The 68338-nt window shown below is 58.3% G+C and overlaps 3 protein-coding genes across 12 annotated transcripts; all 3 read right to left on the bottom strand.

The window, feature by feature from the left end:
• Positions 1–7894: 7894 nt before the first annotated feature.
• LOC101875578 (septin-5-like) lies at positions 7895–21695 on the bottom strand. The gene is made up of 12 exons (XM_034068973.1): positions 21453–21695; positions 15912–16202; positions 15590–15683; positions 15375–15461; positions 13781–13904; positions 13497–13631; positions 13292–13409; positions 12904–13005; positions 12428–12524; positions 12128–12290; positions 9900–9999; positions 7895–9612 (listed from the first exon to the last, which is right to left on the bottom strand). Exons 1-12 carry the CDS (start codon positions 21693–21695, stop codon positions 9553–9555), a joined length of 1614 nt encoding a protein of 537 aa, XP_033924864.1. The 3' UTR covers positions 7895–9552.
• A 4460-nt stretch (positions 21696–26155) lies between these two features.
• LIMK1 (LIM domain kinase 1) lies at positions 26156–34951 on the bottom strand. Of its 7 annotated transcripts, XM_034068956.1 has the most exons (16): positions 34722–34951; positions 32746–32842; positions 31166–31304; positions 30718–30827; positions 30443–30634; positions 29443–29548; positions 29184–29368; positions 28924–29107; positions 28742–28828; positions 28384–28515; positions 28225–28284; positions 28081–28146; positions 27827–27983; positions 27656–27711; positions 27363–27520; positions 26172–27272 (listed from the first exon to the last, which is right to left on the bottom strand). In XM_034068956.1, the coding sequence occupies exons 1-16, from the start codon at positions 34777–34779 to the stop codon at positions 27119–27121; spliced, it is 1941 nt and encodes a 646-aa protein (XP_033924847.1). In that variant the 5' UTR covers positions 34780–34951; the 3' UTR covers positions 26172–27118. The 7 variants fall into 7 exon arrangements, with proteins under 7 accessions (XP_033924842.1, XP_033924847.1, XP_033924844.1 ...); XM_034068951.1 differs by having other exon boundaries at positions 26156–26287; positions 28225–28515; positions 32424–32842; positions 34722–34768; XM_034068953.1 differs by having other exon boundaries at positions 28225–28515.
• A 704-nt stretch (positions 34952–35655) lies between these two features.
• Positions 35656–57306, bottom strand: ELN (elastin). Of its 4 annotated transcripts, none has more exons than XM_034068870.1 (35): positions 57077–57305; positions 51473–51526; positions 51011–51037; positions 50817–50849; positions 49466–49510; positions 48869–48961; positions 48430–48489; positions 48260–48325; positions 48129–48176; positions 47126–47197; positions 46887–46913; positions 46621–46692; positions 43768–43794; positions 43266–43334; positions 42955–42999; positions 42745–42828; positions 42605–42664; positions 41677–41769; positions 41537–41587; positions 40232–40417; positions 40092–40151; positions 39745–39954; positions 39589–39648; positions 39030–39173; positions 38842–38895; positions 38505–38663; positions 38281–38328; positions 37826–37867; positions 37607–37666; positions 37152–37178; positions 37020–37046; positions 36724–36765; positions 36496–36525; positions 36363–36413; positions 35656–36234 (listed from the first exon to the last, which is right to left on the bottom strand). In XM_034068870.1, exons 1-35 carry the CDS (start codon positions 57153–57155, stop codon positions 36185–36187), a joined length of 2355 nt encoding a protein of 784 aa, XP_033924761.1. In that variant the 5' UTR covers positions 57156–57305; the 3' UTR covers positions 35656–36184. The 4 variants fall into 4 exon arrangements, with proteins under 4 accessions (XP_033924761.1, XP_033924759.1, XP_033924763.1 ...); XM_034068868.1 differs by having other exon boundaries at positions 37152–37193; positions 57077–57304; XM_034068872.1 differs by lacking the exon at positions 46621–46692 and having other exon boundaries at positions 37152–37193; positions 57077–57306.
• Between the last annotated feature and the right edge of the window lie 11032 nt (positions 57307–68338).

The following is a 68338-nucleotide window of genomic DNA, read 5'->3' as shown; positions in this document are numbered from 1 at the left end:
AGGGCAGCAGCCGCAAGGAACCAGCAGCGGTGGCAGCAGTGGCAGGGCTGGCAACCAGTGACCACACCAGCCCTGGTGTCTATGATTTGTCTGCCTTGCTCAGTGCTCTCCCTGCCCCGACTGAGAACGTGGTGGAAGGCGGCTGCCCCAAGGAGACAGCAGCAGTGGCAGGGCTGGCAGACAATGAGGACGCCATCCCCACAGTCTATGATTTGTCTGCCTTGTTCTATGCTCTCCCTGACCTGACTGACAACAGGGTGGAGAGCAGCTGCCACAAGGAGCCAGCAGCCGTGGCAGGGCTGGGGAATAGTCAGAACAGCATCCCCAGCACCCATGGGATGAGTGCCTTGCTCAGTGCTCTCCCTGATGTGCCTGACAAAGTGGTGAAGGGTGGCAGCTCCAAGGAGCCAGCAGCGGTGGCAAGGCAGGGGAACGACGACGACACCATCCCCAACACCTGTGACAGGAGTGCCTTGCTCAGTGCTCTCCCCAATGGGTCTGAGAACACGGTGGAAGGTGGCTGCCCCAAGGAGCCAGCAGCCAGCCCAGCGATCAACAGGGTGACAGATATGGCACCCAGATGGCCCTGAAATCCCAGCAGAGCTACAGGCTGGGCAGAGAAGAGATTCAGAGCTCTGCACTGCAAAGCCAGCTCCTGGCAGGGCCAGCTTCTTAGCACACGGCAGGGATAGCAATCCTTTTCAGCTGGATAGGCAGGGCTAGATTCTAGGAATGCCTTTTGGAGGAGCACCGCAGAGCTCACCATTCTCATCCCCCATGCAGCCAGGGGCAGCAGCCATATGCAATGGGCTGCAGAGATGCTTGCAGAGATGCCAGCGCTTTGGAGCAGCCACTGATGCCCTGCCACGTGTAGGAAGGATGGATTCTTGCCCCCAGGCTCCATGAGGCCAGGCGCTTTTGGCCACTCTCAGCAGCCCCTGAGGTGGCTCCAGATTGAGGGAGAATAGGGCTTGGGCATCTGCGGGGAGGCGTGAGCAGCCTGTGGAGCAGGAGCAGGTCCTGCTCCCATGCTCAGGGATAGCCGATCGCCAGTGCTGGGGTCAGGAAGGAATTTTCCCCCGGGACACATTGGCACTGGTCCCGGGCTTGCAAGGCTGGATGCTTGTGAGCATCACCTCTGAAACCAACCCACAGCAAAACCCCATGATGGAACATCATGGAAAATTCGGTCAAAGATAAGAAACCAAACTAAAATCAAATGAAATCCTAAAATAAAAGCTTTTTTCCACTTGTAAGCTTTGTGTTTCACCTCCTTGAAAGTGGTTTTGGAGCTGAAAAACCCTGGCATTGCAGGGGAATAGCAGTGCAACTGTTATTCAGCTCGGGCTGGGTGTAGGGAATGGCATGGGATGGGAGGCAATGGATTGTCATGGAATGGAGGGTGCTACTTTTCATCTTAGGATTGAGCACATTCTCTTGTCAGGGCTCACCTTTGGCTTCACTTCTTGCCTGCTGCTCTCACACCTTCAGGGCTCTTGATTAAAAACTTACGTTCATCTAGAATCTTAAAGCATGACCTGGGTATAGTGCTGGGTAAGAACTCCTGCATAACTGCAGATGTAGGGTTTTTCTCTTCCTGGGGATACCTGAAATTTGTAGATTGTCTAAAGCAGCTGCTCTTAAGTTAGAGCATATGAAATACTTTTAAAGAATAAGGCCTCTAAGACATGTTAACATATACCTGCACCACTGCTTTGTGCACTGGAGCAAAGCTCCTCCCATCATCCTGAGGCATCTGCTCTGTTTCTCTGTGTGATAAATTACAAAAAGCTGGGGTTTTACAGCTCTTTTGTACAGTGGTAGCATAAACTTTTATGATTGAGGGAAATGAGGTTGATTTATTATCAGGCTAATACACAGTAAGTGCTCATTGATTTTTCATGTCCCACTCTAGCCTTCATTTGAAATGTATTTATTTTAAACCTCCCATCTGAATATTCATTTCAAACCAGTCTCTTACTTTGCTGTAATACACAACAGAACCTGGTTATTTTTCAGGTGTTCAGTCCTATTTGCAGGGAAAATATTTCTCCTGGAATCAGTCACAGGAAAAACCTACACCAGTGTTAATAGCAGAGCAGGATAAATGTCATTGAATATCCCTGGGCTCAAGCTTCATCGCCAAATTGAGCTTCCCCTTCCCCACCTTAACAGCTTCCTCCCACCACGAGAAGCAACTTCCCTGGGCCAGAAAGATGCAGCTTCCTTCATCATCTATCTGATGCTTCCATGGGCTTTCAGTTCTATTCCTTTTATCATCCAACCTATTCTAGATTGTTTCAATACATTTCCTTTCTGCATTGGTAAAACTGACTTTTTTGCCCTTTTGTTAGGTACCTGGAAGTATCGCTGCTGTAGACATTCAGCATCCTCAGAAATTACGTTCTCCTTCTTCAGCTTCTGCTGTGGTAACTTTCTTTGCTTCCTGCACACAGAAGGCTCCTGTTTTGCCCCCAGCACCTCTGAAGGGGGAGCTCCAAGCACGTGAACAAGTCCAGTGCCTCCTCCTCACCTATGCCCTGCTCCTACAGCTGCCATGGCACCAGCGCATCTCCTGACAGCTTCTCCTCCCTTCACAGCAGCACCCACAATGTGTTTCCAGCCAACACTAAAACAGGATTGCAAAGTCAAAGCACACGGCCCTGGATGTGCAGGGCAGCCACGGCAGATGCAGCCTCCTGACAGAGGTGTCTCCTCTGCATTGGTTCCTGCAGGGATCTCGCTGCTCAAATAGCCGATCCCCATGCTCAGCCTTGCTCAGGGGATGTGCTACTGAGCAACAACTAAAACCGCAGTCCTTAAAAACCTCCAACCAACAAAACCTCAAAGTCTCAAAACCCCCCATCAACATGGCCAAGAGGTGTGGGGCTTTGGTACTGAATGTGAAGAAAGATGGAATGGAAGCATAGCAAGATCACAGAAATACTGACTACTGGCCTTCTGGGCAAAAGCAGTGGTCTTGTTTTTCAGATCAGAAGAAGTAGCAACTTGCTCAAGTTCTTTCTTTGTCAAGACCTTTTCTTGGATGCAAGTGCCTCCTCAGGTGTTTTAGGAGGAAAACCCAAATGTTCCTGGGAGAAAGAAAAGGCTTATACAAATGCAACCATGGTGTGACCTTCTTTTCTTCTTGGACAGGTAAGTATCAGAGAGAGAGAGAAGGGAAACCCAGAAATGGAGAGAGGAATAAAAAGGGAAGGGGCTCATCCAAATACAGAGACTGGGCACGTATGCATTTGACACTTTATTTCTGTATAGAAATGGTAAAGAAAATTCAGAAAGGCATCATGCATATGAAGCAATGCTGAGAACTGCAGGCAGTCTGCACAATGTATTCCATCAAATGCAAAGGGAACACGTGCGTTTCAGTCGCTTACATCTAAACCTAACACATCACTGTTGGTACTCAGTTTGAGACAGCTTTGTTTGCGGCTGCCTGGGACACCTGCTATCATCTCCCAGGGTTTTTCCCATCAGAGTGCAGGGGGATCTGAGGTATTTTTTCATTTTTCAAAAAAAGGATTTAGGGGTGTTTTGGTTGGTTTTTTTTCTGTGTTTTGTTTTTCCTTTTTTGGGGGGGGGGGAGGAATTGGGAGGCAGTTGTTTAGTTTTGTGTGGAGTTTTTTATTATTATTTCCTTTCCTTGTTGGTTTTTTTGTTGCTGTTGTTTCTGTTTCAGCATCTCTCTGCCCACCCTGAACAGTTGTCAATGAAAACACAATGGTGCCATTCACTGCTCCTTTCTGCTGCCTGTGCCTTTTCTTTCAGAAGCAAGTTTCTCCTTACTTCTGGACCTTAACAGGTGTCTAAGATACGCAGCTGCATTCCACCAGCAGGCAGTACTCTTCTGGAGCTTATCTGAATCTTTTTCAAGGTGTAGCAGTAGTTCTCCTGCATTCAGAAATATCTTCCTGTCATTTCTTTCCTAATCCAAAGACTCTTTCAGTATACTCTTTTTTCTGTTTCCATTCTGCAGGATGCAGATGGCAAGGCAGAGAGATAAGACTTTTGTAATACTTTCTGCGTTTTTACTGGTACAGATGTAAAGCCACGTGAAGAGCAGTCTTGTGACATAACATGAAATTACTGGAAGTCCTTTCCAACCCTAAGTATTCTATGATCCTACGAAGTGTGTACTAACACAATGTGAAATAACTACTACCGTCTAACGTGCTTCTTGAACTATGTCCTAAATCTATCCTAAAGGATATGCTAACCTTTGTTTTCAACAAACACGGTAATAGGCTAATAAACATAACCATAGAAACAAGTGTATTAACAAAGGGAGTTGAGCGCGGGGGTGCTGCGGCCGGCGGGGGCTCCCCCCTTTGCGGTAGCGGCTGCGCCTGGCGTGCGGAGAAGGAGCCGCTGGAGCGGCTTTACCGAATGGGACCGGTGCTGGGGAGCGGCGGCTTCGGGGCCGTGTGCTCGGGGTCCGCCTGTCCGACAGCGCCCCGGTAAGTGACGGGGCCGGCGGCGGGGCAGGGGCCAGCTCAGCCCAGCGCTGCCCTTGGCTTGCGGGTGGCGATCAAACGAGTGTCTCCGGAGCGACAGACCATCCCTGGAGGGTGTGTTCAACCACCCTTGACTGCAAACATCCCCTGTCCCGGGAGACAGCCACACTCCATCTGCACAGCCTGAGCCAGCAGCAGGGCAAGGAAGCGGCAGGGTGACAATGAGCTTCTGGCACCTCTTCTTAAAGCAGGAGCTGTACCCACCACCCCACAGACCCTCCCCAGCCCCGCTCCTCTCTGCTCTCCTCCAGATGACTTGGAGTTTGATGACAGCCACAGTGGCCTCGTCCTCACCAGGGAAGACATCAAGAAGCAAGGGCTACGGCTGAGCCAAAGCAAGAAGAAAAGCAAGAGGAAGTAGTGGTTGCTCCCCAGCCCTGGGGATGCCCCAGACCATCTATTGTACCTTTTTCCCCTTCGATGTAATAGAGCAGGTGGTTTTTCTTCCTCCCAAGCCTGGGGTAGAGCTGAAGCACATTGAAGCACATTGTCACCCAGAGCACATGGGGCTCAAACTGCTGCTGCTGCACCCAGCCCCGGGGGAGGCAGTGTTGCAGATGGGACAAGTGGCAAAGAGGTACAAGAGGCAGAAGAAACCAATGGCAGTACATTGGTTTCTGGCTTTAGAAAGAAACAACGACCCATGGGGTACCCCAGGAAAGCAGCAGCAGGTATCTTCCTGCCACAGTGACCCCTGAGATGTATGGGGTGTCCCTGCAGTGGGGCACAGGAGCTGAATGGGGCACGGAGGGGCACTGCCCCCACCGCACAGAGACCATGGGGCAGGAGAGCCGTGTCGGGAAGTGCCAGTCTGGGGCTCACCCCAAATTCTGGAAAGAGCTGGGGCTGCATGGGCCTCTCCTGCATAGAAAAAATATGGCTCTAACCTGTCAGAGGAGAGATGGAAATGAGCTCTGATGCTGTCCATGCCTGTGGCAGTGGGCTGGAGCTGGATGGACTTTAAGGTCTCTTCCAACCCACACTATTCTAGGATTCCATGAATAATATAAGGAATAAAAGAATAAATACAGGAAGTTGAAGGAAGGGCTGATGCCATTTGGGGTTTCCTTGCGTGGCACAACTGAGGGAAGGAGAGAGTTTTCCTTTTCTGCCCTAATAAACCCTTATTTCCTTCCACTGCAACTAATGCCAAAGGCTCCACAGTCTGCAATGTCTGCTGCCAGTGCCAGGACTGGCAAGAAACCTAAAATAGGCCATGGGAGAGTTTGCATTGGAGCACTTGCAATGCAGAACTCTCTGTGCCATGGGAAGGCTGCGCTGGAGTGGGTTTGGGGATTTTTAGTTTCAAATATGTGATCAAAATCACATGGAATGAAGTACAAAGAAGGGAGGCACAGGCTGAGACTATCATCAGTGTCAGCACAGGGTTTTGTCCTCCAGGGGGAAGGAGAACCAGGCTAAATCAGTCAGCCTGGGCTCAGAGGCTCTATTGGCTCTAGTGGCCACCAGCATGGGGATCTCTGCTGGGGTGCTGCGAGCTGTGAGGGTCAGATGTGGGGCGAGGCAGGTTCACCCATCCCAGCAGCACCCAAGGAAGCACAACATTCTCCATGGTGATGTTAAAAGGGGTAATGTTTGTGATGATGGTCTGGGGCCCAGTGCACAGCCGGTGTTGGCATCACTGGTGCAGGTGCGTTTCAGCGTCTTTGTGAACTTAAGGAGGGAGCAAGGTGGGACTGAGGCAGTTCTGGTAAAGGAGGGAAGAACCCCTTGGGGTGGTTTCCTGCCCCAGCTCTGACCCACAGCAAGGGGAGAAGGTGAAGCAGGCAGAGGATGGGTCCATGTGTGTCTTGTGTTGGAGAACCCCAAGATGGACACAGAACTCCAGGGTGTCTCAGGAGAGCAGAGCAGACAGGGACCATTCCCTGCCTCCACCTGCTGCTCACACTGCTGGTGATGCAGCTCAGGAGACACTTGGCTTTCCGGGCTACATGCGCACACTGATGGGTCGTGTCCCATTTGTCACCCATCAGTATTCTGCAGATCTTTACAGGGCAGCTCTCCATCCATCCGTCCGTCCATCCATCCATCCATCCATCCGTCCATCCATCCATCTGTCCATCCATTCATCTATCCATCCATCTGTTTGTCCATCCATCCATGATGGATGAGGGGAGGCACTGGGGACTGGGCATGCCTCTGTGGTGGGAGGAAGGCTGGTTTTCCAGTCCATTGGATGGAAGTAAAACAAAGCCTAAGGGGAATCCAGAAATGCAAGCAGTGGGCACAGAGGACAGGGCTGGGCTGAGCACACCCACAGCACCCGGGCTGTTGAGCTTACCTAGGGTGTCAGGTGAAGATGCTCACAGTGATGAAGGCATCAGGGCCAGAAATGCCCATGGGATGTCCTGGGGGGGCTGAGAGCTCAGTGATGTGCCTAGTACCACACAGCCCAGCCCTGCAGGGTGCCAGGAGCAGGTTCAGCCCCATGCCCTGTGCTGGGTGTCACAACAAGAACCCAGGATCACCCCAACATACTGCCCTGTACTAGGGCCAGCCCTACATGAGTGCTGGTGCCCTCCCAAACTGCCAGCCCCACTCCTGTGCACCCTCCCCCCTGCTGCTTAGGATTTGGGGGCAGCAGGATTTGGGGGTCCCAAGAAGAGCCATCCATGATGTCCTGTGCCAGCTCAGTTCAACAGCACTGTGTGCAAGAAAGGAGGGTGCAGGGGGTGTGCAGGCCAGGATAACAGGGTGAATGGAGGATGGGTGATACCCACTGGAAGGCAGCTCATCCACCCTGGTACCACTCTGCCTGCCCTTCCAGTGAAACCACACTAGGGTAACTGGGCATTGGTACTCACATTGGTACCCATTGGTACCTAGTGCCTGGGTGTCCCTCAGCAGAGCTCACCACAGCGTGAGGTTGCAGGGATGCCCAGGGACAGTACGTGTAAGGCAATTCCATCCCCAGGTCAGGCTCTGCACCCCCATCCACCACCACCCCCCCAGCCCCCGTATGCCAATTCCCATCACGGCCCAAAACCAGCAATATCCATGTGACCCCAGGGCAGTGTATGAGAAGGTGATGAACCAGCAGCAGGCAGGCAGTGAACATCATCCTTTTGCTCCCCTTTCACCTGCAGAGCTGGGTCCCAAAAGGGCTCCCACCCCAAGCTGGGTACCCCGGTGGGTGCAGCACATGCCCCCTCCAGTACCCATTTTGAGCCTTTGCAGGGGAACAGGAGCCAGGAGCAAGAGGCCACATCACATCAGCCCCCCTCCTTGCCTGCCTGCATGGTGCCATAGGGTGCCCTGCACCCACAGGGAAGCAACTCAAGGTGTCAGACAAGGTGGGTCAGCCATATTTATTGAGAATGGTTGTGGAGGGATAAAAATATTTCCATTAGCTCTATAAGAATTTATAAACCTATACTCTGCTTATCCTTTAATAAACGCCTCTATGACCATCATGCGAAGGTACATATTTCTGTAAGAAAATAGCAAGATTAAAAAAAAGGAAAGTGCCAATAGACCCTGTGGGGCCCTGCCCAAGAGTTCCCTGCCCACGGGGGTCAAGGGACCCTCCAGTGGCACAGGGACACATGTGCCACATGGGTGGCACATGCTGGATGCTGCCTCAGCACCCTGCAGTATCCACTTTGAGCCTCGAGCAGACACAACCCCCCTCAGCCAAGCTGCCTGGGTGCAAACCCACCCAGGGGACCCCAGCAATCGCACTGCTCACGGTTCTGCCTCTGCTCTGCAGCCTCACCATCCCCTTTCATCTTTCCCTGTACCTGGGGGGTGAGCAGAAGGCTGGAGGGGAGGGTTCAGGTCCATCTCCACAGTCACTGGCCAGGGCTCACACATAGTGGTGCTTTGCCAGAGGGCAGTGCAGATACAGACATCCTGGGGGGAACACAGGGACAAGACACAGGGCTCTGCAGGGCAGCAACATGGGTGAGGACATCCCAGGGAGGACACAGGCACATGACATTAGTGCTCTGTGGGAAAGCAAAACAGATGGGGACACCCTGTGGGGTGACACACTGCAGTGCTCTGCAGGGCAGCAACACAGACGGGGACACACAGCAGGGACTTCCTGGGAAGCAATATAAATGGGGACATCCTTGGGGGACACAGTGATGCTCTGCTGGGAAGCAGCTGGGACAGAGCCATCCTAAGGGCACACAGGGACACCGCAGACAAACAGGTGGCACCAGGGGCTGAAACACCAGTGAGGGATAATGCTGTTGCTGCAGGTCAGGAAGCACTACCAGGACAGTCATTATTGCTTTACAGGGCAAACATCAAACGGGGCCAGGCTGGGGACCTGGCGTCTGATTTAGGGTTCTAGGAACTTCCTCTGGGGACTGCGATTCCCCAGTGCTTTCCATCCATCGCCCTTCCCAACACCGAGGGACAAGGGGCAGTGCTTGGAGGGGACAAGGTCCAAGGGCTGGACACTGCTGAGCTTCAGCTCGTCCTTGCACCAGTGCTGGATGGGAAGCAGCCAAGGGGGTCTGAGTGCCGGCTGCCACCCAGGCCATTACAGTGGCTGCCCCTTCAGCCCCTTGATCACCTGCAGTACTCAGGAACTGCTCCTGCCAAAGCCCCTCCTCTCAGCATGGCAGCTGAGTTAACCCCATCCACCTCCTCTTCCCTGAAGCCTGGGCCAAGCTTACCATAAAGGCTGTAAGCAGAGAGGCCGGAGATGACACAGGGACAAACATAACGTGAGGAGCTGGTGTCTCTCCCCAGAGCTGTGGGGGAAACAGGGAAAGCCAAAGCTCAGGAGACAAAGTTGTCCCCAGCCTGAGGCAAGGGGAGCAGCAATCTGGCCAGGCCAGGGGACCTCCAGACTGTGTTTATTGTCCCCTCACTGTCCCCGTGGGATGGTTGCTGCTTGGTTGGATAAGGCAATACCACAGCAGTTTAAGGTGGCAGATGCAGTCAGTGTTGTACTGTGTCTTGCAGCAGGGTCAGGGTAGGATGGAGAGTGATGCAAATGTTTCTGATTTTGGGCACAAGGAGAAGGAGGAGGAGGAAAAATGAGTTAGTGTGAGTCCTTCATCTGCTTCTGGATCTTCTGGAGCATCTCCTGCATGCGCCGCAGCTGGAAGGGAGCAGAGAAGGGATCGCTGGGGGGCGCTGGTACCCCCCCAGCTGCCAGCTCCCGTGCAAACGAATTGGAGTCGAGCAGCCCAAGCGGACTGGGATAACCAAGAGCTGGAGCAGCGGGGGGGGAAGGAGGAGGAAGAGCGAACCCTTTGATGCTCCTCCTTCACCTCCTCATCCTGGCCTGCTGGGTTGCTGCAGAAAGGGTGGCCCCTCGCAGCTATGCCATCACTGGGGATAGGGACGTGGAGTGATCGGGGGGGCTCAGTCCTACCCCACACTCACCTCCTCATCCTTCTCCCGAATGAGCTTCTCAGTCTCTGCATCTGGCACCGAGGGTATGACAGGTATGGGGAAATCTGTCCCGCTCTCCCGTGTCAGCTTGCTGCAGGCAGAGAAAGGAGATAAGGATGCTGCCACATGGACATTCCACCATAGGTGCTGCAACCATGGAGATCCCAAATGTTGCAGGTACCCAGCACCCACCTACACAGACCCTGAGCCCCAAGACAGAATCACACTGGGTCATTTTCCAGGCAGGGGCAATAGGAGCAGTTACAGGCATTCCTCCCAAACCTCAGCACTACCCTGACCTGCCATGCACCAGTTTAGGAAGCACCACAGTGGGTGCCAGGGACCACCGAAGGCATGGATCTTTCCCCATGCTCTCCCAGTCTGGGAAGGATCTTGCTCGGCGTTCAAGTTGGGGTCAGACTCTCCTTACCGAGTATTTCCTCTGCTCCTCTTAAAGCATCTTCAACTTGGCATCTCCCTTCTCTCCCACAGCCCCAGCCCTGCCCCAGGATGGGCTCCCATGGCACCCCACTGCCCAGCCAGCCCCAGGGATACTCAAAACCCCTTTTCTCAAGCATCAGCTCCCATCAGACCATTGCTGCTGAAGGAAGCTGTTGGCATCCACCGCACTGCGCAGGACTGCAGCCAGCACAATCGATAGCTTCTCCCATGTTAACAGCAATGGGGAGGGACCAGCTCTTTCAGATGAATCCCTGTGGATGTCACACGCTGCCTCAGCGGGTGACAGCATGGGTAGGACACCACCGTAGCGGCTGGCAGGGATCACGCATGCCACCACGTGCCACTGCTGGTGCAAGGGGGTGATGGACACAGCAGACATTGCTGGGTGGGTGGGTGGGCAACCCCAGCCCTGCAGGGTCCTGTTGTGCTGAGAAGACTGTGCCAGCATGTCCACATCAAGGGAGGGGGCTTGGCCATGGTTTGAGCTGCTTTGGAAGTCACTGCCTGTTGTCAGGGCTCCTCACCATGGGGTACCCAGCAGAGCACATCAAACTCCTTCTATCCCTGGCAGCAAGGCAAGGCTTGACCTGGACACTGACAATGGGACAAGTAGCTTCACCAGCCCAGGGCAGACTGCCTACCACTGCCTCCTGCACACCAAAATCACACCCCACAGGAGGTTAGTACAACGGGGTACCTGCCCTACAGCCCTTCCCTTGGGCAACCTTTGGCTGGGACAGGCTATGTGCCACCAGACAGTAACACATCCTCCCAACCCCACCTTACCTGGGTGAGACAGGGTAATGCCACCAGCACACAGAGTCCTCCCAGCACCACCGGGGGTGCTGGCACCCCCGGGGCAATTTGTGTGGGCAGCAGGTGGGTGCCACCGGGCTGCCTTACCTGAGAGCTGCCTGGCCCTTGCATGGGCACAGAAGGACCAAGACCGCATTGGGTACCAGCAAGTACTTTATATAGAGACCAGAGGGGTGGACATGGGGAGGGCAGCGGGGGCCCAGCGTGTCTCAGTCGGCAGAGCAGTCGGCGCAGCACAGCCTCAGTGCTGAGGGATGCTGCCTTCTCCGGCGGCACATATGGAGAGACCAGCTTAGAGGCACCTGCAGCCACCGCCAGCCCCCCACAACCCACAGTGCCTGCACTTGCTCCCACACTACTCCAGCCCCTCAAAGCAGGGTTCCTCATGGGACCCTCCAGCCAACGGGTGGCTAAAGAGGGTGTGAATGACATGAACCCGGCACCGGCTGCTTGCCTGGCTCTTCAGGAGTGCCATGCAGGGTCCACCTCAGTGCTGAAGCAACCCCCAAGACACAACCAGACACAGGGGATTTAGGTTCCCCTTTGCTGCTGCAGCATCCTCCCAGCCCTGGGGGGTGTGCGGGGTCCTCCCAACACTGCCATAGCATTCCCCCCCCCCCAAGCCAGCCCTATGGGGTTTCCCCTCACTACTGAAGCATCCCCCTAAGATAGACCCAGCCTTAAGGGGGACACAAGTCCCACTGCCAGAGCATCCTCCCCCAGCCAGACCCAGCCAAGTGGCACAGGAAGGGTCCCCCGACACACTGGGGTTCCCCACAACACTGATAGGGTTTCTTACCTAGCCTTCCATGCTGCCCAGCATGGACCCACACAAAAACCCAACCCACCAAGATCACCACTTGCAATGGGCTGGGGTCACCCCAAAGACAGAAGATGCCACCCCCACCCCCCAGCCTGGCACCCCACTCCTGGCCCCTTACTTGCGGTTCCTCTCCTTCACTACCATGCGGGTCATGCTCTGGATGCACTGCCTGCGGTAATTCTCATAGTGGATGTCCTGCGTCACATCCTTGAGGTCCTGCATGTGGGTCCTCACCAGCATTGTCCGCAGCTTCACGAAATCAGAGTGGGACGGGTTCTCCACTGCAGGGGAGCCCAAGGTCAGGGATCACAGCCAGTCCCACACATTCCCCCAAAGGCCCCAGGACTGAGCAACATGGAGATGGGGCACGCCACGTCCCCATCCCCAGTGGGACACTGGGGATGCAGTTCAGCGTTACCTTCCACAATACCCCAGGGGTAGAGGCGTCCGCGGATGCGCCGGCCTTTGGCTTCCACCACCGTGTTGCTGCCGATGACAGCAAAGGGAATGCTCTCCTGCAGGAGGATGGCAGGGGTTAGCAGAGCTTGCTCCTCTCTGTCTGCCATAGCCCACAACCCTCACAGGCTTCTCAGCAGTATCCAGAACCTGTTTGCCAAGATATCCCAGAGCCCTGGCTACAGACGGACCCAGGTGGGACGGCAAGAGTTGCAACAGTGGGTTTCTCCACCCCATCCCCATCCCACCAAGCTGCAGGTGGCACATAGGGGGTCTTGGTGATGCATCCCAATAGTGCAACATGTACCAGCCCCATCATGTGGGGGTGCTGGAGAGCTTGCATGGCCCCAGAGAGTGCTAAGGGTACCCTGGGTTGGCATCTCCTCCTGGCCTTGGGGCTCTGCCCCTCCAAGAAGGAGCTGGTGGAAGCAGACCCACCTTCAGTGCCTGGTCCTGCAGCTTGAATTCCTCATCCTCATCCGAGTCGCACTCGGGGAACTGGTAGAGTCGGATGCCATAGTGGTCAATGTCTTCACGGATCTGGAGGCAGACAGCCCTGCTGAGGGCAGGGCTCTGGCCCTCGGAAATGGTGTGAGAAGCACCACCAGTGTCCCCCAAGCAAATACAAGACCCTGTTCCACCCAAACCCTTCCAGCCTGCAGCTGAGCATAAAGGAGATGTGTCCTTGGTGGCCATATGGGCAACAGAGTCCTCCACAATACTGTGAGCATTCAGGATCCTTCATGTCAATGTCTGGGCAGGGGACTGAGAAAGGGGCACCGGCCCCAGTGCAGCCCCTTGCCCCATTGGGCTGCCCTCCCCTCACCTTGTTCTTCATGCGCTGCACCTCTGTCGGAGTCAGGGTGTCAGCCTTGGCCAGCACAGGCACAATGTTCACCCGCTGGTGCAGGGCTCTCATGAACTCCACATCCAAGGGCCGGAGCCTGTGGGGGGAATCCAATGAGCACCATTCCACCAAGTCCCTTCCCGACGACCCCTACCTCATCTGCGTGGGCAGGGGCTGCTTGTACCCATGGCCATAGGGCGAGATGAAGTAGATGCAGCAGTGAACACGATTGTCCTGGATGTTCTTCCTGTTGAGGCCGCTTTCATCACGGAAATACTGCTCAAACTGCTGGTCAATGTAGTCAGCCACCGGCTTCCAGCTGTGGGGACAGGGAGGTGACCATGGGATCTTCAGGGTTCCCTGAACCCCCAGCTCAACACATCCCATGGCTCAAACATCACAGCCTGATGACCCTTGGGCATCCCACCCTCAGAGGCAATCCCTGGGGAGACCCTCCACAGCACGTACCACTCAGTGTTGTTGACGGCATCACCAAAGCCTGGTGTATCCACAATGGTCAGGCGCAGCTTGACACCCTTCTCCTCAATGTCCACCATGTGCTTGATGATCTCCACTGTCTGTGTGATGCGCTCTGCAGCAGCAGCAGGAGACACATGAACAGTGGTAGTGGGGAGGGCACCTCGGGTGAAAGGTGATGGGGGTGATGCAGGGAGATGCTGCAGCCCCTCAGGTGCCACCCCTAACACTGTAAGGTTGAGACAGCTTTGCAGGATCAGCCCTTACGTGCACTGCGGTCCCACAGCCAAGATCTGATGCTCCATGCCATGGCCCCTGGCATCCACATAAATGTATACCCATCCCATGGTGGCTGTGCCATCCCTTGACACCCCAGTTCCAGAAGCAGAGGAGTCTGCTGGGTCCAGGCATCACTGTGGGAGCATTTTTAGCTCCCTGTAAACCCCCATGCACAACCCCACAGCTCCAGGACTGCGCATAGCATTGGAACAGGCTGTCCAGGGCAGTGGTGGAGTCACTGTCTCTGGATGTATTTAAAAGATGTGTAAATGGGCCCCCAGCACAGGAGGGATGTGGAGCTGCTGGTGCAAGGCCAGAGGAGGGCATGGAGCTGCTGCGAGTGCTGGAGCAGCTCTGCTCTGGAGCCAGGGGACAGAGCTGGGCTGGGGCAGCCTGGACAAGAGAAAGCTCCTGAAGGGGAGACCTGAGAGCAGCTCCAGTGCCTGAAGGGGCTGCAGGAAACCTAGAGAGGGGCTGGGGACAAGGGGGAATGGCTTTAACCTGCCAGAGGGGAGACTGAGCTGAGCTCTGAGGCAGAAGCTGTTCCCTGTGAGGGTGCTGAGGCGCTGGCACAGGGTGCCCAGAGCAGCTGTGGCTGCCCCATTCCTGGCAGTGCTCAAGGCCAGGTTGGACACAGGGGCTTGGAGCAGCTGCTCCAGTGGAAGGGGTCCCTTCCTGTGGCAGGGGTTGGAGCTGGAGGAGATTTAAGATCCCTTCCAACCCAAAGCAGTCTGATTCTATGATTCTGTATGGCATTTAGGGGACACGGTTTAGTGGTGGACTTGGCAGTCCTGGGTTAATGGTTGAACTCCATGATCTTAATGGTCTTTTCCAAACTGAGAGATTCTATGATTCTATGCCCCTCTACCCCCAGGACCCTCCCATGTTGCTGCATCCTCAAGGATGTTGCTGTTGCGTTTTGTAGCCACATGCCCAAGCAACGGAAACAAATCAAACAACCCCCTCGAACCCCTGTGGATTTGGGCAAGTTTGGGCAGTTTTACGTCAAACACTGGCTGCAGCTGAAATGGCTGTGCCTGGACCCCGACTGTCCCCAGCTCCTGGATTTACTGCAGTTCCAGCCAGTCCAAAGAAGCTGGTGCTTGTTTCCCCAGTGAGGACAAAGCCCCCGTGGGGTTCCTGCTGCCATGGATCCATCCCCAGCATCCATGGGCAGCTGGCAGCACGCTGGAGGAGCCCCACTGGGCAGGGAGAGGGGCTGCAGCCCCCCAGCAGTGGCACAGGGCTCTGCTGCCCGCCCAGGATACCCAGAACAGCCCAACCCTGGGACTGTTCCCATCCTCACCTTCAGCATTTAGCAGCTTGCGGTCCCTGTACATGTCCATCAGGAAGAGGCTGTTGATTAGGGTGGACTTGCCCAGCCCAGATTCCCCTGGGAAAGGGGGACAAGGGTAAGGGGGGCAGCCGGTTCGTCCTCACACTGCCTCCCACACACTCCATGGCTTTTGAAGTGCAGAGCGGGGTCAGCTTTCAGGCTTGGACATCCCCTGCCCCCCATACCTGCCACCATGAGCGTGAAGTCAAAGCCCTTCTTCACTGACTTCCGATGAACCTGATTGGGCAGTGTGGCAAAGCCCACGTACTCCTTGTCATCCTGCAGGCAGAGGGGACATGGTACAGGGGATACCATCACCCTACCCCCTCTTCCCCACCCCAGCAGGACACCCCCTTCCTCCTGTCTCCCCAGGGCTCTCCCCAGGGTTGGAGCACCATGGGATGAGCCCATGCCTGCCCAAACCCTTTGGCTATGAAGAGCGACGATGTCCTCTGCTGTGACTCCTGCAGCCCTTTGTCCCCTCCTCCCCATTGACACGTCCTGCACCTCAGAGGAGTCATAGGGGTCGAGCTGCCCCCAGGGGCTCCGGGGCCGGCTGGGGCTGGAGGGTGTGGGAGTTGCGATGTGCTGCTGGACATCCAGGGGCTGGGATCGGGAGAAGATCCTGGCATCCCTCTCGTCCGTGTCAGGAGGGAGCCTGCCCATGCAGAGGGGGTGTCCAGGCTCCTGCCAGCCCTCCGGGGGCTCCACCTTCCTGGGGCTGGCAACCGGTGGGCAATCCTGCAGGAGCTGGCTCAGCTCAGCCTCCTCAGAGTCCTCCTTCAGGAACCGCTTTATCTGTGGACCAAGAGAGCAGGTGACACTGGGGTGGCATTCCCAGCCTGAGGTGGCATCACCCAGCGTGGCAACGTGAGTCCCTAGGCTGCAGCAGCCATACACATGCACCTAAGAATGAAAGGGGTAGGAGGAGAATGGGGACATGGCCACCACCCTGGGAACAGCCGCAGGGATGGCAGTGAGGACAACCACGCTCCCATGCACTCAGGCGCTTACAGCGTGTGGCACCGGGACCGCAGCCAGCTCCTGGCACTCCTGGGAACAGGGATGAGGACATTCGCCCTGAGCACCCTGCTGCTCCTCGGGGTCTTGTGGAGTAACCGGGGCCCCCGCACACCCCATGGCCTGCCGGGGGGACAGGGAGGAGGAAGAGACACCAAGAAGAGATGAACAGTGGTGGTTGAGGAACTGGCAGTGGGGCTACACCTGGGGGGAGGCAGATGGTGGGCAGGGGTCTGCCTGCGCCCCATGCCTGCCCACTCAGTACAGGTAATGGCACAAGGGGCTCCCATCCCTGAATTCCAGGAGACAGCCGGGACAGGGAGCCAAAAGGGTCAGGGCAGCACAACCTGTTGTGCAAAGGGACTATGGAACAGCGCTGTTCTCAGGTTAAGTTAAAATCACAGCACTGCACCAGCTACTAAGAAGGAAAAAAGATGACTGCCACAGCTAAACCCAGGACACCCGCTCAGGCTGTGTCCTTGCATGCACCAGGACCCCAGCATCCCCTTGACCCAGCTCTGCCCATGCTCCAGCTGGTGCCAGCAGCAAAGCCAGGCAGGGGCTGGGCACAGGGGTGATAACCCCATGAGGTGGTGGGGCTGGGACAAGGGACAGGGATGCTGGGACCAGGACAGCTCCACATCCTGTTTACAAGCAGTGACGGTAGCAGACACGTCTGGCAGCAGCTCCTGTGGGAATGAGCCTTCCTGCCAGGAGGCAGCAGGGTCCTCAACACCACCCCCCCCCCACAGCAGCTGCCAGGAACCCCAGCCTCATGAGCTGAGATCCTCAGATGGGGGGCACACAGAGCCCAGGGGCAAGTGCCCCATCAGTCAGTGCCTCAAAGAGCTCTCCATGGGGACACGTCCTCTGCTGTTCCATGCCCCGCTCCATTGGTGGGGGGGGCAGCAGTGCCGGCGGCAAGGCAAGATGCGCTGAATTACTGGGCTGGAAACAAGGTCAGGGCACTGCAGGGGCTGAGTGCTCACATGCCTGCCCCCTTCCTCCCCCCCAGCGTGCACCCCCCTAGCACAGAGGCCATGAGGTCTGTGGGGCAGCCGGTGCCCCCATACCCTCCTCTCCCTCAGCAGGTTGACCCTCAGTGGGTCTCTGTGATCACAGCATCCTCTATCTCACTGACCTTGACGTGGGGGGCTCAGCATCAGCCCCCACCACAGCACAGCCCAGCCTCGGGCCACACAGAGATGGGAGATAATGCCACCATCACCACCAACCACTCACAGCTCTGCTGTTGCTCCATCCCTTGGTGCTCCAGCCCTTTGGGGCTGCCCCTTGTCCCCCACCCCAGAGAAACCAATGACCTCGGCAATGCTGTGGCACCACATCCTCGAGAGTCCTGCAGCAAGTGCATCCCCCAGGAAGGCTGTCCCAGGAATAGAGCACTGGGTTCTCTGGGTCCCCCATCCCCATGTGCCCCCTTCCAGGGGGGAAGCTGCCTCCGTACCTCTTGCCCAGGCTGCAGCTCTGGGCAGGTGGCCATGGCAGAGCTGGTGTCACCCGTGACCAGGAGAGGATGCTAAGTGGCACAGAAGGATGGGGAGTAACATTAGCATAACTCCACCCTGGGCAGGCACCAGGGCTGGAGCACCCACAGCACCCAGGCACAGCCCCTGTGGGGCGGGACCAGAGAGGGGGTCAGAGGAGGAGAGATCGAGCCCTAGGGCACAGCCAAGTCCAGCTTCTGCCAAGTTGTCAAGATGTCAAGGACCAGCAAAGCATCATTAGCCAAGGAGATGGCAAAGGGAAGTCCTTGGAGGGCTGCATCACTGTGACCATTATCATCACCACCAGCAGCCCCCCTGGGCAGAGCTTGGCTGCAGCCCAGGGGAACGTTCAGCCATGGAAACACCTCCATCCTAGGACAAAAACCTTCTTCATCCCAGTGCACACCAGTCCTCTCCCGCTTTCTACCCTAGAGCCACCCCAGCAGGGCTCCACAGCCTCTTTGATGGGAGAAACCCAGTTTTCCATTAAACACTCTTTGACAGCAAAACAGTTTTTCTCCTCACAATCACAGCTTCCCTGAACAGCTCCATGCTGTTGTTTTGGCTGGGCATGATGGGTCTGGCTGGGAAGGGCCCAGCTCTGGGCTGGGAGAAGCAAGGGTGATGCCCACCACAGGATAACTGGCAGAAGCTCCAGCAGTCCTGCCTTGGCCTCCCCAGCTCATCTTTAGGGAGGCAAAGGGTTAACAGTGCCTCGAGAGGAGCTTCGGGTGGCAGCAGAGTCCCCAGCTCTTGATGTCAGGGGTCACCAGGAACAGTAATTCACCTTGATGTATGTCAGAATGAATCAGAGCAGCTGAGGCACAGAACTGCGGCTGCTCAGCTGTGGAAGGGCTGCGTTTGCCAGGAGAGCACTGAAGAGCACTGAAGCATCGGCTGGTGCTGGGACAGGCACGATGAACCACAGGCTTACCAGGCAGAGAGCAGGGCCTGGATCCTTCTGTGTCCATCCCCAGTATCCCCAGGTCCCAGCCAAGCTCCTCACCCCACTGCTAGGTCTCCCCTCACTCAGCTTTGGGGCCACTCAACACCAGCAATGGAGAGTGCTGTTCCCACCGGCCTCAGCTGTCCCTGTGCAGCCTAGTTCCAGGGGAGCAAAGCCACCATTCGCAGCTGACCCTGCACCTCCCTAAGGAGCTTACCCAGGGCCTTGCAGCCCCATTCCGCACCCATCACAGTCTGCAGCAGCCCACCACATTCCCACCAGCCTGGCCAGGCTCTGCACCCCATCAGCAGTGCCCTACCTGGTGTAGCACAGCTCTCCTACAACACCCACCATTCTTCAACCATCCCACTCCATGCTCCCGGCAGGAGCGGGGATTTACCACAGCGGGAGCCTGGGGCTGCGCTGGTGCCCCCATAAGCAGATTATGCGCCTGGCTGCATGCACACTGGCACTCAGCTGTCACCCGCCCAGCAGCTCCAGCAAGGTGACACACACGCTGCCTTGTCACCCTGCATCACAACTTCCCACACAGTGCCAGCCCCAGGGCTCTGGCAGAGGCAACAAGGGACAGCACAAGTCTGAGCTAGGAAAGCCACAGCTTCCCTTTAGCATCTTTCTGCCTGGCACCACATTCCCATGGGATGGGTTTTCCCAGCCTGTTCCTACAGGAAAAGGAAGGGAACATCCCAGAGAGGGGCTGTTCTTGCAGTTAGGCTGGCCGAGGCATCCCCAAGCCCACTTAAAGGTGACATCCCTGGCAGGAGGGCTGGAACTACATGGTCTTTAAGTTCCCTTCCAGTCCAAACAATTCTGTGACTCTGTCTAGATGTGCCACCCACAATGCAGTGTGGCTCTACTGTAGCATAATGGCTAGGCAAACCAAGCACAAACACCCTGTCCCAAAGGAACAAACTCCATATGGGGCAAGGGCACAGTGGCCCCCACCAAAGCTCAACTCTGCCAGGATCAGCCTAGGGAGCCCAGCTCTTTTCCAGGGCTGTTCCTGCTCCAACCTGTCCCCAGATGCATGGGATGCTCATACCAACATGCTACAATCAGAGTTTCTTACCCACAGCTCTCCCCTCCCACCCCATCAGAAGTATCTCAATTGGGAAACTGAGTCTACCAACAGCTTTAACAGGAGCAGGGCGCTGGGCACCCAATGAATGCAGGGCCAGGCAGCGGTGCAGGTCCTCAGACTAGGCAGGGTGGCCGCACCAAGCAGGTGAGCATGTGGGACAAGAGACTTCCCAATACATCCCTCTGCACAGCAGCTCCAGACCCATTCCTGGAGGGAATCCTCCAGCTTGAAAGACCTCCGAGCTCTTGCACAGGGACCCAGATATGGGACAATGTACACAGCTGGGAAGTGACAGCAGTGCCAGCCCATGTTGGAAACAGGGTCACATGGGAACAGGCAAGATCTACCCCACTAAGAGCCAGGAGCAGAGGATGAGGGGGACTGCTGCTCATCCCACTTCTCTGGATAATCTGTGGACTGCTCTGGGGACAGAAGGATGCAGCACTGGTGTCAGGGGCACCAGCTTCATCTCCACCAGTCATTCTGGATGTATCCACACCCATCTTCAGCCCCAGCTAACCCCATGTGAATGGAGAAGGGAGCTCACTTCCCCTCCCAAACTCGGCTGTGGCTGTTGTCCTCCCTCAGCAGATGTCTCCAAGCCCAGGTCTATCTATCCCCAAAGCCTTTTGGAAAGGCGCTCAAGGGAGCCGGTTGCAATAAAACACACACCACCAGCCACCCTCCTATCTGGTTTCACTGCATCCTGCTCCACTCCAGACAAATGTGCCAGTCCCAGTCCCACAGCAGCTGCCAGGGAAGGATGGCTGGGATGGTCCCCAACAAGGGCAACTGTCCCCACCGGTGCCATGTGAACCACAGCCACAACACTCCACCACCATTCACCCTGAGCATGACCATCCTCAAGGTCCCCGTGAGGATGTGGCCCCAGCGAGCAGCTCCTGAGGACCTGCCACAATCGAGGCAGCACAAGTGATGCTCTTGCCAAGGGGGAAAGGCTGGCGGCGGCTCCGGACCGTTCAGGTACCTGCAGCAACGGCTCCGAAGTGTAGTTGGGCTCCGGGTGTGTGACAGTCCCCACGGCAGGGCCCGTCCAGTCCGGCACCACCGCTGGGACCGCAGCCCGGGGACCTGCCAAGGTTCGGCTGTGCGGCCGCTGCTGCTCTCGGAGCCGGCCGAGAACAGCACCCACCTCTGCGCAGGGACACTCGCAGGTGCCGCTCAGAAGCAGAGTCCCCTTTTCGGGATGTGGGGACGCCCGTGGCGATGCCATAGTGAGGGACGGTGTCCGTCGCTCTCTCGGTTCTCCATCTTTACCCGTGGCCCGTTGCGGGCACCCCCCCCCCCCCCCTCCGCCCATCCGCGGCCCCGGCCCGCTCCGCGCACGCCGCACCGTCACCTTCACAGAGGGCACCGGGATGCGGGAGCGGGCCCAGCTCCCCGGGGCCGTGCGGGGCCGTGCGGGGCCGGGCAGCCCTGTCTGGCCTGCCCCCCCCCCCGCCTTCCGGCCTTACCATGGCTGCGGAGCCGGGCACGGTCCGGGAGCGGCGGTGCCGAGCGCCGGGCCCCGCCGCCGGGATTAGCAGAAATAGAAGCCGGCGGGGGCGGCCCGGGGCGGGGCGAGGCGGGGCTCTCACCGGCACCGGGCACTGCCCCGCGGGGGTGACACGCTGGGACGAGGCAGCAGCACCGGGGCCTTGGGCAGAGCTTCGGGTACCGGGATCTGCAGCGGGGATGGGGCATTGGAGACGGGGCATTGGCACCGGGGACTGCGCATTGGCACCGGGTACCTGCACCGGGGACCGCGCATTGGCACCGGGTACCTGCACCGGGGACCGCGCATTGGCACCGGGTACCTGCACCGGGGACTGTGCATTGGCAGTGGGTACCAGGACCTGCACCAGGTACTGGGCACAGGGCAGCAGCACAGTGCACTGTGCAGCAGGGACAGGGTCCTGGCACGGGTACAAGGCTTCATCTCCTGGTGTTGGCCACCCTTGTACCCAGTGCAGCAGGGAGTGACTCCCAGGCAGTGAGCAGCAGCCCCTGGCACTGGTCAGTGGGTACCAGGAGGCACCAGATGCTGCACACCAGCACACCCACACACTGGGTACCCTTTAACAGAGTTGAGTACTGGGAGCAGTGTGCCAGGCACTGAGCACCAAGCAAACACACTGGCAGTGCACTTCACGTATTGGGTACCACAGACCAGGCCCTGCACTGGGCATGAGGCACCAGATCCTGGCCTTCCCTGTGGTCTCCCTGCAAAATCCCAGCCTTCTGAGCCTTTCCCCGGGCTGATGCTGGGCAATTCTGCCAGTGGCCCTGCCTTGACTCCTCTGCGACTGGCTGGCAGGCTGGAAATCTGGGAGGGGAACCCCAGAGGCTGTCACCCTGCCCCCATCCCTATCCCATGCCAGGGATTTCAGCCCCTTCCGGGGATGCCCTGGCCCCAGGCCCGTGCTTTCACAAGCAGTGAGTGCCAGTGGCAAGTGGCTGTAGCCCCTTGTTCCCAGCAAGGGCAGGAGAGGACACTGGCACAGCGGCTGGGGCAACATGGGGTGCTTGTGTTCCTGGCCATGAAAGGGGCCAGTGGTAGTCGTTCCTATGGTGTGTAGCTGGCAGAGGCTTAGGCATCCCCAAATTTCAGCCTCCTGTTTCAGCTGCCCACCGGGGCTGTCCTCATTCCCCCATCACACCCCATGCTGGGGAGGTGACAAGGCCACAAGCACTCCCAGAGCATTCCTCTCATGGGCAGCTCTTCCTGCCTCAGTTTCCTTACCCCTAAAACAAAGCTGGTAGTAACTTCCCAGCAGGAAAAGCCAAATCTGAGATTCCCACCAAGGCTGGGTGGCTCCACAGGGACCATCTCACTGTGGTCCCCAACTTTGTCACTGCCCTGCTACTGGGTCAGGGTGCTGCCAGATAGCTTTGTGTTCCTTTCATTCCCATAAACAACCAATGCAGGATTAGCAAGCAGAACATGGGGAAGTCCCAGTGGACACCCAGATCCCATCCATCTGGGGTGGCCAGGCAGCAAAGCAGGGGCAGGCAGGGGAGGGTGGCTGTTTGCATCTCCCATCACCACAGAGTGCTTTCCTCCTGGATTATTAGGGATTACAGGCTCAGGTGCTCAGCCCCATATTTCCCTGCCCTTCAAGAGCAGCGCTGGCCCCGCAGGGCAGGCTGAGCACTGCTGTGATGAGCTGTGGGTGTTCTCAGCCATGCCAGCAGCTGCTCCAGTAGCACAGTCACTTTGAGGCCGGCAAGCTGCAACCCAGGCTTTAGAGCATTGAAAACAGAAGGGATGAGCTTCACAGTGGGAGGGAGGAATGCAAGGGGCTGCATTTCTTTGGCCAGGGGATGACACGAGGGGTGCAGTGACCACACTGAGGGGGGCTGGTGCTGCTTGAGAGGTCCCAAGGTCCCTGAGGCACCCCAGTCTCCCTCACCCTGGCTGGCAGCAATGGTAGCGGGTCCCAGCACAGCATGGACAAACTGGAAAGCCACCACTATCCACTACCAGGGACCAGCGCTCTATAATTACCATTGGAGGCTGAGTTATTTTGGGAAGCCACTGTGCTGCTGCCAAAGCTGTTATTCCTCTAAACCAAAACAAGATGGAAAGAACCCAGCCCAGAATGCTGCATCCGGGTGGGGGAAGGTTAACCCCTTGCCCCCCTGCTGCCCGCAGTGGGGGGGCTGCCTGCACCCCCAGCCTGCAGCCAGCATCACCCCAGCATCAACGTGGTCCTTGTGGGTTTGCTTGCACCAGGAGAGCTTCAAAGGGGAGGTTCAGTAGGGGAAGATTTGGTGTAGTGTCTGTCAGACATGGGATGGGGCTGTGGGTCAGTCCTGTCCTCAGCTGCTGGCGGGTTCAGAGGCCACATGTTTGGATGCTTTTCTGCATCAATGTGAGAAACTGCTTATTTTTAGCTATTTCAGTTGCAGTGGGTCCGGTTTTGGGTCCTTCCCAGTGCAGTGGCTGGGCCAAGGAATGCCAGCCAGAGGGGAGCACCTCACTGCTGCTCCACATACATGTCCCAGGGAGAAACCCCTGCAGGGTCCATCGCAAAAGTCACCCCAAAGGACACACAGAGGCGACAGGGAGGGAGGCTGCACTTCCCAGTCTCTGAAGCAGCCAAACAGCCTCCAAATGGAAATGAACTCAAGTTTTCATAGAGAGAATGAGCCACATCCTGCATGACCCGAGTTCTGCTCCATCCTTCTTGAGCATGGGGTCAAGGTGGACTGAGGGGCTGTTCTCAAGATGCACCCCAAAAAACTGGGCTTTAACTCCTGCCTTTTATCTTCTTTCCCTTGATCAGAGCCTTGCAGGCTGCCCATGTCTGGGTTGGGCCCTGTGCTTGACCCCTTCAGGGCAGCAAATAGCCCCCAAACTCATGTGCTGGAGTCTCCCAAATCCTAAATCCACTCACCAGGGTCTCCCAGCAACCCCAAACCCATGTGCCATGGTCTCCCCATCCTTGTGCTGGATCTCTGCAGGCAGCTCTGGTCCCTGATCAGGGTAGGGGAGGTCTGGGAACTGTGAGGAGCCACAATCTCCATGTCTGGCTGGTGCCAGCCCCTAAGAGGTGGGATGGTGGCACATCAGTGGGGCAGAGTCACAGCCATCCAGATGCACAAGCCCAGGTGGTCCCACCCTAAGCCCTCACAGGCTCCTTGCCTGTGTCCACCAATCCCCCCTGGCTGAGCTGCCCCACAACTCATCCCATGTCACCAGCTCCCCCCAAAGGATTCACCAGCCTGTGCTGCCAGTGCCAAGCCTGGGGACCTGGTGGAACTGGGAAATGAGAAGCTTCCCAGTGCCTGCCTGAGCTCCCACCACACAGCCACAGCCAATTGCTCACCATCTTCTCTGGAGCCCCTCTGGGAAAGGGTTGCAGCACCGGTGCCCACCCTGCCAAGGTGTGGGGAGAAGCCGCGTTCTTCTTCCCACCCGGTCCCCCAGATTTAACCATGCAGACAAAGGTAAACCCGGAGGCCGATGGCACATCCTCATCATCGTGGCCGCAGCAAAATGTCTTGGTCTGGGTCCTGTGCATGCCCACCACCACAAGGCTGCTGCAGGGTCACCAGCAAGAGGTCTGATGACACAGGCTGCACCATGCACACCCTGCTCTGCAGCTCCACACAGATGGGCACAGGGCTGCAGAGCCACCGGGGGTCCTGTGGGGCTGGGGGATTCCTACTGTGGGGATGGGGGTGCTCTGGGGTGCTGTGGTAGCAGGGTACTGGGGTCCATACCGATCCAAGGGGTAATGGGCACAGGTGGACTCCCGCTGCCCTGGTGTTCTTGGAGAGGAGCAGTGTCCAGACCCAGTGTGCCAGGCTGTCACCAAGGATGCTTTGGCAGCACTGTGACACTGGCAAGCTGTTTGCCCTTGTCCCTTCACCCGACTAACATGGAACACACAAAGGGGCCACCCTGGGCTGGGGACAGAGCCACTGTCACCTCCTCAAACAACCTCCTCCTGTCCTGGCCCTCCTGAACTGAGACCAAGCATCCCCACAGCAATAAACCATGAGAGTTCCCCTGATCCTGGAACCTCTTCGGGCTGCAGTCTCCCCCCTTCCTCTCTTAGCTCAGCATCCCTATGGACATCCTCAGGGACAACCCCCAGTCCCTTCCATGTCACCACCTCCAGGAGCTCCTTGGGGTCCAAGTGTTTCTACCTGAAGCTCAATCCCCTCCACCACCATCTCCCTCCCCCACCCCAAGAATGGAGATCCCCCCCCCGCGCACCCTAATTTGGTTTAGGAAGGTGAGAAGGGTGGAGGGACAGCACGGGACAGCCACGGGACACCACTGTTCCCTGGGGCCTGTTTTACACCCATGACAAAGCTGCTTCCACAGTTATGCAGCTCCATAACCTGCCACTCACCACCATAGGCTCTGCCATCATGTGCGGTGACAGTCAGCATGGCCGCATGGGACACAAGGCTCTGGGCTCTGGGGGGGGCCCGGCCAGGTGGGGATGGCATCAGCCCCAGAGATTTGAGGTGACCCACAACGGGGTGGGAAAAGCATGAATGGGGACAACAGTGCTGCCAGCACAGAAGTGATGAGGCTGGGGGATACCACCAAGCCCAGTACCACTGCACCAGCCCAAGCAGAGGGACTGTCCCCTGCTGCCTCATTCCCCAAGAGCTCCCAGCCCCCGGGGAGGCGAGCGAGTCCCAAGCAGGCTGGGCAGCGAGTGGGGAAGGATTTATTGACTCACGGCTCGGGGTACATCACAGTTTGAGCTCCCTTCCCACCTCTGGAGAGGACATCGCCTTTGACTTCCCGGGCACAAGTGCACTGAGAGGCTTCACAGTTTCATCCCTTTGGGAAAGCAGAACCGAGGCAGTGACAAATGGCAAACGCTACATCGTATGAAAAAATAATACCAACTCTTCTCTTTAAATATCTTACAGAAAAATGAACCTGAATAAAGAGCATGAAAAGCACCGCATGGCACACTCTTCCCCCCCCTCCCCAACCATGCCAGGTCAAGGGCATCCACACCCCTGCATCCCTCCGGACCACTTGGTGCTGTCCACAGGGATGCGCAGTCATGGATTAGCACGGGCAGCAGGGATGTGAGAGCAGTGGTGACCAGATGGGTGGCCCCCATCCCCCATGGGTCCCTTGCTCAGCCGGGGGTGCTGGCAGTCCCCCAAGCCTCGGGTGCCAGCAGGAGCAGCGTTAGAGGGGCTGGCCGAGGACAAGTGCATTCCTACGAGCCTGGGGGGCAAGGGGCCATGTACCCCCACCAAAGGAACCCTCTGGAGGTTCCCTCCTGTGTTGCAGTGCAAGTTCACAGAAAGCCAAGGCACCACCGCGAGGCCGCGGCTCTGTACGGGGCAGCCCACTGGGCACGTGTGGGGCCAATGGCCACGCAGCCCCACAGGGTGAAGGCAAAGCAAGCCAGGGGGACATGAGGATGGTCCCCATGGTGTGGCCAGGCTTCTCCAGGGGTATCAGCTACAGCGTGCAGGGGCCATGCAGCCCTGGGGAGAGCCAGCTCCCAGGGACAGTGTGGGCAGCAGTGGGCAGCCCGTGCAGAGGAGATGGGCGCCCCAGGGATCCAGCCCTGGGGGTGATGACAGCCAGAGCAGATGCTGGCGGCGGGCGCAGCTCCTTGTCCTGCGGTTCCAGAGGGGATGCAGGGGTCTATCGAGCGGGTGCAGGCAGCCCGCCCTCGCCCCGCCGGTGCATCTCCCCGAAGGCTCGGTCCAGCTGCTCCAGCTGGGAGCTAAGCGGGAGGTGGATCTCCAGATGCATATGGAGGTTTTCCAGCCACTGCTCCAGCTTGCTGAAGGATGGCCTGAGCGAGAAGAGGGGACACATCGCGGCTGTGCTGTCTGTGTCTGCTCCCCACCCTCCACTACCCCAGGGGAGGTCCTCAAGGACTCACCGCTTCTCGGGGTCCAGATCGCAGCAGCAGACAGCGATGGGGAAGAAACTGTGGGGACAGGCTGGGGGACAGTAGCGGTCCAAGAAGCCCCTGACATTGAGGCCGAAGTCAGTGGTGCGGGGCAGGTAGTCAGGGTCAGCGCTCACCCGGCCAATGATCTGGGGAAGAGGAGCTGGCTCAGCCCCAAGGGGCACCCTAACCCCAAGAAGGGAGGGACCCCAAACAAAATCAGGCTCCCAACCCAAGGGATGAACTCAACCCCAAGGAGGTACCCCAACCCCAGGGGTACTTGCCTCACACAGGACGATGCCAAAAGAGAAGATGTCCACCTTCTCATCGTAGCTCCTCCCTGTTGGGGACATGGGTCAGGCCATGCTGCATGTCCTGCCCTGCCCCACCAAGTGTCCCCTGCCTGGGCACAGAGCCCTGGCTGGCCATATGTCCCCTCATGTTGCCAGCCTCACCATTGATCATCTCTGGGGCCATCCAGTATGGGTTCCCCACCACTGTATACCGCTTCTTACGGTCCGGTTTCTTCAGGTTCTTGAGATGCTCAGGCTGATTCTTCTCATCCACCATCAACCGTGCCAGCCCAAAATCAGCCACCACCACACTCTTGTCCTGGGTGGATGGAGAAGGGTGAGGTATGGGGGGAGCCACACAGGGGGCCAAGACCCCCACCTGGGCCTGGGGATGACAGTGCTGAGGCGAGACTCACCTCCCGCACAAGGCAGTTGTGAGAGTTGAGGTCCCGGTGGATGATGTTCATGGAGTGGAGGTAGGCCTGTGGAAACGATGGGCTGAGAGTGGGGTGCATCCCCCCCCGTGTTCCCCCACCCACCCATCCCTTGGTGGCACCCACCATGCCAGCAGCGATGTCCTTGGCGAAGCTGACCCGCTGGCTCCAGGGGTAGTGGCTGTCCTGGGGGCAGGAGGGGAAATTTGCCAAAGAGAAAGAGGTCCCCAAGCCCCACTGGGGCTGTGGGGTGGTGGTGGGCTGACCTGCCCCTACAGTGCTCACCATGCTCTTAATGAGGCCCCTCAAGGTGCCCCCCTTGATGTACTCTGTGATAAAGTTGAGCCTCTTCTCCTTGTACAGCACCCCAATGAACTTGAGGACATTCGGGTGCTCCAGGCAGCGCATCACCTTCACCTGCGGGACCACCCCAATCCTGTGACACCCCGAGCACCCACCCAGACAGACCCGCTGCTCACAGGTTCTCCATTGAACAGGCAGGGCTGCCTGCACCTCACTGTGCCTGGCTACCCCTGTGTCAGGTGGTGTCCAGCATCCTGTGCCAGGGTGGGTGAGAGCATGGGACAGCCTCTTCCCTCATGTCCTCCCCAGAGTAATGGGATCAAAGAAAGGGAACACTCACCTCTTTGAGGAAGGTCCTTTGCGTCTCCTCATCGAAGCGGATCAGCTCCTTCATGACCATCACTTCACCTGTCTCCCGATGAGTTACCTGAAGGGCACACAGGTACCACACAGATACCTCCCCTCCATCCCTAGGGAGCCGAGACCCTCATGCTCAAGCCACTTCTGGCCATCCAGCCCCACCTTGATGGCCTGGCCGAAGCAGCCCTTGCCCAGCACCTCGCCGTGGATCAGGTCAGAAGGGCGGAAGATGCGATGGGTGCGGGAGACGACGCGCAATGACTCAGAGCGCCCGATGTCCTTGTGCTGGGATGCTGGTGAGCCTACGGAGCCAGAGCCTGGAGACTTGTCTGTGCTGCAGCTCCTCCTGCAGGACGGACAGACAGTCAGAGGGTGACCCTGAACGATGGACCCCAACAGGAGAGGCAAACCGGTGGCCTTACGTGACAGCCCGCTGGCGCATGGCACCGGGCTCCCCGCAGGCTGGGGGGACCAGGGCGTGCATAGGGCTGCATGGGGCAGGCAGGGGGCTGCAGGCAAGCCCCGGTTCACGGGCAGGAGGATCGTGGGGGTCGTGCTCAATGGTCAGCTGGAGCAAGCGGGTGGTCTCCTGGATCAGCAAGTCGATCTGGGGCACAGAATGGTTGTGGTGGTGGTTCTGCACCAGGGAGGAGGGCTGGCTGGGGGCAAGGGAGAGCATACCTCATCCAGCGGGACGTGGCCAATGGGAGTGCCGTTGATCTCCAGGATGCGGTCGCCCACATGGATGGAGTTCTTCATGTCAGGGCTGATGCAGTCTGGATCCACTCTGCAGGGCCAACAGGCAGCAGGGGTCAGCCCTCAACATTGTCATGGGGGAGATGTGTGGGGACACAGCCCCTGAGCCACCCCCAGGCAATGGGGACAGGCTGCCACATCCTCTGCACGTCACTTCTGGCAGTGTTCAAGGCCAGGCTGGATTGGGCTTGGAGCAACCTGCTCTAATGGAAGGTGTCCCTGCCCGTGGAAGGGGCTGGAGCTGGATGAGCTTTATGGTCCCTTCAGCCCAAATCAGTCTGATTTTATGATTCATTGCTGTCACAGTACCCATGAGCCACCCCTGCTAAAATGGGACATACAGGCACACTGCCCACAAACCACCCTTGCTTGATGGGGTCATGCTGTCACAGGACCCATGTGTCACCCCCCCGGGATTGGGACACACAGTCACGGCACCCACAAGTCACCCCTGCAAGATGGGCAGTAGTAGATGAGGCCATTAGTGACATGGTTTAGTGGTGGCCTTGGCAGTGCTGGCTCATGACTGGACTTGATGATCCTAAAGGTCTTTTCCAGCTTGGTTGATTCTATGGGGACTTGCAGGCATGATGCCCATGAGCCACTCCTCCAGGAGCACCTCCAAGCATCCCAAGGATACATGGATGTGCCACCCCTGTACTCACAGTCATCCTGGTAGATGGAACAATGCTGGCACATCACCCCCAAGCCACCCTGACGGCCAGGAACACACTAGCACAGTCCCCACAAACCAAGCCCAGTAGCTGGGCACAACCCACCATGGTCCCCACTGGCCACCCCTGGCCAATGGGGACACTCCAGCCCCATCCCTCCCCCTCCAACCCCAAAAGATCTCTGCAGGGTGCATCCCACCAGCAGAAGGGGCATGGGGTACCCCAGGCCTGGGGAGGGGACACAGACGCACTCTCGGACGCGGACAGTGCGGGGGTGCTCAGTGCCGCAGCCTTGGTCGATGGAGACGGAGAATCCACGTTTGCCGTCAGAGCAGGCAGGGATGGAGACGAGTGTGACGGTGTGTGGGATGCGGGAAGCCGGTGAATCCGGCAGGATCTGCTCGATGACCGGTGTCACCACCATCTGGTAGTAGCAGTGCCCACTGTGGGGCCGAGAGAAGGCCGGTGGGTGGGGGATGCCAGGGGACATGTGTCCCCCAAGCCACCCTCCCAGGCTGGGACATACCAGTAGAGCTTGGAGCGCTCCACCAGCGCGTAGGTGTCCCCATCACCGATGAATATGTGGCAGTTGAGGCAGCTGAAGCACTCAGGGTGGTACTTTTGCTCCCCGGCCACCTGAGAGCAGACACCATCAGCCCCAGGAGTCCAGGTATCTGCGGCACCCAGTGCGGGTGCCGGGGCTCTGATAGTGCCAGGAGCACCCATGGCTGCACCCATGCCAAGGGAAGGGCAGGCTGAGCCGTGGAGTGGTGGGAACAGCTGTACCACCAGGTTAGGGATGACTATGCCACCACCTGTGAGCCTTCCACCCTGCATCCCGCAGTCCCAACATGGTGGCATACCCCCCAGGGTCCCCCTAAACCTGCACACCCTTCCCACCTCACCCCCTTCCTGGAGCTGAGTCGTGGGTCAGGGTTATGTGTCTGTCCCCCCATGTCCCCACTGATGCTCACCATGACAAGCCCCTTGGTGATCTGTTCAGAGCAGCCATGGCAGAGCTCCCCAAAGCGCACCCAGTAATCCTTCTTACAGTACAGCCGCCCATCCTTCTCGTAGTACTGGTGGGACAGGGAGGACCCACACTCACAGCACCTGTGGCAAGGGACAAGGAGCCCCTCGTCACCATGTCCTCCTTGTCACCATATCTCCATTGTCACCTCAGACAGAAGCCAGTGTCCCACTGCCCACCAACCCTACAGCTGTTCCCCCCACTTCTTTCCCTGCTGCAGGGCCACCACATCCATGTGCAGTGCAGTGCAGACTGGCAATGCAGGAACACAGGGTTCAACAGGACAGAGGACATGGGGCAGGGACATGTGTGGGGAGGGAGATGCCAGCCCTGCAACAAAGTGCCATGGAGACACAGAGGGATGTGCCACCCTGGCCACAGAGAGTGATGTGCCAGCCTTGAGGGTGCAGCACTGTGTGTGCTACCAGCACAGTGGAGGGGGATGCACAGTGACGATGCAGAAGCTGCTCTGGGGCCACGATTTGGGGGTGCAGGGGGAGTGCACAGGGCTGTGCGATGGGAGGGTGCATCCAAGCATGCAGAGGGGGCTGTGAGCTTTGGGACTGCACAGAGTGCTGTGTTGCATCAGGGGGTGCAAGCGGGTGCTCAAGGGGATTTGCTGGGGGACTGGAGGAGCTGGGGGGTGCAGAGGGGGGTGCAAGGGGTGGTTGTTGGGGAGCGCACAGGGGTTGCACAAGGGGGTACAGAGGGGGCTGTGGGGGGTGCGTGGGGGGTGCACGGGGACTGCCACAGTGCTCAGGTGGAATCCAACCATGACGTCAGGACACGGAATTTCCCCACCCCATGATGTCACCGCAGGAGGACTCCACCGCCTGATCCAGGACTCCCGGGGGCAGGAGTGGGAGCAGGGGGGCAACGGGGGAGGGGTGCAGCTGTTTGGCCCCTCCCTCTTAACCCCCACACTGCCGAGTGCCCCCCACTTTGAGTGACATGGGGCTGGGGCCCAAGCTGCCTTCCACAGGGTGGGGGACACAGGAGGAGGAGGGGAGGAGAAAGGTTTCTGGCCCAGTGAACCCCGTGCTGCCGGAAGCCGGTCTTCCATGGGGCAGCCAGGGAGTTGTGGGGGGCTGGATACAGCTGTGGCCCCACAGCGGTTTCACTGCACTGACAGCCCATGGAGGGTGGACTCAAGCATCCCTCAGAGGGCCATGGGGGTGCAGCATCCATCCCAATCCACTCACTCGGCTCCGGAGCTCAGGATGTGGCTCTTCATCAGTGCTGCCAACAGCATCCTCCATGGGACGTGCCCTGCTGTGCTCGACACCCCCACCCTACTGGGACACCTGCAGGGTCCCAGCCACCCCTTGTGCCCCCCAAACCTCTGCCAGGCTCTGCATCCCCCAGCCAGGCCTGCCTGCACCCTGCAGCTGTGCTCCTGCCAGCATGCGGGTGTGTGTGTGACAGCCTCCTGTCTGTGGTTGTCAGGAGTGGGATCTGCTGTCCCTGTCCCCGGCAGCATCCCAGTGTCCCCGCTGCTGTCCTGGATGCACCGCACACTCCTACCGGAAGCAGTCGGCATGCCAATCCGCGTTAAGCGCCTGCAGGTACTGCCCATCATAGATGCCCTGCCCGCAGCTCGCACACACCGGCAGGTCGGTCCCTGCGTGGCGGGGGGAACATAAGGAGGACACGGCCGTCACCCTCCCAGCTACTCACAGGCACATCCCTCAGGATTGTCCCTCTGTCCTTGTTGCTCCATTCAGGGTGATGAATTTCAACCCCCCGGCCCCCACCCATCAATCTCATAAGGGGGACAAGGTCATGGTTATGATGTCCTCAGAGCTGGGGACAGGGCAGGGGCTCAGTGCCAGTCAGTTCCCACTGTGCCAGGCCACCCCTGTACCCCGGGGACCGAATCATGGGTACCCATAGGATGGCAGGAGAGTGGCTGAGGGGCACCCAGAGTGGTTGAGGGGCATGGGGTAGGATTAGGGATCTAGTGGTGTGACACAGAGGTGCTGAAGGGGAGGCAAGTGCTCAGCCATCACAGGGGACATGCAAGTAGGGGTGATGGGGGGCTGGGGACAGCAGGACAGATGCTTGGGGTGCCCTGAGACATAGTGGATGGAGGGAGGGGTGCTTAGTGCTTGTGGCTGGACATGCGGGAAGGGTGGGATGGGAGGGGGGGCACATACTGAGATGCAGGATGGGTGCGGGAGGGATGACAGGAGGCAGGAAGGGGGCAGAGGAGGCATGCGGGATGGGTGTAGGGGAGATAAAGACTGCCAGAATGGAAGGGATGTGAAGGAGGAATCCAGTGGGACATAAAGCATGTAGGGGGACAGAGAGTGGTGCATAATGTGTGCTGGGGGATGCACAGTGTGCGGAGCAGAAACAGAGGGGTTCAGAGTGGGTGCTGGGGTGGCAGAGAGGGATGCAGCATGGATAGGGTATAGGAGCAGTGCAGAGACACCAAGGGGTGCAGGATGGGTGTTGGGGGCAGTCTGCAGGATGGGAAGAGGTGAGAGATGGGGGATGGCTGCAGAGATCCTCAGGGTGTGAGGAGGGATGAGAGGTGCTAGGGGTCCAGAGTGGATGAGGGGCACAGCAGGGATGTGGGGGTGCAGTGAAGGAGGCACAAAGCATAGGGAGGTAGGGATACTGGGGTGCAGGAAGGAAGGTGCAAGGTGTTTGTGGGCTGCAGGGAGGGCTGCAGGCTGGAGGGGATGTCAGGGGTGAGGGGTTTGGGGATGCAGAAGGGGTGCCGGCTGGATGGGATGCAACAGAGGGATGCTGTGGTACAGGGAGGGATACAGGCTGGATGGGGGGGTTTGCACAGGGATGCAGTAGGGATACAGGCTAAAGAAGGGGTACAGAAAGAGATGTGGAGATACATGGGGGATGAAGGCTTAAGTGCAAGGGGAGATCTGAGACTGCAGAGTAGATGCAGGTTGACCACGGGGTGCAGGTGGGGATGCAGGGGGGGTACAGGCTGGACAGGGGGTGCAGGAGGAGATCAGAGGATTCAGGCTGAAGAGGTGGTGCAGGGGGGACGCAGGGGGCAATGAGGGCTGGATGAGGGGGTGCAGGGTGGATGTGGGGGTGCAGGTGGGATGCAGGCTAGATGGGTAGCGCAGGGGAGAGATGCAGGCTGGACAAGGGATGCATGGGAGATGTGGGGGGGGGGGGACAGACGCAGGCAGAAGAGGGGTGCAGGGGGGATGCAGGGTGCAATGCGGGCTGGATGGGGGGTGCAAGGGGGGATGTCCGGATGCAGAGGGGATGCAGGGTGCAATGCGGGCTGGATGGGGGGTGCAAGGGGGGATGTCCGGGTGCAGAGGGGATGCAGGGTGCAATGCGGGCTGGATGGGGGGTGCAAGGGGGGATGTCCGGGTGCAGGGGGGATGCAGGGTGCAATGCGGGTTGGATGGGGGGTGCAGAGGAGGGCGCAAGGCCGAAGGCGGCCCCGGGGGGAGGGGATCCGCAGGGCTCAAGTGGCGGCGGAAGCGCTGAGTCAGGCGGGGGAGGGGGTCACGCACCTTCGTCCTCTCCCATAGGCTCGTCCCTCCAGGTACAGCACAGCAGCATCAACCTCATGCAGCCGCGCTGCCCGGCGCAGCGCCAGGCCCTGCCCTCACCCGGCTCCGAACCGGTCCGGTCGGGTCCGGTCCGGGTCCGGTTCGGGTCCGGTTCGGGTCCGGTTCAGGTCCGATTCCGGCCCGGTCCCGGCCCGGTCGGGCCCCGGCCCTACCGCTGCGGCTCCGGGCGCGGGGAGGGCCGGGCGGGAGGAGCACGGCGCCGGCGCGGCCGCAGGAGGGGCGTGGCCGGGGGGGGCTCAAAGGGGGCGGGGGCTCAAAGGGGGCGGGGCGTGGTCATGAGGGGGCGTGGCCATAAGGGGGCGTGGCCTGGGAGCACCGCGCGCTGCCGGTGGGGGGGTCCCACCGGGCGCGGCCGTCACCGTGTCCCGGGGAGCAGGCCTGGACCCCGCTGCCATTGTATGGCAGGGACGTCCCCATACTCCATGGGGGTGTCACCATGGGGAGGGCACGGGGGTGCCCTTCATCCCCCGGCCTGTGTGGTCCTCGTCCCCTGAGCTGTCACCAGAGGGCATGGACATGGGCTCAGGCTGCCCGCATGGGACGGGGCATGCACATGTCCCTGCATCCCTGGGCTGTCACCGCATGGCAGAGCATCCATCATCCCTGGGGATGTCACTGTGGGACAGGGAATGGCTTTCCCCCCGTCCCCCAGTCCCCATGCTGTCACTGTGGGAACATGGGCACTCCCCTGGGTCCCAGGCTCTACCCTTGCCTATCCTGTGTGTCCCAGGTCTGTGACCACGGAGTGGGGCACACGGCACCCCTGATCATGGACCCAGGCTTATGCAGAGCCACGGACACGGGGATGGGGCAGAGGCACCCGTCGCTGCCCCCACCACAGGGAGGGGAACTGGGACACAGGACAGAGCCAGAGTCATTTAAAACCTTGTCCTTTATTAGTCTGTCGGAAGCGAGCCCCTCTGCAGAGGGCCTCCCACCGGGTATAGCAAAGTGAGCAACGTGAAGGGACAGAGCCCCTCCTGCCCGCGGCCCCCCCGGAGCACGGGGACCGGGGGCAGCCCAGGGCTGCCAGGGACATCCCTCCCCTACAGCTCCCCACTGCTGCGACCCCCTTCCCTCCTCCCTCCGACGTGAGGTGCCCCTCATCCTGCCCTCCCCGTCCGGGCTCCGGTCTGAGGCTCGCAGGGTGGTGACACCCCCAGACCCCCCCAGATCCCGCAGGGAGCAATAGCACCAATGGGGACGGCCGCTCGCCGCGGTTTGTTCCGTGCTCCCCGTCGGGGTGGGGGGGCTGGGGTGGCACAAGCGCTGCCATAGGCACGGGGCCGTCCTGGGAACGTCGGGTCCGGGTTTTGGGGGGGGGGGGGAGGCTTTGCTCGGGATTTACATTCTGGACCATGCAGTAGCACCAAAGTTCATGAGGTCACGGGTGAGGAGTGCGGTTACTTCCGCTTCCTGCCGCAGTACTTCCCTTGTGCGCAGCCGACGCCGCCTGGGGGGGGGGGGGGTGTGGGCAGCGTGAGGCCCCCCCTGCACCCCACAACCCCGGGGGGGGGGGGCACGGGTGCAGGAGGCGGCCCCAGCCCCATCGAGGTGAGGGTCACCAATGGGAGCACTCACCTCTGAAGCCCAGGGCACCGAGGGCTCCTCCGTAGGTCTTGGGGGGCTTCCCTGCAGGGAGGAGCAGAATGGGGTGAGTGGGACCTTCACCCCCTCCACCCTAAACACACCCCGACTGAGGATGGACACTCACCACCGAATCCCAGCTGACCGGCAACCCCACCTGAAAGAGGAATGGAGTCCTCAGCACCCCCATTGCTCTGCACCACACCCCCCAGCAAAGCGCCCCCAGCTCAGCCCAGCATCCTGCATCCCTCCCCAGGCCGTGGCCATGCCCCCTGCTCCGTGGGCTGTGCATGTCCCTGTGAGCCATCACCGAAGTGTGCCCTGGGAGGTGCTGCGGCAGAGCTGGGGATGGTACCTGGAAGTATTGGTGACACACCGAAGCCGGGAACGCCAACCCCTGGGGAAGAAGCAATAGGCAGTGATGGGCTGTGACAGCAGTGCACCCCAACCCTGCCCGGCCGGGGTCACTCGGAGGGATGGAAGCAGCTACAAAAGCCCCTATCCCCACCATGGCACCTGTCTGGGTTTGCGGTGCCCTCCCAGGCAGTATTGTGCCCAGCAGGGGATGGCAGCAGGTGAGGACAGCAAGTGGGCACAAGTGTGATGTGGCAGGGGACGTACTCCCACCCCAGCCCAAACATGGGCACTCACCTGGCTGCAGCCCCCCAACACCAAAACCTGTGGGATGAGAGAACCCCAGTGAGGGCAGGGAGCGTGGGGATGAGAACAGAAATGAGGGTCACACTTTCAACCCCCTTGGCCAGAGCAGCTCCTGTTCCTTACCTGGCTTGGGAGGTTTCCCAGCAGCTCCTGGATACAAGAGCCCTGTGTCAGAGAAGGGCATCAGTGCAGCCCTCACTGGGGCTCCTGGCACAGACCCTGCTATGAGACCAGAGGGTCGCTCGGCAGGGACCCACATCTCTGCCTAGTGGGGACATGGTGCAGTACCAACCCCTGTCCCCATGGAATGGCAACGCTGGTGCTATGGCCCTTGGTACCTGCTTGGTGATAGCATTCCTTTCTGATGCCCGGGAGCAGGGCAGGCAGCAGACACAAGATGGGGCACAGGGCACAGTGACCGTGTGTGGTGTGATCCAGAGGGGACAAAAGTGACCCTGCGAGCCCTGCATCCCATACAAACCCTTCCCTTTCCAGCACTCTGCCAGCATGGTGCTGCTGCTCCTGTCCCTGCGCCCCAGCCCTGAAGAGCCCTGATGCCAGGGGCCAGCATCACTCACCAGCACCAAGCCCACCAACTCCGAGGCCACCAGCTCCAAGGCCACCGACTCCAAGGCCACCTATAATGGGGACCCCGGGTGAGTGGCAGCAGGGACAGGCCTAGCCTGACATGTGCCTGTCCTTCATCAGACAGCCACCCATGCCCCCCCACTCCCTCTGAGGGGCATCCCCCTGTTCCACATCCTCACTGCCTGGGTTCAGCTCCTGCTAGCACCTACCTGGGACACCGCCGATCCCTGGGACTCCAACCCCAGGAACACCTGCCAGAAAGACACCATTAACTCCTGTCCCCCCACAGCCCGGCACCCACAGCTCTGGGCACCCCCGACAGTGTTAAACCCACTGAGATGGCTCTAACACCCATCCTAGGTGTCCCCAACACACGTATCACAGTACCCAGAGCAAGAAGACCTGGAGGGGGCTCACCCCTGTGTAATACGTCCCTGCAAGCAGTGCAGAGGAGGGGGAAAATGTCCCTAGTGAGTTCAGGGGAGAGGGCACAGATGGCATGTTGCACCCATAGGCGACAGCATGCCACTTCCAATGCCTGGGCCACCTTCTGCTGTGGCACCAGGGCGCACAAAGTGAGGACAGCACCCTGAATGGCCACATGAGAAGGGTGCCCAGTGACCATCTGAGGTGGACCTTGGCGCAGGGTGGCAGAGATACCTACCCAATTTCGGAGGTTTAGCACCAGGCTGCACCCCTAATTGGGGGATGCCTGCAAAGCAGATGAGGACACCACAGTCAGGACAGTCACCCCTGCACCCCTCCCACCTGTCACCATCCTGCCTGCATCCCCCCTGGCCACCCTGCAATGTGACTTGGTGGGTTTTAGCATCCCTGGCCACCCCTGCCCCCAGGCAGGTCCCTATGGGGGCGTGAGGAAGCACGTACCTGCCCCGGGGAGGATGCCAGTACCAGGTACCCCCACACCTGGCACCAGCCCAGGCACACCACCTACACCAGGAGTCACTCCTGGCACCCCAGCAACTCCAGGCACTGCTCCAGGCACTGCTCCAGGCACTGCTCCAGGCACCCCTCCAACACCAGCACCTGCAGAGAGAGGGGGTGAGGTGGTGTGGGGGGGTCACCGTGTCCCCATGCTCCCATGATCTGCTCAACAGGAGGTGCCCACCCAGCAGCCTCCCAGCTCCCCTGGGCCCAGGCGGTGCCACAGGCTGCCCACCAGGAGGGGAGAGCTGCCAGCAATGGGCTCCTCTGGCCGACTCACCGAATTTGGCTGCCTTCGCTGCTGCTTTGGCTGCTGCTGAGGGAACTCCGACCCCTGAGCAGAGACATCAAGAGGGTGTCAGTGTCCCTGGGGGCAGAGCCCATCACTCCAAGGAGGTCCTCCTCGTGCCTCTCCTCCCCAGACCTAGCAGCCAGGCTGCCACCATCACCTGCTATCCTCCTCCTCACCTGGGACACCTCCAACACCGGGGACCAGGCCACCAACACCAGGAGCAAGGCCACCTACACCGGGAGCCAGTCCACCTACACCGGGAGCAAGTCCACCCACACCGGGAGCCAGACCACCCACACCAGGAGCCAGACCACCTGCTCCTGCAAGGAGAGAGGGAAGGAAGAGGGGTGGTGGAAGGAACTGGCTGCAAATCCATGGCAGACTGGGCTGGGCACATGGATGAACAGATGAGTGAAGGATACTAAGGTGGGTGGCTGGCTGGTGGTGTGGATGGGTGAGTAGAAGGGAGGGTGGATGGACTAATGTATGAGGTGTAAGGATGGTGAACCTAGGAACCTTCATGCAGACCAGCTCTCTGGAGAACACCGCCTGACACAGCCAGGACCTCATCCCACATCCTCATCTCCTCATCCCTGAGGAGAGCTCATCCCTCATCCCGACCCACAGGGACCCTGTTCAGTGCTGGGCCTCAGCCCCAACAAAGGCAGTAACCTGGGCTGAGGAAGTGCCAGGAGACAGAACATGTGGGATAACCATGGAGAGATCCCATCTTACCATACTTGGCTGCTTTGGCAGCTGCTTTGGCAGCAGCGGCAGCTGCTGGGGCTCCGACTCCTGGGGGGGAAGGGGAAGCATGAGGAGCAGTGATGGGCCATGGTGGCCACACCAGCACCCCTCAGCCTCTGGAGACATCCTTAGACACCATCTCACCTGGCACCAGACCGGGCACACCAACTCCAGGCACGCCAACACTGGGCACGCCAACTCCGGGTACACCAACCCCGGGCACGCCAACACCGGGTACACCAACACCGGGTACACCAACACCAGGTACACCAACACCGGGTACACCGACACCGGGCACACCAACACCAGGAACACCGACACCGGGCACACCGACACCGGGCACGCGCCCTGCTCCTGCAGAGAAAGGTTCAGGATGAGGCTGAGCAGGCTCTGTCTGCACTGGCCTCCTGCCCCCTGCAGTGCTGGAGGTGCCCCCCACTCTGCTCCTTGTGAGCACCCCTTGTCCCTGGGGAAGGATGATGGTCACTCACCAAATGCTGCGGCTTTCGCTGCAGCCTTTGCTGCGGCCGCAGCAGCTTCTGGGCCACCCACTGCATTGAAAGAAGGAAGAGAGTCATGGGACCAGCGAGGCCATCACCACCCATCAGCTGGTGCCAACCCATCTGCTCACCTCCGACACCAGGCACCACACCAGGAACCCCAGCCACACCGGGCACACCGGGCACGCCGGGCACACCGGGCACACCAGGGACGCCAGGGACACCAGCGACACCAGGAACACCAGGAACACCAGGAACACCAGGAACGCCAGGAACACCAGGAACACCACCAATGCCAGGAACGCCAACGCCAGCTCCTGCAGCCAATGAGAGAGGGGGAGTTAGATCTCATTGCAGCAACAGTTGAAAGGTAGGACCCTGTCATAGGTCTGCTCTCATTGTCATGCTGTGGTGGGAAGAGCACCCCACCACCTCATCCACAGTGCTGTAAGGGAGGGACTGGTCCTGTTTGTCCCAAGAAGCCCCAGTGAGGGTGGTAAATCTGCTGTTGTAAAAGAGTGGCTGGCAAGTCACCAGCACAGATGCCTATGATGATCCATCATCATGGGGGGCTTCAGATGGTCCTCATCATGGGGACATCAAGCCTTGCAGCCAAACAAGCCACACAGGAGATGTAGCTGGTAGTCCCCAGTAGCTGCTGGGAAGGGCTGGGTGCCCTGCACACTGGCCAGACTGGGAAGCCTCCCAGGGCAGTGACAGTCCTGAGCCACTGGCACTCCTTACTGCCACAGGGACAAGGCAATGCATCACTTCTGGAGGGGCTGATAGAAGGGCTGGTGTTGCGGGCTCCTGCTCTGCCCATGCACCCAGCGCAGAGCACATTCCCAGGAACTTGTCATTGCCAAGTATCTCCCTAAACCCCATCTTTCCGTGGGCACATGGTGGGGTTTTTTTTCTACATGATGCAGAAGAGAAATGGAAGCAATGGCCAGCAATGGAACTAGGTGATTTTTAAGGTTCCTTCCCACACAAACTATCCTATGAGTCTATGAAAGCTGCCATTGAGCATGGCTGCTCCAAAGGGACGCACAGGGCTCTGCAGTGATGATGCAGGAGAAGCTGCTGGGACCCAGCCAGGTGACCTCTGGCACTGCCTTTTGGAGCAGCATAGGGATCTGCCACCCTTATGTGGAGCCTTGGGGCTGCTTTGCTTCCTCTCTGTGCCTGAGCTCACAGCTTCCCTGTTGCTTCGCTACACCCCTCATCCCCTCCGGGCTCCTGCTCACTGGAGCTCCCTCAGAGAGGTTATGACTGCCGAGTACCTGGGCTTTGCTAAGCCAGGTTGGATGCACTTGCTACATCATCCCTGGGATGTCTGCCCACCCAGGCACCAGACTGACCCAGAGAGCCAGGGTGCAGAAGGGCAGCAGGAACCCCAGAGCTGCTGGGAGCTCCCTGCACCATGCAGCACGTACCGTACTTAGCTGCCTTTGCTGCTGCTGCTGCTGCTGCTGGCCCCCCGACTCCTGCAATAAGGGAGAGAAGCACCCTCAGCCTCCAGCCCCTACAACCGGCAGAGCCGGGTGATGGGTACAGGGCTCCTGGGGACAGTCACCTGCCACCCCGGGGACACCTCCGACGCCAGGCACCAAGCCGGGGACACCACCGATGCCAGGCACAAGGCCAGGGACACCACCAACCCCTGGACCTGGAGAGAAGCAGAGCTGTCAGACACCCCCCAAATACCCCCTTTCACTGGGGTGGACGTGGTCTCTCCCAGTGTCACAGGAGGCTCCGTGGCACCTGGCTTTGAGCACCTCAGCTGCTCAGGGGACATGGGATGTGCCCAGGATGGTGATTCCCAGCTTCCTACACCCAACCCAGGGGTCTGAAGCCCACAAGACCACCCAGGAGCTTGGAGACCTCCGGGGTCCCCCATGGCCATGGTTATAAATCCCAGCTGCTCTCAGGGCTGACATGTTTCTTCTGCATGCATTGGAATGAGCAGTTGTTTGCTATTCAGTTTCCCCCCACAAAGCAGCCAACGAGGCAAGCAGTGAACGTGAGCTCTGCATCACCAGGCATGTCCCTCTGCTCGCAATTAGTGGCTCATTACAGACTCCGCCTGTCCCAACACCGTGTCAGAGCAAAACCACATCTCTCATGGAGAAACCAGGACTGATGGGAGCACACTGCACTGTTTGGGGCAGCAGGAGAAGCTGTGCTTTGTAATCCAAGTTTCTCGACACCCAACCAGTGCTCTCCCAACAGGCTGCGGAGCCTGCCCCAGAGGGGCCAAGCCCCTCTGCAGCCCTGGGGGAGGTTTCACCAGCTTTCACCTTCCACCAGCAAAGGCTTCCAGCTCAGCCCAGTGGCTTCACCTCATCTCAGCTCTAACAAGCAGCCCTGGAGCCACGGCAGGAGTCTGTGCCAGGAGATGGCACAGGGGGTGGTGGGGCTGGCTGTGAACCCATGCAGCCCTGGTGCCAGTGCATGGCCCCGCAGGCAGCAGCAGGATCTGTCCCTGACAATGGGGAACTCACCAAAGGCTCCTGCCTTTGCTGCTGCCTTCGCTGCTGCCGCCGCCGCTGCGGGACCTCCAACTGCCGGGGTAGTGGGAGAGAGTCAGTGGTGTGGGATGGTGGAGGTGACCCAGGGAGCCCCAGAACCTGCATTGCCTCACCTCCAACCCCTGGGACAACACCAGCACCCGGTACCACTCCGCCGACTCCGGGGATGCCGCCGGCCCCAGGCAGGACACCAGCTCCTGCCGCAGAGGAGAAGGGGACTGTCAGCTTGATGATGAATGGACATCACCAGCATCCCCCAAGCCTGGGAGGGGGGAGCCCCACTGGGGGATGAGTGATGGATGTGCCCCCGGAGAGTGACTCACCGTATTTTGCTGCCGCTTTCGCTGCTGCTGCCTGTGCTCCAACTCCTGGGGAAGGACATGAATGGTCCCAAGATCATTCCCACCTCAGCTCCCCCACCCCACAGGGACTCTGGGGACGAGCCCCTCCTGTTAGCACCCACCCAGCTCTCCTCTGGGAGGCGATGGATCCCTGCAGGCTGTGCCTGGGGTGACACTGTCACTGGCAGAGCCCAATGCCCTGTCTAAGGACCAGCAAAGTGGCTGGAGTGCCCAGTTCCCCCACCATGGCCATGCCAACCCCCCAGCCCAGGGATGCCTGGAAAGGAGCATACCTGTCCCGGTGGGGTACCCTGCCTTTCCTCCTGCCCCGATGCCAGCTCCTATCCCGCCTGGCCCAAAGCCTGCAATCACAAACAGAAAGGCAAAGCTGAGTCAGGCACTGGTCCTAGGAAGGGGGCAGCAGCTCCCTCAGCCCAAAGGATCTCCCTGCCTTCGGTGCCCAGGGATGTGGGTGGTGTGCTGGAGCCTGCTCTGCTGCAGCTGAGATCTCAGGTCTAACATCCCTGCCTGGAGCTGGCTGCAGCTCAAGACGTATCCTGGCAGAGCCAGCTGACCGCTGCCAGTGTCCCTGTGCCATGGAATGCCAGGAGAGCTGGGCTGCTCCCAGCTGGGTCCACAGGTAGCACAGCAGAGCAAGGCACAGGTCCCTGGAGGGATGCTCCTCATACGACTGAGAGGGCTGGTGGCCACAGAGCCACGGTGACAGCCAGTGGGGCTTTGAAGAACTATGACCGCGGAGTGAGGGCCACAAGCACTCACCATAAGGCAGCTTACCAGTACTGTAGGGCAATCCATAGCCACCTGCAGAGGAGAGAAGGTGGCAGGTTAGCACTTGTCTGCCAGTGGCTGTGACCCCTCTGCCCCGCAGTGTAGCCCCTTTCTGACAGCCAGCTGTGCAGCACCAGCCCTTGGGGCACCTTCCATCAGGGTAGTAAATCTTCCAGGATACAACTCCCATGATGAAGCCAGACCAGGAGATGCTTTTCTCCATCACCTTGGAAGCAGCATCTCTGAAAAAGCCACTCACTTTCAGGGGCCAAGGCTGTGGCACCCAGAGCCAGTTTTGCAGGAGCCTTCTAAAATCCCACTTGGGCAGGGATTATGAGCAGCGATGTTGAGGCCAGGGAAATGTCTCTGTGAAAGAGCATAATCCCACTGCTCAGGATGGCACAGGGATGCCCATGACTCAGTGGGGAACATGTGCTTGAGATGGGCAGCACCAAGCTCCCATTACAGCTGGCAGTAGGAGGAGGAGTGATGGGCTGCCACATCCCCGATGGGGACACCTCGAGCAGCACATAGGGTGGAGGGTGTCTCACACACAAAGTCTTCCTGCTGAGGGGTTTGTGGGGTAGGAGGGATGCAGCTGTCTGCAGCCAGGACAGTATTGCACATGGCAAAGTGTCTCTTTGAGTGTGGGACATTGTCCCCTACAGCCAGGAAGCATGTGGGGACCAGATTCCTCTCCATCCTGCCAGGCTGTCCCATCATGTCCCATGCCAGCACAGAGGCAGATGCATTCCAGGCTGTAGTCGCTGTGAGTTGTGCTGGGTGTCCCCACCTTGGCCACCTCCCTTACGCCATTCTCATAAGTGCCTCACTCACCCCAAAGCTGCGGGAAGGTCCAGCACCAGGTGACACACATGGAGCTGACTCCAAGGGTCAAGAGTCTCCAAGGGTTTTGCCGGGTCCAAGTCCAGCTCCCCACCACCCCCAGCCAAATGTGAGGGCAGCCCCCACCTCAGGGCTGCCTGCACCGTTCCTGCACCAGCATGAGGGTGCTACCAGCACTGCTGGGGGGGGCTCAGGTCTAATGGGCACACTGGCTGGTGTGAAAAGAGCTTTGCACTAATCAATGCCATCCCAGCACGGCTGGGCAGTGGGGAGCAGTCCCCATCCCTATGGCATGAGGTGGGACCCTGATTTTAGCCACAGCTTCAGGCTGAGTCCCTGGTGAGCAGGTTGGCCCTGGTAAGTGTGGACAGCACAGAGCAGGAGCTAGCTAGAGCATTTGTAGCAAATAACCCAAAAAGGAGACTATCCACTGAAAATGTTGTTTTCCCATTGTCCCCTCATCCCATCTGAACTCAGCTGGGACACAGCACAGGGGAGATGGGGATGTGTGGCAGCCCCTGCATCTATCTGCACCATCAAAAGGTGCCAACCAGCCTAGTGTCCTGATGCTGCCAGTCCTGAGCTCTCAGAGGTGACAAACTGGCATCCCCCCATGTCCTGGGAAGGACTGGGGCACCGGCTAGCACCCAGCAGCTGTAACCACAGCTGGGGACACCAGCACTGTCCTGTTGGTGCCCGTGAGAGATGTGATGGGGCTCCCTGGCCAGGGGGATGATGACCACCCCTGGTTTATTCCACCAAGGCTCCCCATAAAGTGGCTGAGCCTGCAGCTGCGGCAGGCTGGGCTGCAGGCCCCTGGCAGGGCTGCAGCAGGATGGAGCCAGGCACGGCTGCGCCATGCACCGCGGTTTGCTCCCCACATGGCACCCCATGAAAGGCAGTGTGGGGCCAGGCTGCAGCCAGAGCCAGGCAGTATCCGATGGCAGCAAGGCTGAGTCGCCCCAAGGAGTGTAACTCTGCCTCCGCAGGAGGAAGCCAGAGCAGGCCAAGTATTTCTGCTGCCATTTGCAGTGATGGGCCCCAGCAGGGGAAGTCGGCAGAGCTGCTGGGGCCAGCGCCTGAGCCAGGATAGGACCCACTCCCCACAGATGGGCTCCCCCCACCAAGGCTTTTCTGCCTGCCCCAACTTGTTTTGGCCAGTGGGAAAATGCCCATGGATCTACCGAGCACCCCAGGGATGCAGATGCCTGCCCAGATCTGGCTGTCCAGATCTTATGCTTACTGGTCCCAGGCACCACTGGGTGTTGTGCCCTCCCAGGGCCATGCTGCCAGCATATTGGTCCCAAGAGTATCTCCTCCTTGGTGATGATCTTGGGACCAGTAAGCTGGCATCACGGCCCTTGGAAGGCACAGCAGCTGGTGCTGCCCGCCTGGCACTGCCTGTCCTCCACTGTCTTTGCCTGGGTATGGCTGGCTGGGGACTCCAGGGCTGGGAGTTGAAGGTTCCTGGAGCAGCCCCACATGGGGACAGAGTGCTGAGCACCCACAGGTGTTCCTGGGCTGGAGCTGAGCCTCATCTGGGTGGGCAGTGGGTGAGACCTTCCTGAAGCTCCATCTGCACCACCTGCCCACTGCTGGAGCTCCTCAAGCCAGGATATTCAGCCCAGGTGAATGCTCAGTGATACCTGGTGCAACCCCAGGAGCCACAGAAAGGAGGCAGCTCCTGCAAGGGCTGTGTCTCATGCCAAGGACAGTCTGGGGTGGTCTGCCCCAAAGCACATCTCCAGAACATGTTCTTTCCTACCTTGTAACAGGTAGAGAGGCACAGCATCATCCTCACAGCTGCGGCAAGACCAGCGGCAGCATTCAAGCAGCCGCTCACAGGCAGGAGCTGCGGCTGGACTCACCTGCCCCTTGCTCTATCCTGCTGTCCCAGAGCCACCACCAGCAGCAGGTCCCGGGGACCTGGTGGCACCGGGCTCAGCCCTGGTGAACGGCGGGTCCTCCTGGCACTGCTGGGGTCTATCACCCCGAGCCCCTTTGGCAGCTTACCTGGGAGCTTAGGAGCTTTGATGGGATACCCCAGGGGGACACCAGGCTGCTGACCTCCAAAACCTCCTAGTCCTGCAAAGCCAACAGCAGACTCTCACCTGGAGCCCGCACCAGTCACTGCAAGAGGGGAGTGCCCCGGGGCACTGGGAGAGGAGAGCGGGTGGCTCAAAAGGCTGTGAGGCATCTGCTGGCATGGGGAGGCCGTGGCTGTGATGAACAGGCTTGGGAAGGAAGAGAAGGATAGGCGAGACAGATGGGACACTCACCAGGGATTCCTGCAAAGGCTCCTGCTCCTAGGCAGAAACACAAAAGCACCCATGTGAGCATCTGGGCTGCTCCTTGTGGTCCAAATTAGTCTGCATGGCTCAGCCCATGTGCCCTGTGGGGCAGTGACCCAAGGGATAGGCTGGAGCCAGCCCTGGCAGGATGGGGATGAAGGCAGAGCTGGAGCCAGCCCTGGACCCACCCTCCACCCCAGAGTCCCCAGGCAATCTAGGGAACTTACCTGGACCTTTGGGCTTGACTCCAGCACCAGTGGGTACTCCAGGCAGCACCCCGACACCAGGGAAGCGGACGCCTGTGGCAGACACCAGAGAGCATTGCTTGTACCCAAGACCCCTGCACCCACCTTGTCACCCATCCATGACCCTTGTACCCTGAGACAGGGCACCCCATACACTAAGGGCTTGCTGCTCCCCTGTGCCAGCCCCAGGGCAGAGGGTTTGCTCCAGCCCTGGTGTTGCCTTTCCTCTGTGGGGCCAGGCTGCCTGCACAGGACCTCGAGGTGCCTGCAGGGTACACGGCACCTGTGAGTAGGTCCCACTCATGACAGCAAAGTGGTATAGCCAAGCCTGGGCATTGCTCAGTGCCCGGTGATGTGCAGTGCCTTTGTGCAAGCTGGGGCTCACTCTCTGGGAAGTGGGAAGCCCCAGCCCTCCGGGGACAACAGGCAGCGCTTTGGCCTTGCAGTCACTTGGGTTGAGGTTTGGTTTTTTCCCCCCTTTCACAAATGTCTTTCATTATAACTCACGCATTTTCAGACATGGAAAAGACATTCCTGACCAGCAACACAGTTCTTCTGACAGTGTTGAAACAACTTGTTTTCACAAGTTTTCCTCCCTCAAATTACTTTGCACTGAGGAATTCCTCCTCCTCCTCCCCCTATTTCCCCCTTCTTTCCACGCAGCCTTTGGCTGGGCAAGCCAGTCCTGGCATGGCCTGTGCCAGCTCGTCTCCTGGTGCTGATGTCTGCTCCCATGCAGCCTGACACGAGATCCCCAGAGATGCTGGGTTCCCCTGCCTTTGGCACGGTGGAAATGTCACTGTGGCCCCAGTGAAAGGGCTTGGAAAGCACAGGCAGCAGTGAGGGGGCAGGCAGGCAGGCAGCAAGGGGCTGCAGCTGACGGGCAGGCAGGGGATGTGCTGCCATGGCCATCTGGCCACAAACTGGAATGCTGGCACTGGATGGGACCCCCTCGGGGTTGGGGTGCTGCTGATCCCCAGCTCACCTGCACCAGGGAGCACACCGCCTGGGAACGCTCCGGGAATCCCAGCACCTGCCAGGCAACACAAAGGCAACAATGAGCACTGGTGGGAGCCATTCCCCCCCTCAGCCCCAGCTCCAGGGCCATGCACCTACCTGGTACTTTCGGGGGTTTCACTCCTGCACCAACCCCCGGCTGCACCGCACCAGGTACCACTGCACCTGCAGGCAGCAACATCCCCTGAGCCCCTCATGGGCTCCTGCACACCATGGGGACAGGTCTGCCCCAGGCCCAGCTGTGCTTGGGATGAGGGGTATTTCCTTACCTGTAGAGACCCCGAGGCCACCAGGACCACCAATTCCAGCCACACCACCAATGCCAGCACCTGGGGGCATTGGGAAAAGGAATGAACCAGTGTGAGATGCCACTGCAGGGCTAGGGGTGGCCGGAGTGGTGCCAAAGGAAAGGACAAGTGAAAGACAGCTCTGGGGAGACAAAGGGGACACCCTAAGGCAGTACCAGGGATGAGTCCCCTAGAGCTGGGCACAAGGACCCAGTGGCTTGGTGGTCTCCACTCCTTGGGGTTTGGGTTTGGCCAAGACCCCTTTGCCAGCACACCAACGTGTATAGGGTGCCTCTGAACTGTCAGGGACCTCACCAGACCAGCACCTCCCACTTGCATCCCTCCATCTCCACGGGGAATCCAGCCCAGGACCTCAGGGGATACCAGGAGCCTGGCATTGTTGGGCACCCCAAGCACTCACCAGCTTTCGCTGCTGCCTTGAGCGCAGCAGCAGAGGCAGCACCAGGGAAGGCTGCCCCAGGGAAAGCACCTCCAGGAAAGACACCTGCAGCACCTGCAGGGAGGATAACCAACATGAGCATCCCCAGAAAGCAGGGAAGTGTCCTGGTCCTGCCCTCCACAGTGGGCACAGGAGGTGATGAGCCATGCAGGGTGATGCCAGGGGCTGGAGTGAGGCTGGGCAAGGTGGTGGTTAGCAGGCACTGCCGTGTCCTGCACCAGCTTCTCCCTGCATCCCCCCAGATACATGCTCCCATCTGCATCCCACCCATCACCAGCTCTGCCAGCCCCCCAGGGCACACAGCAGTGTGGACACAATGATAGTGTCCTCAGCTATCATTGCTTGGGGTCACCCTGCCATGGATCAATGCCATGATGCTGTGGGACCACAGGGATGCCTCTTGGTGGCTGCCAGTCCCTCAGGTCTGGGCAGAGCACCCACCAGGGAGCCAAGGGAGTTCACCAGATGGGGACAAAGCCCCTTGTGGCTCCAGGGTGGGTTTATGGGGACATCACCCAGGGACAGTCTGGAAAAGGGTGGCCAGTGCTCAGTGCTCACCTGGTTGTAGGCCGAGTGGGCCAAGTCCCCCAAGGCCTCCGACCCCTGGGAAGAGAAGTGGGGTGAGCTGTGGGGAATGGCCAGGGCCAGAGAAGCAGAAACAACCCATTGCCCATTCCCATGGGATGAGAGCGTGCCCAAGGTTCAGGCACAAGGACAGGTGGTGAATGTGCTCCTCATCCCATCACTTTCTGCCTTGCCTGCCCCCACTGCACCGGGCCACGAGGGGACGGAGCTGAAATGTTTATGGCTGAGGAACGAGTCCCTCCGTCTCCGGTCTGCGGCCAACGCTGCCTTCCAACATCTGGGGCTAATCAAGCCCTGGTTCCCTCTAGGCGCAAATTCCAGTGCCTTGGCTCGGGGCGCGGACGCTGCATGGCTGGGGCTGGGGCTTCGTGGCCGCCCCACATTTGGTTTTAATTATGACGACATAAAGGGCCTTGTTTCTTTTTCCACGAGCTGAAATCCGAGCGAGCGGAGGTTGTGGCCCCCGGCTCGGGATGGGGCTCCCACTGTGCGGATGGGCCATTGTGGGAGCTGGGGCTCGGTGTGCCCCTGCGCACCCCTGCCTGCGCAGGCAGAGCTTTGGTGGGTGAGGCGCTGGCACAGGGTGCCCAGAGCAGCTGTGGCTGCCCCATCCCTGGCAGTGCTCAAGGCCAGGTTGGACACAGGGGCTTGGAGCAGCTGCTCCAGTGGAAGGGGTCCCTGCCCATGGCAGCGGTTGGAGCTGGAGGAGCTTTAAGGTCCCTTCCAGAGCAAACCAGTGTGGGATTCTGTGATGCTGTGATCTCTCCCTGGGCCTCGATGAGCACCAGGCATCTCCATTGGCACCAGTTTTGCCCCTGCACATTCAGTACCTCTTGTCCAGCACTGCCTCACCATGCCTCAGGCTCTGTGCCCTCAGGCTGTGCATCCTCCTGCCTCCTCTCATCTCTCTCCTAGTGATGCACCCTGTTATTTCTAGTCCAGCCAAACCCCAGCATGGGCTGCAGGAGGCTCAGCAAAAGCCACTTGGCCATAAACAGCAGAGCTGCCAGCTTCCACCAGCACTGCCCCTGGGCATCTTCCCAAGGAGCTTTGGAACAGGTTTGCAAGCAGCAAGCACCCTGCAGAGGTGGTCTGGGGAGGCTGAGGGGACAGGGCAGTGTGCCAAAGCAGGGTATGAGGAGGAAGGCTCCCTTGCCGCTATTGGGACTTGGTGGGGGTCAGTGTGCCAGGGCAGGCAGAAGGTGCCCAGGGTCAGGGGGTCCCTTGGCTATGTGAAATAAACATGAGGGCAACAGGGGTCAGGAAATATCCTGTCCCCTGGCATGGCTGGTGATGATGAGAGCATCAGGGAAAAGCTTCTTACCTGGTTTAAGAGGTTTTCCTGCAGCTCCAAGTCCTAGGGGAGAGCGAGTGGAGAGGGATCAGAGCTATCCTTCCTCCAAGCATCCCCCAAAGGGGGGATATAGTGCAGGACGGGGATGCCCTTCCCCTCACAAGCAGCTTTGCTGGGGGTCCCCATCCCAGCACCCCCATGGACAAAGTGGTGCCAGCACTCACCTGCTCCCAAACCTCCAACCCCAGCACCTGCAAGCAGCAACAAACAGTTTTAGCACCCATCCCAGTGAGCACCCACCACTCACCCATGCCAGGCTACCCAGGGTGTCCATGGGGAAGCAGAAAGGGTCACAAGGGTGCCAGGGGATGGGGCATCCCCTCTGGGATGTCCCCAGGCTTTAGGGGCAAACAACGGGGACAGGCAGTGACCACTGAGCAACCCCTGTGGCCAGGGCTGGGCAGGCTGTGCCAGTCCTGGACAGTGGACACTGCCACCCTGTCCCATCCCTATGCTGTGGGGAAGCCATCCAGGGCTGAGCAGCCATATAGGCTGTCCCCACATCCCCTGCTCCCAGTCGGCAGGTCCCCAGCCCTCTGTGCTGGCTCACAGGCACGAGGGGCTCCTCGGGCACCTGCCCTATCCCTGCAAGCATGGTGATACCACCCCCACCTGGACCCCCTTACCTGGGAAAAAGCCTCCTCCGGGAACTCCCCCTCCTGGAATAGCACCAGGGACCCCTGCAAGAGAAGAGACCCTCATCAAAGTCCCTCCAGGGATGCAGGTCTGTCTGGTGGGGTGGTGGGGAGCACCTCCTTGGATGGGGAGATGCTCCCTTCAGACGAGGTGGGAAGCAGAGCCCTGGGGCAGGCCCCTGCCTGTCCCTGTACACCTCAGTTTCCCCACTGTGACAGTGCTGACAGTGCTGGGAGGTACCCCAGCCAGGAGCCAGGGAGGGCATCTTGGTGGAGGTGGCAGCAGGTCCTGCATGAGAAGGGAGGACATGGGGCTGCTGTGAAGCAGTTCTGGTTGGTGTCCAGCTCTGCTGTCCTGTACCACAGCCTGTGCTGTCTCCATCATCTCGGGCTCCATGTGGCTCTGGGGTACCTGTCCAGCCATGTCATGGTGAGGTGGGGCTGTCCCTGATTCCAGCCAAGCCTGGCTGTGGCTGCCGCATGCCCTGCTGCCAGTGGAAGAACCAGCTCAGGCACAGTACTGAGGTGTTGGACTTGGGGGTACAGTGGCATGATCCACTGAAACCACCTGCACCCCTGTGCCCACCTCTGCAGAACTGAGCTGAGTGTTTAACCACGCAGATCCCATTGCTTTCCAGGGCACGTGGAGCCTGTGCTCAGACAGCCCCGCAGTGCTGTCCATCTGGTTTGGACTCTGGCAAAGGGCTGTGTCCTGCAGAACACCAGGCAGCTGGCCCACGGGGGGTCACCATCAGGGCCATGGCTGGGGCTGCAGGTGGGTTGGTGGCACAGGGAGGCTGCAGTGCAGGGGGATGCTCCACTTTTGGCTGGAGCGTGTTTTTGGCACTGGGGTATGTGCCATGGGGTTTGCAGTGGGGTTTGCAGTGAGGCTGGCAGGAGAACCTGAGGGTTGCATGGGCAGCATCCCTGTGGCAAAGCTGCGCTCAGCTCTGGGCAGAGGGGATGGAGTTCAGGCTGGAGGGCACTGTGGACCCTGCAGTGGCACGGCTGGGACCTGAGGACCTGCTGTCCTGCTCCAAGGCTGCAGTGGCCTCTCAAGCACCCCCAGGAGCTGGGTGCATGCACCACAAGCAGCACAGTGCCCAGGGGCAGCACAGACAGTGTCAGGCAGAGCTGGCAGCCATGGTGGGAGATACATTGTGCTGCACATCTCCATTTCAGATGAGGTGCAAACTCTGGGGGTCCCCCCTCATTGTGCCCATAGCCCCCTGCTTCACCCCAACAGCTGTGACACAACAGGGGTGAGGGTGTTCCCTGCACCCTGCTCACATGTCCCCAGGGCATGTCAGACACCTCAGCCCAGCCACACACAGAGAGCAGGCACTGGGATGCACCCACACGTGTGTCAGGACACACACGTGTGCAAGAGGGATGCCAGACTGTGCACACACAGACATCAGGACACATGCACCGGTGGACATGCACCCACCAACCCACTGGGACACACACAGAGGACCTGTGTCACACAGTGCTGTGCCCCCCAAAACCACCTCCAGGGCCCTGCTGGTGCTGGGGGACAAATCTGGCCTGGAGCAGCCCTTGGAATGGTGGGGACATGCACTGGGCTGTCACTCTGTCCACTCCCCCCTCTGGCACGGCACAGCCCAGATACCAGCCAGGGGTTTATGGAGCTCCTTTCCCAGCACACTCCCCCACCACTGTCCCCCTCCCAGCTTGGAAGAATAAATCCCAACTTCTTGCCTGTTTCCAAGCAGACTCCAAGCACCCATACATTGCCTGGCCAAACCTCGGGAGAGCCAGCGGGATCCAGCCAAAATCCATCTGAATACCCCCATGCCTGGGGCTAGTGACCATCCCCAGCCAAGCAGGGGGGTCCCTGCAGTGCTCAGCCCCAGGGTGATCTCCAGCCTCAGACCCCATGGCCAAGGCAAGGTCCCTGGTGCTGGATGATGCTCTCCTACCCCTGGGGAAGCTGGGACAAGGCTGGATGGCTCACAGCCTACCTGGAGTGCTTGGAGACCCCTGCCCACAGCCATGCTGCTATTCTCCACCCTTCGGCATTGTTACCCTCCTGTGGACCCCCGCAGACACCATACCATGGCCAAGGCACTGTGCTCATCCCAGTGGCTCACAGCAGGTCTGCACCTTCTGGAGGAGTAGAGGGGATGTGCCAGTTTATCAACCCTCTCCATGCCCACATCAGGAGGTGGAGGATGTCAGCAAGTCCTGGAAGGAGCCTGCGTGGCTGGAGGCAGCAGAATGGCAGAAACGGGGATGCCATGAGACTTTGGGGAGCCAAGGCAGCATTGCAGGAGACTGCTCCCCACTGGCTGCTCTCTCTGACCACTTCTGGTGCCAAACACAGCCCGCTCTGCACCTCTCTTGAAGCTCTTCTCCGAAGTGTGTTGGTGCTGGCAGAGCTGGGCTCATCCCAGTGGGAAGGCAGTGCCCATAACCCAGCCTGGGGTCTGCTCCCTGGCATAGCATGCCCCTCTTTGACCTCTCCACCCTGCATTCCTCTGGCACACTGGGAAGAGCAAACTGAATCACCAGCGCCTCAGTACAGGAGGAGCTTTGTGCTAGCTCTGCCACTGGTCCCAGCCTGCTGGCACTCCAGGAAGGGGGTTTCTCCTATCTCTCAGGTTGCCTCTGAGCCGAGGCTGGCTGTAAGCCTGCAGAACACTGGGCTGGCCCCCAGCACCCACCCCATAGATATGTTCTCAATCCAGTATCATCTGTACCATTTCTACCTGCACCACTGATTGCAGCTTTCTTTACAAGCCACAAGTACAGATGTTTTCTCTGTTCTACAGCTTTCATGACCAAAACCAGGCTGGAGCATCCACAATAGGGCACAAGCTCACACCCTCACTGTGTAGCCAAACCGTGTACCTCACCACCCTCCCCGTGGCTGCAGGCTCCGGGGGCAGGCTCAGCATATAATCTTCAATGGTATTTCTTGGAATTTCCATAGCAGTTCCCCTCTTCCCTCACACCAGTTCTTGCTTTTTCTCGGGAAAATGGGATTTGGAAGTATGCGGTGTCCAAGCAACGTTGAAGCTGCACTACGTCCTGGCCCCAGCTCGCTGGTAGCAGCTCGGGATGAGCAGGGAGGCTGCTGCAAACAGCTTCTCTGCAGCCCCTGAGACCCCAGCTTTCATCTCAGAGTGCTAGCAGACAAGCTGCACCCTGCAAGCTGTTTGCAGAGGGAAGTGCCTGGCTGGGAGGGGGAAACACCAGCCCAGTCCCACCGCTGGCCCTGGGGCACCCTGGGGACTTTGGGTGTCCTTGGGTGTCCCCATGGTACCCAGGCTGGGATGTCAGTACTCTGCACCTATCCAACCTTCCCCCTGCAGTCCCAGGGAACTGCAGGGCTGTGAGTCCTGCTGGTTCCTTCTGCCCTTTACTCTGCCATGGGAAGCAATAAAGGATGGATGGATGGATGGATGGATGGATGGATGGATGGATGGATGGATGAATGGAAGCACTGTGAGACAGATACCCCACTCCAAATGCTGGAACATGCTGCACTTGGTAACTTTAGGGAAACACACAGCATGTTCCCCATGGGATCCAGCCACACACCTCCCCATGGTGCCCAGTACAACTCTGCTGTCAGGGTGCAGAGCAGCAGGGGATGATTCTGACCTGCTGCTGGGAGTTTCCAAAGTACCACCATCTGCTGCAAGCCTGGGGCTCAGCTCCTCAGCACTGCTTTGTTTGTAGAAGGGGCTCCCCCTTTTCCCCTTGACCCGGGGTTCTCTCAAGTGTCCCTCTCCTGCCAGGCTGGTTTGAAGCCACACTACCAGTGGGTGCTGGAGGATGCTGCTGGTTGGTAGCCCCCCCCCCCACACCATGCCACTGGCTGTGCCTCTGTCCCAGCACAGTCCACAAGGGCTGGCAGGGCAAAGGGTGTTGCTGAACCTGCCTGGTGCTGCACAGCATACCAGGCTGCAGAGGCACTGCTCATTCCTCTATGGGGAAGCATCCTCCGGTGTCCCCATCAGCACTTGGCCATGGCTATCTCCTCTATGAGCTACTTCCCAAATCAGCAGACACCTCTGGACACTGAGCCAGAGTCAACAGTCACAAACTGCTCAGAAACTGCTGCAGGATCTCACCAGGGGACCAATGTCCTCCAGAGACAGTCCCAGCTGGCCCCTGCCTGAGACCTGGGGCAGAAAGCCAGTGTAGCAGCAAGCAGCATGGAGCATCACTGCTGGTGTTCGAGAGTGCCCACTATTGAGCTGCATCCCATCAAGCACCTTACCCTGAGCAGCAGTTACCCAGGATCAGGCATGACAGTGGCTTGGCTTTACAGGTGCTCTATGGCTGGGCACCCCTCTGGTTCCTGCTGCACAGCCAGAGGCAGACCAGCCCATGGCTGGAGTCCACCACCAAACCAGGGCAGAGCAGGGAGCTGCAGGGCTCTGGCTGCCTGCAGACCCCTAAATGCTCTGCTTGTGGTGAGGGGTGGCCCAGGCTGCAGCTGCCCAGTGCCGTACACAGCCCTGACACTGCCCTCCCCTGACCAGTGAGTCCTGCCCTCTCCTCTGGTCCTCAGTCCTCTCTGGTCAAGAAGCCTCATGCAACAGCTTTGGCGCTGACACCAGCACTGATGGTGGCTCTGCCCATCACACAGTCTCCACAGTGCAACACAGGAGAGGTCTCCAGAGGGGGCTGTCCCATACTTAACCAGACTGTCCCCACCTCGCAGCCATCGCAGCGGGCTCAAACTCAGTGCTCAGGGCTGTGCATGTCATGGCCTGACCACAAGACACAAGTGTCCGTCCATCCAGCCAGCACCTGCTGCGCTGGCAGCTCCAGCTGCATCCCACAGCGTGGTGGGATGCACAGTCCATACGGGTTTGCTCTCTGCACCAGCAGCGTGTTTGCTGCACGTGCATGCACATGTGCTGGGGTGTTGCACAGTGCCTGTTCAACCATGGCACCAGCCAGCGAGCCATGACCTGTGCAGTGCACGGGTGGGTGAAGCCAACGCTGGTGATACAATGCAAGGGGACACCCCAGGCACTCAGAGCCAGGGGTCAGGCAGGCTGAGCCCTCTGCAGTTGCACCAGCCCAGCACACTGCACAACAGCTCACACGCATCGGCTGCGGGATGCAACACAACCCCTCCAGCTCACATCCACATCACACCAGGTGGGTGACGGGTGCCAGCTCCCCTGGGCCCCTCACACTTGTAAGCCCCATGGGTGCTTAGAGGACACCCTTGGCTGCCCTGCTCTGTGCCCTGCCTGGGGGTCCCTGAGCCTCATGGGTCTCTGAGTTTCTTGTATCCCCGAGCCCCTCATGTCCCCAGGGCCTCTCGCTAGGACACGGCACCTTGCAGCCTTATTCCCAACAAGTGCTTTGCACAGTGATGCCATCCTGGGCTGCCCTGCCACCATCCCTGGGGACATTCTACCCCACCCGGGGGGCAGAAAGTCCTCCGGGGAGGTGTTCAGGGCAGGGCAGGGGGCACTTGTCCCTGCTTGGGGACACGCACCGGGGGTAGGGGGGGGCTGCATGTGGTTATCTGCAGAGGAAGGGTCCGTGCAGAGGGAGAGTAAAGCGGCAGCCGGGGAAAGGAGAAGCCTTTTCTTTCCTTACCTCCTTGCTGAGAAGCCGGGAGGATGGAGAGGAGGAGGAGGACTCCGGGAAGGAGGGGTGCAGCTGCCTGCCTTGCCATCTCTTGAAGCAATGCCCCCGTGCTCCCGCAGGCTGTGTGTTTTATCCCAGAGCTGCTTAATTGTTGCTTCCAAGGATGCGAGGGGAAGGGGAGGGGAGGGGTGTGTAAGGAGGGAGGGGAAAAGGAGAGGGAGAAGGGGGGAGAGAAGCACAGGACACTACGTCATGAGGAAAGGGCAAACACACACCAGCTTCTCCAGCCGATTGGACTGGATGAGGCTTTTTTTCCCTTTTTCCTCTTTTTTTCCCCCCTCGTTTAATTCCTCTTTCTCCAATCTGAGCTCGCTCCTGCCAAAAAAGCTGGAATGGGGGGAGCTGCCAAGGCAGCCTGCGGGGGATGGGGCCGGGGAGTGGGAATGGAGAGCTGCGCCCACCCCGATGGGACACCCCCTCCCCGGTGGTACCTTAAGGTAGTGCTCCGGGTGTGTGTCCCACACCGGGGGCACCGGGAGGAAGGGGGTGAAGGAATGGGGGTGTCCGGAGTGCAGGCAGGTGCCAAAGGGGAGCGGAGAAGGAACGGTCCCGGTCCCGGTGCCAGGTCCCGGCGCAGCGGGGCACTACCGGCGGCGGCCGGTAGGTGGCGTGAGCGGGGTGCACGGTTCTGGACCGCCCGGTCCGCAGTGATGTCTTTGGCCGGGGCCGGGGAGCGTGTGTCCGCATCCCGGCCCTGGGGTGTCCTGGGGACACGCAGCCCCATCCACCGAGCCCGGGGAGCTTCCTGCAGCCGAGATGGGCTCTTCCACTCCTTCCAGCCTCGTCCCCCTTCCCACCGGGTGTCTCTGGACAAGTGTCGGTGAGCTGCTGGAACAGGCAGCACGTTAAAGGGGAGAGGTAGGGGGGTGGAGAGTGGGTGTGCGGAAAGGAGAAACAAGAACAAAATACCCTTCTCACTGCAGCACTGGCCATGCTCCGGCGCTGCAGCCATCATTTCAGGTCTGATATGGGGGTCCACTCTGCCAGGCACCAAGGCACTGCTCATCCCAGTGCTCTATTCCTGTGAGCCTCGGTCCATTGCCCAAGGAATGAGATCACATGCAAGGACATTCACTGTCTGAGCAGCTCCCCCCATGCTCCTTCCGTGGCTACAGAAATGTGTCAGCAGATTATCTGCAAATCCACCCAGTCAGTTCCTCTCCACCTGTCCCAAACCTGAACACTCACTTAAAGAAGTGTGAGCTACATCCATGCTCAGGACAGTCCTCTTGGAGCCTGACTGTCTGGCTTATCTCAGCTTCCACTTTACTCTAGAGAAGGTGTCAATGGCTACAGAGCAAGAAATCTGGGAGGTACAAATTACAGAGAGTTTTGCCCTCTGCATCCAGCGCTAGGACACATCGAGGAGATGCAGGGGGCACTGAGCTCCTCAGCAGGCTTCTTGCATGGATGCTGATGTTCCGTTCACCTGCAAATGGCTCTGGCTTTCGAAAGCATGTTTTGTACCTAGAAAGAATATAGGTGAGGCAAGATCTCCCCACCCCTGGCACTTGCAACGGGGAACAGGATCCAAGTCCTTTGTGATTTCGCCAGGGCAGAGCCAAGCTCTTCATGAGCTGCCCATGGGAAACAGCTGGAAGCTTCCTCCGAAGTTTGCAAAGTGCTGGGGAAAAGCTGTGCTGTTTGGCCAGTGCTGGGAAGGCACAGACCTGGGTAAGGCCTGACAAGAAAGGGAGAAGGTAGAGAATGGAGAGCCAAATGTGTTTGCTGTACAGTGCAATACCGAGGTGAGGAAACACCACGAGGGCGGGAGGAGGATGCAGCAGGGACTGCATCCAGCACCGGTGCACAGGGTGAAGGGCCTGGGGGCTTTCCTGGAGGCTGTGGCAGCACCATGGAGGAGGGTTCCAGCAGCCAATCCCCAGCACAGCTCCTGTTGTGGTGATTGGCAGGTGCAGGTCACACAGTTCCCCTCAATGCTGACATAGTGGCTGGGGAAGATGCCAAATGTGTACCCCCTGTGCCACACACACACACAGAGCTGTCCCAGGGGTATCACTCACACAGAACACACAAGTAAACACCCCTTTGCTATAGCTACATGGGACCCCAACCCCGTCCCATGCGCTGTTGACAGCGTTGTCATAGGAGACCAACACTAATGGGGTGTGATGGGGCTTTATGGCGCCTGTGCAGCATGGGCTCAGAAGAAAGGTATGTGTGAGGGGCAGGTCTCAGGGAAGCTGAGGCTGCTCTGGGGGGGTTGGTGCAGCCAGACTGGGCAGCATGTGAGCTCAACTCCTCATGTCACCTGCTGTGCAAGTGCCTCATGTTTGGCTATGGTGTGTTTTCCGGATAGGCTCACAGTCTTCATTGAAAGCACCACAGGACAGGGAAGCTGCTCCTTCCCATGGTTGGACATACTTATGTTTTCCTGCCTTGATTCACCAGCAGTTCGTTGTTAGCTGACACATTATCACCCCATAGATGCTGAAGGAAAGAAAGCACTGAAGAGGTTGTCTGAAACAGAGACCTCCATAGGTCTGCCTGCTACAGCATCCCAGATAAATGCCTTCCAGGGCATGGGGTGGGCGAGAGGTAGGTTATGAGGCACAGATGGGGCTCATAGTACCTGGAATCAAGTCAAGTCTCTTCTCAGTCTTACTTTTTGCAAGCAAACCCTTCAGGCTTGTCAAGCCCTGCATTCAGAGGCATTTTCACCAGCTCTCAGTTGTTTCCATGGCTCCCTGCTGAGCCAGCTCTGACATTCGCAACCAGGTCCAAGCAGCGAGGGGACCAGCCAGCACCCCAGCATGTGGCTGCAGCTGTAGCTCTGGTGTTCCATTGCCAAAACTCTGGACAATCCCTTGGACAGCTCAACAGGAGGGCATGAGTGGGAGTCCAGCCTGGAGCATGTGCTTGGGCTGATGCACGGTCGGAGCTCTGGAGCAGGGGAGCATCAACCCCCTGCTCATATCAACCACACAAGAGTCACAGCTTTGGTCTTGAGACAGGGCCTATGGGTGGCTGCTAAAACACTGAAAGGGATTTTGAGGACTGCAGGGCCCTCTGTGCATGGTCAGCAGAGGGGGTCTCCATCCGTGCATCCCATTGCTCCAGCCATGCACATTTCACATTGAACCACCCTGCTTGCAGTCCGTGCCACAGCTCCACAGGACATCCCTCTGGCAGCTGAGGCATGAGGCTGGAAGCCACCACAGACTCAGCATCGTGGTCAGGATCTTCTCATCTATCCCTGTGGATTTGGTGCTGGGATGTTTCTCGAAGCAGGAGGGGGGTTGGAAGCATTGCAGGGACTCTTTGGAGACCACAGGGGCTTAGGCAGCCTCTCCCGGCCAGCCACAGAGCACTGTCAGGTCCCATTGTACATGTGTCTGTTGGGTTTGACTGTGACCCCAGCTGTACCCGTCCCAATCTTAACTTTCCATCAGCTCTTCCTTCTCCGGCAGTCCCTTCTCATGGTTGTTACAGGAAGAGGTTTTGCCAACACAAGGATGCTGCTTAGTGGGACCAGTGATGGAGCTGCAGCCACATGCGGTGGTGGAATGCTCTTCCTTGGCATGACTGACAGAAACAGTGTCATTGTTCCATGGCCACAGAGGGACCTCAAGTTCTCTGGGGAATATTTGTCACTGGAGTCCCTTCAGGGAGAGAAGGGTGACACCAGCCCCAGTTTATAGACACCCAACCCAGTTTTCTGCTTTCTGCCATGCTTTGTCTTTCTCATCCTCTTCCCTTCCTCTGCAGATAACCAGCTCTCCTTGCACTGAGCATACATGGATGTGCAGCATCTGTGAGGCTTGGACTGCATCTTTGGCACAGCTCTGGGACAGCAATGGTGGGATCTCGATCCTTGGACATGTTCAGAACGTGTCTGGACAAGGCCCTGAGCAGCCTGACCCAGCTTTGGAGTGCTAACTTGCTCAGGGGCTGGTCTGGACACCTACAGACATCCCTCCCAACCTAAATCCTTTTATAATTTGTATCAAATTCTCTTCGGTATTTATGTAGTTCTGGGAAGCCTTCAGTGATGTATCATTGAACCAGTATAGCCTGATGCTGGCCAAGGAGGGATTTAGTGGTCCTGGCTCCATACATCTCATTCATGTTGCTCTTCTCAAGGACAGCTGCTCATCTGCTGCCTGTAGGTAAGTCCAGACTTTGCTGTTGTCCCACTCCCACCTTGGGTGTGAAACCTGTCCTGGGCCTGCATCCATCTGTCCATCCCCACTGCCTTCGACCTTCAGTCACATCACTCAAGAGCCTGCTCCAGACTGCTTGCAAGCATTCCAAGTGTTGATTAAAAGGTATCATCACTGCAAAACGTGCTGTGCCTGGGTGGACGTAGCTTCCAGCAACTGAAACTCACTGTTTACAGGAATGCATCACGGCTGGTTTTGGTCAGGACTGATTCCCTGCCAGATGTCAGCTCTGACCCCCAGCAGTTGCAGCAGTAGAGCTGCTTAGAAATTGGAAGATTGTTTTGTATTCTTCAAAGAACAAAAAAGAGGGAGTATGTTTATTATGGAGATATTGCTTTTCACTGCCTGTGTACTCTGAAATGGCCAAAGGGTGTTCAAGGAGACTTTCAAATTGCCTTTGTGCAAAGAATGAGTTTGAGAAATATCAACCCAGAGATGGGAAAACTGAAGCAAGTTGTGGGCAACTGAGTACAGAGATTAACTGGTAACACTCAGCCAGAACATGAACTTTAGACATTGCCTGTGCTCCACTTTGTGTGTATAGCACAGAGGGGCCCTAAGGAAAAGGCGGTGAAGCTCTATTATCTCTCAGCCAGATACTTGTGGTGTTGAGAGGAAACATAGCAGGCAGGGCTGGGCTGTATCCCTCCCCTCCCAGTGCATCGTGCAAATGCCAGTCCATGGCTCCCAGAGCCCTGATAATCCTGAGCATGAGTAAGAGCCCAAAAATCAAGAGCAGAGCTTCAAATTAGGAATTATTTAAAAAACAAAAAACCAAACTGGGTGTAGTTTTTTGTGTTCTGCTTTTTAACCCATGAGGTTTACACCTCCAGCTTTTCCAGAAGGGCTCAGCATCTTCCTTTTAGCAAAGTGAAATCTGAGTATCCCCCAGGCTCATATCTCTGTGAGGTGGGGATTGAAAAGCATGCAAGGTGAGTGATGCATTTGCTGATGGATCCACAGAGTTAGCACCTGGGGTTGTCCTTTCCCAGGATGTCCTTTCCCAGATGTCCCCTTGAAGGGAACTACCTTCTTCTTGCTGGGAAATTACAGAGATCCTCCATAAAACTGGAAGTGCGCTTTCCAGCAGGGCTGCATCTGGCTCTGTATGTGCAGGCTGGTGACATGGTCTCTCTGCCACCCTCCCTGGGATGCTCAAGAACCTGTGGCTCCCCCATGGAGGGTTTCCCATCATTTTTCCCTTTGGAAAGCTCCTGCTGCTGTGCAGCTCCTGCAGCTGGTCCAGCTCTGCCTGGGCAACTGTAAATGTGTCTGGGGTTTGATGGCTCTATCAAAACAACACACTGAGGAATCTGGAGAAGTGATGGAGGAGGCAATGGGTCTATGGGACAGTCATGCTGGAGGGGTTCCACAACGATGCAGCTGTAGGGGCAAGAGGAGAGCACAGAGGGGACCAGTGGGTGGGATGAGAAGGTGTCTGAGGGGAACCAGGGGCCAAAATTAGGGGATAGATGGAGAGTGCAATGGAGGGATGAGAAGAGGGATGTGTGGTCCAGTGTGGCAGAGCAGTGGCCAAGGAGGAGATAGGGCCCAAGATGAAGAGTGAGGGGTGAAGAGGAGAGGTCAAACACCATGCAGGATGAAAGGGTCCAGCTGAGACCTTGCCATAAGGAGGCAATGTGCCAGAGACAGCAGTAGTGTCAGGGTCTGAGCGAGGGCTGGTGACACCAAGGCAGAGGTGATGGTGGGAAGGGGGCCCAGAAGTTCCTGCAAGAGCTGAGCTGGGGTTAGAGATATCAGGGATGGGAGCTGTGACAGGGCAGAGGAGGTATGGAAGTCCCTGATGGGACCAGGGGCATGCTTCAGTCCAGTACCAGCCAGGACTTCCTCACACCTCCTGGGAAGGTGTGAGGACTTCTCATCTGCGGCTTCTCCAGAACTACATCCCTGTAAGACTCTTCTAGCATTCTCCTGCCATTCTCTGGCCCATTCAATGCTGTTCTTCAGTCTTTCTGAGCAGCAGCAGCAGTAACCAAACAGGCTCTGCCCAGCCCAGCCTGGCTACCATTCCCCATTGCTGTGCCACGGTTCCACCCTTCTCCAGCCAGAGACCATGCTGGAAACATTCCTTCCCAAAGGTCCCCAACCCATGCTGCCCTCTGAGTGTTAGGATGGGAAGGGGGAGCCCAGCCAGTTTACCATCAACCTGCAGACCCCCGTGTTTCCATACCCCCACTGATGCCTGGCACACCTGGCAGGGATCACGTTGAGATGCTCTCCCTGAATCTCTCCCAGGGTTGTATGGAGGACAATCTAGAGCTTCCCCTTGCTACATTCTCCTGGAGATGGTGGTGAGAAACACTGCTAGACCCTGTTTTGGGGTGATGGGCAGCTGGGGCAGCATGCATTGCATTTTGGGGGCTGTTTGAATGAACTGGTTCTCTCTTTCCAACAAGCCCTACTATAGGTCTCGGCTTCCCAGGGGAAGCCATGATTCTGTCTGACTGTTGGGGTTTGGCTCCCCTCCTGAAAGCCCTGCGAGCTGCTGCCCAGACCTGGCAGGTCTCAGCATCCTTTGGTTCCCATCCGCCTGTCTGGGCTGAGGAGCGAGCCCCAGAGCGCAGCCCCTCGGGGGGCTCAGCCGATCACTGCAGTCTGGCAGTGAGCTCCAGCACAAGCAGAGCGCTGGCCCTCCACCAACACACGCTGTTTCCTCTCGGCAGGCTGGCCAAAAGGAGTCAGATGAGGACACGAGAGGAGCCGCAGCGCAGGCAGTGCAGGGGAAGAGGGGTAACAGAGGGCACTGGGCTGGTTTTGGCAGCTGGGCGATGCCAGTGATAACCCCCACCAAACAGGAGTGGGAACTGATGCCAGTGGGTCCTGGTACTAGCCACATGGCTCATCTCCTCCTCCAGATTTTGGGATGTCTGGCTTGGTCCTTCACCAGCGTCCAGCAGCAGCCCCTGGGGTTTGGGGCTTTGCTCTAGCGCCAAAGTTTCCTTACTTTCAGCTACAAACAACCCATTAGCTCCCAACTCCCCCTCTGCTCAGGGTCACAACCATCACTACATTTTCCTCCCAACCTCAGTTTCACCTGTCACTTCAAGCATTGGTGTCTCCTTTCCTCAAGTCTTTTACTTCCACTGAGCCAATAGAGGCTTCACTGTCTTCATCTCTTTTATTCCCAGGCACAGGGTCTGAACAGAGACAATTCTTCCTGCCATGTGCTCCTGAGAACTGATTGATACACTTGCTCCGCATGGCACCACTGCCCAGGCATCAGACACGTGCCAAAATCAGGGGCCATTTGCCTCAAGGATGCGTATTGTTGAAGCTCTTGAATGGCTTTTAAGATTACTTCTTCTCTGCCACCCAGATCCTATTGCTCATAGCAATGCTCTAGCTTAACTTGGCCAATTCAGACACATTTGTAACCAGCACTTGGGTAACACTTCAATTTATTTAACATCCCTGCCATGGCAGGGGGTTGGAACTGGATGATCTGAAGGTCCTTTCCAACCCTAACCATTCTGTGGTTCTACTGCAGAGCATTGCCTCGGGCTGGGTGAGCTGCTCACTGAAGAGGTTTCAAAGAGAACATTGACAAATCTTTCACAACTTCAATGCAAAATTTGGAGCATTTTTCACTCTAGCATGGGACTGGGTTATATTTCATGGCTGAACATACAAAGCAAACCCAGACATCACGTTTCAGACTGAAACAGGCATTTTGCTTTGAATCCAGATTCATTAGGGATTTCGTTTTGATTTCAGGAATAGAAAGCACAGAAGTGCTGTCTTTAGGTAAAACAGATTAACGTCAGGCTTTTAGCTGTCTTGTGTTTTCCAGTCCCAGAGGTGTTCCAGTGCCTGGTATGGGGAGCCCCAGCATGAGCAGGTGAATTCTGCAGTGGGTTCAGGAAGGTGCCTGCAGATGTGATGAGTGAGAGGCCACCAGAGCAGATGCCATAGGGCCAAGGTCACACCATTGCTGTCGCATGTTAACAAGATCATGCAAATCCAAAAGAGCATCCAAATGCAAATGGGAAGAGCAAAGTCCCAGCAAAATGAGACAAAGGAAGAAATAGCCATTCTGTGAAATTCCCAGGGCCCTACTGTGTTAGAACACCCTCTGTGTCAACATCATAGAATCACAGAATAGTTACTAAAGGACATTACGATCATCAAGTTCCAACCCCCCTGACATGGGCAGGGACCCCTCACACTAAACCATGTCATCCAAGACTCTGTCCAACCTGGCCTTGAACACTGCCAGGGATGGAGCATTTACCACTTCTTTGGACGCCCTATGCCAGCGCCTCAGCACCCTCACAAGGAAGAACTTCTTCCTTATATCTAAGCTAAACTTCCCCTGTTTCAGCCTGAACCCATCACCTCTTGTCCTGTCCCTACAGGCCCTGATGAAGAGTCCTTCTCCAGGATCCTTATAGACCCCTTCAGACACTGGAAGTCTCCACGCAGCCTTCTCTTCTTCAGGCTCAACAGCCCCAACTTTCTCTGTGTGTCCCCATATGGGAGCTGCTCCAGTCCCTGATCATCCTCGTGGCCTCCTCTGGACTTGTTCTAACAGTTCCATGTCCTTTTTATGTTGAGGGCACCAGAACTGCACACAATGCTCCAGAGTAGAGGGGCAGGATCACCTCCTTTGACCTGCTGGTCACACTTCTTTTCATGCTGTCCAGGACACAGTTGCCTTTCTGGTCTGCAAACGCACACTGCAGCTGCTCATGTTAAGTTTCTCATCAACCAACGCCCTTAAGTCCTTCTTTGCAATAAAGCTCTGAATCTCTTCTCTGCCCAACCTGTAGCAGTGCCTGGGATTGCTCCGACCTCAATCATCTTCATTGGACAGAGGCTTTCAGGTGGTACATTTGAAGGCAAATATTTCACTTGGGGAATGGCTGGCTGAGACTCTCCAGACATGAACTGCCAGCAGCAGGCAGTGCCCAGAGCAGGCAGTGATGGAGCAGGCAGTGCCCAGAGCAGGCAGTGATGGAGCAGGCAGTGCCCAGAGCAGGTAGTGATGGAGCAGGCAGTGCCCTCAGGTGAAGGCATCTTGCCCCCAGGCTGAGCAGGGCTGCCTAGCAGCAGGAGCAGGCTGTGCTGGCATGGTGCACTCTGCTATCTCTGTGGGAGCTGCTTTTCCTTGCAGCACTTCACAACTCATCACCCCTGAGTTAATTAGAGAACCAGATTCCCCTTTCTCACACATCATAAAAGTGGGTGTTTAAAGCCGGGTGATAAATGAGAGCATTGGTCTGGGTCAGCGTGAGGCTCTGAGCTCAGCTCAGCTCCAAATGCTTCCTTGCTCTTCTGGACCATGCTCAGACCAGGTGGAAGTGATGTTAAAATCACTTTCTTGCCAGCCTGCTTGACAGACTCCCAAGTATTTTACAGCACTCTCTCAGCCATGGCTTGTTCTCTAGCACCCTCCTACAGCCTGCCTGTCCCTGCTTAACGCTCCTGGCTCTCACCTTCTCCAGGCACTAAGTTTCCATCTCCCAGAGGAAATGTGGGACCTTGCCTGATGTCAGCTCGTGGTAGCAGTGAGGAGGTCTGTCCCTGGTTTTGGTCTTCAGATGCTTTCAGGCTCCTCCAGATGGCTGTGAACCCTGCAGCCTGCCCTCCCCTGAGGCATGTGAGGTGCATGGCAAGTCCCTCAACTGTGGCTTTGACCACATCCTGGTGGGATGCGGGAGCACAGGGCAGTGATCACCTGGAGATGGGGGGTCCATCTGCTCTTGTACCAGTCACTGCATATACCCAGAGATCTCCTCTTTCCTCCTCTCTGCCTGGAGGACATGTTTCTTTCCCATCCTCATGTGCAAGACAGAATAACATGCCAGATGTTTTATGTTAAAAGCTCCCTTTTTCTTCTTTTCACTTTCTTTTAAGAGTCTCAGGCAGGGAAGTGAGGACCCTATCTGCTCTGGTGAGGACCACCTAATCTGATCAGGTGCCTTTTGGCACAGGGTGTATCCAGGCTGCCATCAAGCCCAAATTTGAACATGAGATGCAGTGCATCCCTTGGCAAGGAGCTGTGGGGTTGTGCATGACTAATGAGCAGGAGAGCTATGGGGCTGCAGAAGGAGACCCTGCAGCATCCTGAAAGACAATGTGCTGCTCCATTTGGATATTCATTAGTATTATGGCAGGCTTAACAGCAGGGTTACCTTGGCTAGGGTCCACCACAGGCCACATAGGCCCTGTGTCCTCTGAGCAATCACTGAGGGATGGAGAGGTAGGAACCACCCACTGGTCAGGAACTTGGTCTTGAAGGATGGAGACAGAGCCAAGAAGACCATGGTCAATAGCTGAAGAGAGGGGAAGTCACTGAATCACAGCCTGGTTGAGGTTGCAGGGACCTCTATAGGTCATAGCTTCTTCCCTGTGAGGGTGCTGAGGCGCTGGCACAGGGTGCCCAGAGAAGCTGTGGCTGCCCCATCCCTGCAGTGCTCAAGGCCAGGTTGGACACAGGGGCTTGGAGCAGCTGCTCCAGTGGAAGGGGCCCTGCCCATGGCAAGGGTTGGAGCTGGAGGAGCTTTAAGGTCCTTTCCAACACAAACCACTCTGTGAGTCTATGAAGATTCCCAATAAGGAGCATGTCCTACTCTCCTTCCACATCAGATTTGCCCATATACCATTCTCCAGGCCTTATTCAGGAACAAAGATGAAGTTCCCTTCAAGCTCAAGCCAACCTCCTGCTTAAGTAAGGTCACCTAGAGGAAGTTGCCCACAGATTGTGTCCCTTGTTCTGTGTCCATGATTTGGAAAATGTCCAGGTTCCAATGTTAAGATGGATAGTGGAGAGGAGCTGTAGCATGGGATACTTCAGAAAGGCCAGGATAACATTCTCTGGCACCAAGACTTCCCTTTGATGTAGCATGAGGACCATGATCAGTGTCTACAAGAACATCCCTAGTACTGGTCTGCTGAGGAGGACTCTGGACAGGGGTTTTACCAGTTGCCCTCCTCCAACGGCAGGGTCAGTGACAGCATCAGTCCTGCTTGGAAGATGTACAGAGAGACAAGGAGCCAAGCAGAG

This window comes from Melopsittacus undulatus, chromosome 13 (genome assembly GCF_012275295.1).
Source record: "Melopsittacus undulatus isolate bMelUnd1 chromosome 13, bMelUnd1.mat.Z, whole genome shotgun sequence".
Taxonomy (NCBI): domain Eukaryota; kingdom Metazoa; phylum Chordata; class Aves; order Psittaciformes; family Psittaculidae; genus Melopsittacus; species Melopsittacus undulatus.
The sequence above is the reverse complement of the archived record's forward strand: the minus strand, read 5'-3'. Positions and strand labels throughout refer to the sequence as shown.

Bases quoted from the DNA above. Each gene is read 5' to 3' on its own strand.
- ELN (XM_034068868.1), bottom strand. From the start codon at position 57,155: ATGGCAAGGCAGGCAGCTGCACCCCTCCTTCCCGGAGTCCTCCTCCTC. The intron at 39,649-39,744 runs GTGAGATGGTGT...CTTCCCCCCCAG, and splicing joins TGTGCCCGGTCTGGTGCCAG to GAGTCGGAGCCCCAGCAGCT. The intron at 36,766-37,019 runs GTGAGTGCCCAT...CTTCTTCCCCAG, and splicing joins TGTTGGGGGGCTGCAGCCAG to GGGTTGGCGTTCCCGGCTTC.
- LIMK1 (XM_034068951.1), bottom strand. From the start codon at position 32,800: ATGATGGGCAGTACCTGCAGGCGCTTAACGCGGATTGGCATGCCGACT. The intron at 31,305-32,423 runs GTGAGTGGATTG...CCCTTGCCACAG, and splicing joins ATCCTGAGCTCCGGAGCCGA to GTGCTGTGAGTGTGGGTCCT. The intron at 26,288-27,362 runs GTGAGTCCTTGA...GCTTTCCCAAAG, and splicing joins GATCTGGACCCCGAGAAGCG to GGATGAAACTGTGAAGCCTC.
- LOC101875578 (XM_034068973.1), bottom strand. From the start codon at position 21,695: ATGCCCCGTCTCCAATGCCCCATCCCCGCTGCAGATCCCGGTACCCGA. The intron at 12,525-12,903 runs GTGGGTCTGCTT...ATCCTCCTGCAG, and splicing joins TGCAGGACCAGGCACTGAAG to GAGAGCATTCCCTTTGCTGT. The intron at 12,291-12,427 runs GTAACGCTGAAC...GCTCCCCTGCAG, and splicing joins CCCCTGGGGTATTGTGGAAG to TGGAGAACCCGTCCCACTCT.